This window comes from Prunus persica, chromosome G7 (genome assembly GCF_000346465.2).
Source record: "Prunus persica cultivar Lovell chromosome G7, Prunus_persica_NCBIv2, whole genome shotgun sequence".
Classification (NCBI taxonomy): domain Eukaryota; kingdom Viridiplantae; phylum Streptophyta; class Magnoliopsida; order Rosales; family Rosaceae; genus Prunus; species Prunus persica.
Window position 1 is genome coordinate 10,387,193 of NC_034015.1, and position 71,072 is coordinate 10,458,264.

Below are 71,072 nucleotides of genomic sequence, written 5' to 3' on the forward strand. Positions count from 1 at the left end.
CTTTTCTAGACGACATACATCCTCGCCTTTGAAGAAACATGCAGTGTCCAGAAACATGTCCTGCTGTTCTTGATTCTCTAATCCATCAAAACTTGCTTTAAGAACACCAATAATTTTCTTCTCACCGGAGTAGCCTTTATCTTTTAAAGACTTCAATTTGGTAGACCAATAATCTTCTTCTCTTTTCCATAATGAGTGACCGAAAACTTCAAGAGCCAATGGATGACCATCAATGTAATCTACAAATTCGTTAGACAACTTCTTAAAAGCATCCGTGGGATGGTCTGTTTTGAGGGCTTTCCGACAGAAGAGAAGAAGAGCTTGATCCGGAGTAAGTTTCTCAATTGTGTATATTTCTGGGTTATAATCTATCAACAACCTTTCATCTGTTGTGGTTACGATGATTCTACTTCCCTTACCAAACCGATTGGATAAGCCTGCACTGTCACTTCCAGCTATAGCTTCTATTTGTTCTAATTCATCCACATTGTCAAGAATTATAAGCACCCGTTTGTCACGCAATCTCTTACATATCACATCATCGACATCCTTTGTGGTTACTTTCTTATCCAACAAGTGATCACAAAGTTGTTCTTTGATATGAAATAAGCCTTCTTTTTTAGATATCTCTCCAACCTTAGAAATGAAACTGATAGCATCAAATTGACTGCGAATTCTTTGAGAAAGAGCTTTTGCAACAGTACTCTTACCAATCCCTGGCATCCCACAAATCCCTATTACACGAACTTCTTCTGAACCCATACACAAACTCATTTTGGATTTAATTTCATTTACACGATCCATTCCAACAAAGTCCTTTAAATCATCATTTGAGAATGTTTTAATCAACACACCAAAAATACGTTCAACTATCTTTTCAATCATATCTGTCTCGTATCTGCAAAAAGTTTTAGCATTCTGTTCAGTATTTGGGTCAGTATACCTCATAATTAAAGACGAAAAAATGTAAAACTTGTTGTGTTTTCTAGTCATACTATACTTGTAGTTAGATTTCCGGGCTCTCAACATGCACCCTTCTAATGTCATGTGGACTTCTCCTGTACTTTAATAAAATGGGGTATTCGGTTTTGATTTATGTGGCCTATTATAGAGTTTTTCTTTGAGTGATACTCTTGTAGACTTTATACAATATTTGATCAATCTAGCTAGTTTGATCTCACGATCAAACACTCCCTAGACACAACTCTGATTACTAATGTAGTGTATAGGGTCCTTTATTAGTGAATCTCTCCTTGAATTCTTCAATATAATTGAGCTTCAAGCCTTCCATTGACGCCTTGCTACTTTAATACTAAATGGATTTCTATTGAAAGCTAGCTAAGGCTCGTTTGGGTACTATTTCGTTTTAAGGAACTTTAAAGTTTTAAAGTTTTTGTTGTTCCATGCTATTCCTAGCTCTAACAAGTAAAACCAATAAAAATATTATTAGGAAAAAAGCTTAGACCATGATACTTGATAGATTTTTCCAGCCTTACCTAAAATCTGTCAGATCATACATATTAAAAGAACCAGCCTTACCTAAAATTTGTCAGATCAAATCCTTCGGCTTCGAGTTTGGCTATTGCAGTGAGAGAGTTCTTCCACATTGCCACCTTTCCTGGCTCACCTTCAAAATCTTTATCATGTTGAGCGAATGCCTTTTTAAAATGATCTCCAGTTTGCTCTCGTACTTCGGATGGCGTCACGTTGTAGAACACGGGCAAAATCAATCTGGAATCATTGTTTGCTGCCAGTTCAACCATTTTCGCAAGTTCATCCAGACACCATGTGGAGGTCGCATAGTTTGTTGAAAGAATGATGACTGAAATTTTCGATTCTTCAATTGCTTTGAAGAGTTCCCTTGAAATGGGTTTTCCACTCTTCAGTTGTTCATCATCCCTGAAAGTGTGGATTCCGTTACGAATCAAAGCCTTGTACAAATGGTCAGTAAAACCTTTTCGAGTGTCAAAACCTCGAAAACTGAGGAACACCTCGTATTCCAGTGGACGAGTCGGAGGAGGAGGCAATGCTGAGGAGGTTTGGGTGGTCATGGGATCGGCCATTGGAGTGACTAAATCAGTAACCAACCCGCTGTTATCTGGTAATGGAAGCTTTTGCAAGGTACTTACAAGTGTTTGCAGAACCAACTAGCTTGGTAGCTGATCTGACAGAGTGCAATATAAGACAATAAATACTCACAGCTCAACCTGATTAATTAGTCTAAGTAGAATCCAAGGTTAGTATTCTTTTAGTCAAAAAGATTTGGAACTTTATAGCCAAACAGCCAAAAGAGCAGCAGGCTTCAGCCATCTTATTTTAGTTATATACCCTAGTCCAGCCTCTAACTCTGAATTATCATATGATGACAACTAATTATATTTTTTTTTTTAGTGAGCTCCTTTGATTTTCTCGTGTAAATACGATCTGTTACTCTTATTTTATGCCAACTTGTTTGATTTCTGGTGTACAAAAAATGGTGTGGAACCAGAAAGCAAACAAAAAAACATATGAAAACTGATCGTGTGAAGTGTGAACGATGGACTTTCGTTGACTACTTTCATGGACTTCCAGGTTCACATGCCTTTAGTCAGTCAACAATGGAAGGCATAATCATTGCCACCATTAATTAGAGAGAGATTTGAAAATGCTTATATTTTAAAGCAATTTCCCTCCAATTCTGTTAAATTTAGAGAGAGACCATCGGCCTACTATCAACAACACCGATATTGTCCCCAACTTAACCATATATAAAGGTCAGTAGGTGTGGGATTTTATCACAAAAGGCCTCGGTGATATTAGTAGTAGAACTATTCATTATATATTTTATTTTATTTAGTCAAGTTTCCGATGTGATACTCATATTCTTCAACATATATGAGAAGGATTTTATTGGAGGAAGATTTAACAATGGCAAGATTTCTCACTCTGTTGGTATGTCTATAATTGTTTCTTCCTCCAAGCATTTGTGAAAATGAATTCCTGATTCGTAAAACGAGCATTTGTGAAAATGAATTCCTGATTCGTAAAACGATCATATAGTATTTCTAGTTCATGGTTTCGACAACTAGAACCCTTTTATCTTTTTGTCCAAGAACACAACTTGGGTGGTTATGATACTGAAAATTAAGAGCACCGGGATTGGGTTTAGGACACAGAGAGGTGATTTTCGCACTATCAAAAATACCTCACGCCCTTATCTTTCATTTATCTTTTTTAATATAGCTTTGGTTTAAAATCAATAGGGAGTTTTCTATTGTGATTGATAGGAAACTAATTTTACCTAATTTACTTGAGGTCAATGACTTAGTAAGGTGTAATTTTACAATAATGTAATATAAAAACTTCCAAAGTACATACAATGTCACTCCTTTTATATTTTAACAAATTTATTTGAAGTCAATCACCTTATGCCACATGTCCAGCAATCCACCTCCAGCCAGCCAACACACCGCCGCCTCCTCCTCCGTCCAACCGCCACCTCCCCTACCTCCATTCGATCCCCTCGACGATTAGTCACTCCACCACCTCCGTCTCCGCCCATCTCCTACTTGCCACCCACTGCCCATCTCCGACCGCCACTTTGTTGATCAATCACGCCACCACCTCCAACGCCATTTATTCATCCTAAAAAAAAAATAAGAAATTTTGTGGACTTGAAGGGACTCAAACCTTGACCATCAAAGGAGGAACCCTCAATCACAAACCACTACACCAATCTTGTTTTTGTAATATTTATTATGTAACACTATTTATATTAACAATCAAGGTGTTTTATAAATAATAAATAAAAAAATTCATTTTAACACGATTTGTACCAAATCCATCATACTCTATAGTTATACATAAATTTCAATCAACTACTACTCTAAAACAAAACAATGTCAATGAAGTAAAACAAAAACAAAAACTTCAATCATTTACATCTATAAGAAAAACACAACAAAAAAGAAACTGCATAACAATTCTATTTCTTTTGGGTTTTGTGCCCTTCAACAGACACTAAACAATCATCTAACATACACACAACATTGTAGTTTATAATCTTGCCAATCTATCTAGCATGCACATTATACACACATTACAGTTATTGTTTCTACATAGACACACTACACTAGTCATAACTTTGTTTTCTTTCCTTCTTGAAATAAAAATGATACTAAGACGCTACAAGAACGACACATAAATAAAATATAAATAAATAATATTAAAAAAATAACTATCGAATTAACTTAAAAAATCATACCAATATCCAATGATAAAACAAAATACAGTTTGTGCATGACATCATGAAGTTGGCCGGGGGACTGGGGTTGAGTTGCTCACCAAGAGGTTTTGAGTTCAATTCCCATCAACAGGTGGGGTGGGCAGGCCAATTCCCTGGAGATGAAAGCGTGTGATTGCGCGATGGTGGAAAATCTTTTGATCCAAAAGGCAGCAGAAGTGTTGTGATATTTATTGCAAGCGCACAATTCGCACAAGTAATATGGTGATGAGTGAAGTGTCGTTCCCACGAAGAGTGATTTAATTTACCAAGTACCGATTGTGATTAACCCAAGACTTTATTTGAACAATTGATGATGAGATTTGATTGATTAATTAACTAAAACAATGAATAAAAACAAGCGTAGAAAAATAAAGTAGTGAGATTCAAGTTATGAGAGCACTAGAGCTTCCGATTTCACCATAGCCAATTCTACCCAATTCCCTTAGCATGTTAATCCTAATTATTCTCTATGTTGACAGTTGATTTTCCCTACTTTATTCGATACTCCATCCCTGGTTATACCAAAAGTATTCTTATTACCAACCCACTCCATCCCTAGTAATGGAATTAAGATAATAAGAACCCATTAAATTCCTTGGAAAACCTACAAAACAACCACATAAGTCATGACAAACATCCCTGTATAATCATGTAACTCATGGCATCTATTACAAGAAGCAACCCCAAATTGGATATTCCCATCGTCAATTTAGCATCAAAACAATTAAATGTTGGCCAAACATTCAAAGCATTAAGCATGGTAATAGATACTCAACATGGAAAAATACTTAGAATTAACATTGACTAAAGTAATTGAATAATGAGGAGTCGATGTGATCCCACATTGTCATCCCAATGAGATCGTAACTCCAAACTATTTATCATTTGTTCAGGACCCACAGCTTCAATAGGTGTACACAAATGACACTCATAGACTATGCGAGAAAGTTCAACATCTGAAGGTAGAGTGTAGACAACGTATAACGAAAGTCCTGCCCAGTTCTCGTCATTGTGCAGATTCGGAGGAAGAGGTAAGTTTACTGTGCACCCAGGAGCGGCGCTTTGTTCACTAAACCACTGTAATCTTTCTCGTACACAAAAAATAAAACCATAATCATAGATATGCGGAAGGCCCCCCTGTAATCCCTGCAAAAACATATATATGGTACTCATGATATATCAGTAAATTAAGTCGTCAGATTTTTTCATTTTTTTTCGGTAAGTAAGACACAGAGAGAGAGAGAGAGAGAGAGAGAGAGAGAGATTTTGTACCTTAAACAGTTTTTCAAGTAATGACACCAGGTTTCTTCTCAATTGATCCACAATTCTGGTTGAAGTGGTATATTCTTGTTCTTGTACTTCTTGTTCAGTTCGAACACCGCTTGCTGAGAAAATACTTCCCACACCATCTTCTCCTTGTTCTGTTTCATCCTGAGAAACTGGTACTGTTTTACTTTCATGTTGAGAGCCCACAGCAGAATCAGTTTTTGGTCCGAAATCTATAGGCTGGAAAGGAGGACAAACATCGCTCACAGAGCTGTGCTTGCTGGAGTTGGCTGCTTGAAGCAGATTCGTTTGCAAAGTCGTAGCTCCCAAACTAATTCCCTTATATTTCTTGGTATCTGTGAAATCACCAGTTCCGTAGTAAGCAGACTGACCGGTGGTGCAATGGCTAATTGTTTGGATTAAGCCTTTCAAATCTTGGTTGTATACGAGACGCATCCCACACATTTCCACACCTGGAGTTCGAACAAAAGCATGAATGAAACGACAGCGATTCAATCGTTCTGCAAAGCGTACTCGTGGTATATAAATAATGAGGAGTCGATGAGACCCCGCATTGTCATCCCAGGGGGAACATAACATTAGCCGATGCATCAGTCGGTAACCCACACCTTCAATAGGTGCATACAAATGACACGCATAGAAAGTGCGAGTACGTGAAACACCTGGAGGCAGAGTGCAGACAAAGTATAGAGAAAGTCCTGCCCAGTTGTCATCGTTGTTCAGATTTGGAGGAAGAGGTAAGTTTACTTCGCACCCAGGGGCACTGGCACTGCTTTGTTCACTAAACCACTCTAATCTTTCTCGTAGAGGAAAAATAAAACCATAATCATAGCGATAAGGAAGGCCCCGCTGTAATCCCTACACAAACATATATATGGCACTCATGATGTCAGTAATTAAGTCGTCAGTCTTTTTCTGGGTATGTGTTTTTTTTGGTGAGAGAGAGGAGAAAAACTTGTATACCAATGGGATAACACTATTTTGCTATATATTCCCAACCAATCACGTTCTGCCACGCATATTAAGAATTTCACATGGCAGCGCGTGATTGAAGAATAGCAAAATAGTGCCATCCCCTTGACATGTTAGTCCTCTTCGAGAGAGAGACATGGTACCTCAAATAGTTTTCCAAGCAATGACACCACGTTTCTTCTCAATTGACCTACAATCCGGATTGGAGTAGTAGTTTCTTGTTTAATCTGATTACCGTGATAGCAATATTCTTGGTGTTTATTCAATTTCAGGACAAATTCAGGCACATCTGCCAAGTATATTAGACTCGTCCCACACATTGTTACCTTTACGCCTGGGCTATCAGGTTTAATTGAAGCTGAAATGAAGCGTGTATTCGAACTTTCCGCAAAGCAACGTCGTGGTATATAGCACCAATGTATAAAAGGTCCAGCTAGATCGCAATCACGGTAATTAATTACTAGGGGACATTCATGAGGATCTTCAGTTGTACATAGTTCAATACGGTGATTGCGATTGAACGTTACTCCAAATTCCTCATCAACGTGTGGTTCATCTTCCAAATTATCATGCTTCTGGGCTGCTACGCAAACAAAACAAAGAGCAAGTCCCATCCATTTCCTCTTCCCATCTAAATCAGGAGGTAGCAATATTGTTATGGTGGATTCAATACTATGACGGCTCAACCATTCTGGAATATTATTTGATCGATAACCAAGTTCCAAGCCATCACCGTGACGAATTGTGCGCTACAAAATAGAAGCAAAAGAAAGGTAATAACTAATAATAATAAAAAGAAGTTGATTAGTTAGATATACAGATCGTGAGAGAGAGAGTGTGTGTGTGTGTGTGTGTGTGTGAAGCGAAAGAAAGATAGAAAAACGAAGTTGATTAGAGAGAGAGAGGACCTCAAAGAATATTTGATAGAATGGCAACATAAGATGTTGATCCGGTAACCAAATTGCATGAGCTTTGTCTTTATCACTGTGGCAATTTATATAACTGAATCCGGCAGCAGCTGACGGCCACACCGTTATTTTATTTGATTGCAGGAGAGGACAATTATGTGCACTTACAGCTCTTATACTAAATGGAAGTCTTGGCAATGATTGAAGCTTGCTACAATCATCCAAGAAAAGTTCTCCAAGCTGAGAAATTTCAGAGATGCTTTCAGGTACTTGGCTTATAGCCGTCCCGCTAGCATCAAGCTCCTGTAAAAAATCTAAACTCCCCAAGTTCTCTGGTAACTCGTTAAGATTCGAACACCCTGAGAGGTTGAGAATTTGAAGTGATGTCAAACTAGTACAAAGGACATCTGGAAGAAGCAAAAGGTTGGTGCAGTCTTTGAGATTGAATAGGGTAAGGCCGGTCAAATGTCTGATTGATGTCGGTAGCTCTCGTATAGCTGTCCCACTTGCATTGAGCTCCTGTAAACATTCTAAACTCCCCAAGTTCTCTGGTAACTCATTAAGATTGGAACATCCCAAGAGATTGAGAATTTGAAGTGCTGTCAAACTAGTACAAATGATGTCTGGCAGACTCAACAGGTTCTTGCAGTCTCTGAGATTGAGCAAAGTAAGGCCATTCAAATGCTTGATTGATGTTGGTAGCTCTTCTATAGCTGTTCCATCTAAATGAAGTTCCCTTAATTGTTTCATGTCTTCCCCAATCTCTGGAAGCTTACTGAGTTTGGAACATCCCGAAAGAATGAAATCTGTGAGAGATCTCAAGTTGATACTGACGGGAACCTCAGACAAGCTTGTACAACCTTTCAGGATTAGCTGCTCAAGGTTTGGGACTTTGTTAAAGTCAGGGGCCTTGATGAACTTTTCACAATCACTAAGGTTGAGTATCACCAACTTTTCCAAAGGCTGTAAAGAAATTTATAAACCCAAAGTACTTAAAACATGGCTTAAAGACTTAAATTTGATGAACAAATTCAACGTAAGAACTGAACAGAATAAGTAATATTACCCTTTCAATTTCCTCCCATAATTGCTCTATTTCGCTTTCGCACAAGTTCAGTTCAACAAGTTTATGGGGTTCAAAACTTGAAGGCAGATATTTTAAAGGATATTTGTGCCATTCCAAGAACCTTAACTCATCCGAAAGATATTCAAGGCATTCCGCAAATTTCACATTGTGAATCTTCAACAATCTTAGACTGTCCAAGTTTGAGAATGGGTCTTCCTTCAAGTGCACTTTCTGTTGCTTAGGCAAGGTTAGGAAAATACCTTTAACAGCATCTGTCCCCTAATAGCCGTAGTAGAAAAGTTATTTATAGACAAAATAGAAGCAAGTTTAAATATTCTTTTCAGCAAAACAAAAATTCAAAATTTAAATAAAATATACCTTAGAAGTTACAACGAAATAACATTTTTTTTTATATTTTATAGTAAACTACAAGAGAGGGGGATTTCTCACACACACAACTATGATGCCCTGGGAATTTGAACCTAAGACCTCTAGTCTGCAAGTCAAGGCCCTTTCCACTGGGCTAGATTCCGTTGGCACAAAACAACTTTTTAATCTAAAGAAAAAATGAATGGTTTGTAGTGTATGATTCTACTAAATTTCTCACCTTATTTTTCTTTAGTACAGGAAGCGCATCTGTATGATGCCACAATCTGCTGCGTTCTCCTTGCTTTTTGGATTCTCTCCGAACAATTTCTCTGCCCATTTGTTGTAGTAAATCATGCATCCACAATTTTCCTCCAACAATGCTTAATAAATATTTCTCACAGAGGATGTTTATATTCCTTCCTGGATGGTAGCCACAGCTTTCAAATATCTTTTTTATACGACATGCATCCTCTCCTCTGAAGAAACATGCAGTGTCCAAAAAGATTTCCTGCTGTGCTGGATTCTTTAATCCATCAAAACTTACTTTAAGAATATCAATAATTTTTTCTTCACCAGAATAATTATTATCTTTTAAAGAAGCTAATGTACTAGACCATTCTTCCACACTTCTTTTCCATAAGGAGGAACCCAAAACTTCAAGAGCCAAAGGAAGACCATCAATGTAATCTACAAATTCATCAGACAAGTCCTCAAAACCATCCGTAGGATGGTCTTTTTTGAAGGCTTTCCGGCAGAAGAGAAGAAGAGCTTCATCTTGAGTAAGTTTCTCAATCCTGTATATTTCTGGATTATAATCTATCAACAGCCTGTCATTTGTTGTGGTTATGATGATTCTGCTACCCTGACCAAACCGATTAGATAATTCTTCATCATCACTTCCAGCTACAGCTTTAATTTGTTCTAACGCATCCACGTTGTCAAGAATTATAAGCACCCGTTTGCCGCGAAATCTCTTACATATCACATCATCGACATTCTTTGTAGTTTCTTTGTTATTCAACAAGTGATCACAAAGTTGTTCTTTGATATGGGATAAGCTTTCTTTTGTAGATATCTCTCCAATCTTAGAAATGAAACTGAAAGCTTCGAATTGATTGCGAATACTTTGAGAAAGAGCTTTTGCAATGGTACTCTTACCAATCCCTGGCATCCCACAAATCCCTATTACCCGAACTTCTTCCAGACACGGACCCATGTTGGATTTAATTTCATGTACACGATTAATACCAACAAAATCCTTTAAATCATCTGAGAATGTGTGACATGTATTCAGTTTACCCAAAATCCGTTTAACTATCTCTTCAGTCACATTTGTCTCGTATCTGCAAAAAGGATAGAGCATCATGTTAAGTATTTCGGTCAGTGATTTGTCATACTATAGTGGTAGTGTTGACTAGACTATTCCTAGCTCTTCTCATGTAAATGGGATCTTTTACTCTTGCCATATATAATAGAAGCATGTTTTGATCCATATATTTCTTCTGTAGCTTTCATATTTGAGTTGAGGATTCTCCATTCTGGTTACTATCTTATGAAGTTTATATCTGATTAAAATAAAATTCTTTTTTCTAACCAAGGAAAAAAAAAATAAGAACCTGACTATAAGTTAATCATAATCTCCTCAATTTAACTGTATGTGAAAAGTTCCACTGCCATTTTGGATTTCAATTTACCTAAGTTTGTTTAACACTTCCTAACATGTCCATCTCAAGGGATCCGAGGATCCAATATTTGATCAAACTGGTCTTCCTTTGAAGCCTTGCCTCTCCATCTCGCACTTGATCCAATATTTCGTTTTCAGTTTCAGTTTTTGTAATGATACTTGATATATTTTTGTTTATCCTTGGCCTCTTGTCATATGTTATTTTAGCTTGGCAAACATATATGCTACAAAAATATATATAACTGAAATGACCAATATTTTATAAAAGCAGCTGCCTTACCTAAAACCTCTTACATCAAATCCTGAGAGGTTGGCTATTTCAGTGAGAGATTCCTTCCACCTTGTCACCTTTCCTGGCTCGCCTTCGAAATCTTTATCATGTTGAGCAAACGCCTCTTTAAAATGTTCTCCGGTTTGTTCTCGTACTTCGGATGGCGTCACGTCGTAGAAGACAGGCAAAATCAGCCTGGACTTGGTGTTTGCTGCACTTTCAACCATGGTGGCAAGTTCATCCAGACACCATGTGGACGTTGCATAGTTTTTTGAAAGAATGACGACTGAAATTTGCGATTCTTCAATTGCTTTCAAGAGTGCTGTTGAAATGGGTTCTCCACTGTCGAGTTGCTCATCATCTCTGAAAGAGTGGATTCCATTCTGAATTAAGGTTTTGTACAAATAGTCAGTAAAACCTTTTCGAGTATCCAGACCTCTAAAACTCAGGAACACCTCATATTTCGGTGGAGGGGTAGAAGGAGGAGGCAAAGCCGAGGAGGTTTGGGCGGTCATGGGATCAGCCACTGCAGATACTAGATCAGTAGCCAACCTGTTAGCTGGTAATGGAAGCTCAAAGAATATTTGATGGAATGGCAACATAAGATGTTGATCCGGTATTGCATGAGCTTTGTCTTTATCAATGTGGCAATTTATATAACCTAATCCGACAGCAGCTGAAGGCCACACCGTTATTTTATTTGATTGCAGGAGAGGACAATTATGTGCACTTAGAGCTCTTATACTTAATGGAAGTCTTGGCAATGATTGAAGCTTGCTACAATCATCCAAGAAAAGTTCTCCAAGCTGAGAAAGTTCAGAGATGCTTTCAGGTATTTGGCTTATAGCCGTCCCGCTAGCATCAAGCTCCTGTAAAAAATCTAAACTCCCCAAGTTCTCTGGTAACTCGTTAAGATTTGAACACCCAGAGAGGTTGAGAATTTGAAGTGATGTCAAACTAGTACAAAGGACATCTGGAAGAACCAAAAGGTTGGTGCAGTCTTTGAGATTGAATAGGATAAGGCCGGTCAAATGTTTGATTGATGTCGGTACCTCTCGTATAGCTGTCCCACTTGCATCAAGCTCCTGTAAACTTTCTAAACTCCCCAAGTTCTCTGGTAACTCCTTAAGATTGGAACACCCCAAGAGGTTGAGAATTTGAAGTGCTGTCAAACTAGTACAAATGATGTCTGGCAGACTCAATAGGTTCTTGCAGTCTCTGAGATTGAGCAAAGTAAGGCCATTCAAATGCTTGATTGATGTTGGTAGCTCTTCTATAGCTGTTCCATCTAAATGAAGTTCCCTTAATTGTTGCATGTCTTCCCCAATATTTGGAAGCTTTTCGAGTTTGGAACATCCCGAAAGAATGAAATTTGTGAGACATCTCAAGTTGATACTGTCGGGAACCTCAGACAAGCTTATACAACCTTTAAGGATTAGGTGCTCAAGATTTGGGACTTTGTCGAAGTCAGGGGTCTTGATCAACTTTTCACAATCACTAAGGTTGAGCATCACCAACTTTTCCAAAGGTTGTAAAGAAATTTAAAAATAAAAATAAAACAAAGTCGTCTGTAATTTAATATAAATAGCATTCTCTTAAAGACTCAAAGTTGATAAAAGCTCATCAACATAAGAAATGGACAGAATAAATAATCTTACCCTCTCAATTTCCTCCCATAATAGCTCTATTTCGCTTTGAGACAAGTTCAGTTCCACAAGTTTATCGGGTTCAAAACTTGAGGGCAGAGATTTTAAAGGATATTTGTGCCATTCCAAGAAGCTTAACTCATCTGAAAGATATTCAAGGCATCCAGAAAAGTTTACATTGTAAATCTTCAACAATCTTAGACTATCCATCATTAAAAATGGGTCTTTCTTCAAGTCTACATACTTCTGCTGAGGCGAGCTTAGGAAAATACCTTGAACAGCATCTGTCCCCTAATAGACATAGTGCCAAATAAAGTATACGAGAATTTTCAGATAAGTATTCTTCTCCTAAAAGAGATAAAATATGAAATACATCGCAATTACAATATGACTAAATAAACAAATAAGTAGGACTATATAAACGGGTAAGTAACCAAAATCGTAACTAAATAAGGACTCGCCAACACTCTTCCTCAAGTTGAGACAAAGATGTTTCCCATGACCAACTTGTAGAGCGAGTCATAGGATTGCCTTGGTAAGAATATATCTACAAGATGGGCTTCAGAATTAACAAACGAAAAACCAATAATCACACTTTCCAAATTTTCTTTAGTGAAGTGTGTCGTCAGAATCTTCACCGGTGACGGGAGAAGGGACACCATTAGCACTAGTGATGTAGGGATACACGAGTTAAAAGACAGATAACCCAAAGCAAAGATCGCAATGTAAACACTAGAGCAAACCCTAAAAATTAGCGTCAAAGCAAGGAAAAGTGATAGGTATGCAGATCAGAAAGGGAGAAAGAGAGGAAGAAGATAAGATGAAATAGGAATTCTGATTTGATACCAGCAAAACGAGTACAATCCAAGCTATAAAGAAAAACTCAAACTAAACACATGATTGAATAATTGTGATTGATATTATATTTCTCCAAGAGGAGGATATATACATACAAGTACAATCCTATAAGGAAAAGTAATTAGCCAATTACAAGGAATCCTAATTAGATAATTATTCTAATTAGGTAATGTGAATTACACCAAAAAATCAGGGATCACAGGATCCCTGAATTATGGCTCACGCCAACACTCCTCCTCAAGTTGGTGTGTAGATATTTCCTATGCCCAACTTGTCAAGTAAGTCATGAAAAACCTTTGCTGACACCGTATGCATTAAGACATCTGCCAACTGTTCTTCTGACTTTACAAATGGTATATCGATTAGCTTATCTTCCAGCTTCTCCTTGATATAATGCCTATCCACTTCAACATGCTTAGTTCTGTCATGTTGAACTAGATTATTTTCTATCTCTCTCGCAGCTTGGTTGTCACAGTAAAGCTTCATGATTTTCTTTAGTGGAAAACCAATTTCATACAGGAGTATCATTAGCCAAAGAAGCTCACAATCTCTCTGTGCTATGCCCCTATATTCTGCCTCAGTTGAAGATCGAGCCACTACATTCTGCTTCTTACTTCGCCATGTAACCAAATTACCCCCAATGAAAGTTAAGTAACCTATGTAGAACATCTATCTATTATATATTGTCTGCCCAATCTGCATCTATATAACCTTTGACATCCAAATGTCCCAGTTTTCTGAATATCAAGCCTCGGCCTAGAGCTTTCTTCAAAATCCTCATAACTGCCGCTAAGTGATCCTCACTAGGAGAATGCATGAAATCGCTAACAACACTAACTGCATATGTGATATCTGGTCTAGTGTGTGAAAGATAAATTAGCCTTCCCACTAACCTCTAATATCTCTCCTTGTTGGTTGGCACTTTATCAGGATAGATTGCTAGGTGATGATTCTGCACAATGGGGGAGTTTCGGCTGGTGCACACACTAACATACCAGTTTCTATCAACCGGTTTAGAACGTAATTCCTTTAAGAGAGACAAATACTAGTAGTAGAGCGAGTTACTTCGATTCCTATAAAATACTTCAAAGCCCCCAAGTCCTTCATCTCAAACTCTAAGTACTTCTGTAATTTACCCATTTCAACAACATCACCACCAATAACTGTCATATCGTCGACATAGATTATCAGCAACCTTACCATCCTTATGTTTGATCAATATGGTAAATCTGAGTTACCTTTAATGATATTCATACTTCTTCATTGCTTTAATGAACTGCCCAATCCATGCTCGTGGAGACTGTTTCAATCCATGAAAAGCCTTTCAAAGCCTACACACCTTCCCACTGTTATTAGACAACCCATAGCCAGTTGGCATGTCCATGTACACTTTTTATTCTAGATCTCCATTCATAAAGGTATTCTTCACATCGAATTTCTTGAGAGGCCAATCTAAATTAGCTACTAAGGACAATAAAACTCGCACCGTATTAATTTTTGCCACCGGTGTAAATGTATCCTGCTAATCGTCTGTGTGTACCTTTTGGGCACAAGTCTTGCTTTATATCTGTCTATTGTGTCATCAGCTTTGTGCTTAACTGTGTACACCCATCGACATCCAACAGATTTCTTTCCTTCAAGTTGCAGAACTATCTCCCATGTTCTATTCTTCTGTAAGGCCTTCATCTCCACATTCATTGCTTCCACCCATTTTGGGTCTTGCAAAGCTTCTTCCAATCTATTAGGAATTTTAATTCATTCCCTTTGACTGACAAATGCTTTAGCTTTATGAGACAATTTGTGTGTGGAGACATAATCAGCAATGGCATATTTCACCTTGCCTTCTGTTGAGAATTTGTCTGTGGTATTCCCCTGTTTGCTCGTGCACGTAATTTTTTCACAATTTCAACAATATTTTGAAAAGCATTAGGATCTAAAGAACTTACCTCAGGGATGTTCAGTAGAGTATGAGTAGGTATGTTCGAGAGAGAAGGTCGCTACTGTACAGTTCAAGCTCGCTGATGTCGCATTTGGCTCGGTTGGACTGGTCGGCAGCCTACTTCTAGCAGCTACTTGGCTCAGCTCCGCTGAGCTGAGCGGCTAGGGTTCCAAAACACTATGTTGTGCTTCTTTCCCCCGCATTTCTATCTCAAATCAATTATGTGGTTCTTTTACTGTATTCTCCCTCATGATTGGGCACGTCTAATAGAAAAAAAATCTTGTTCTCCACAAACATAACATCCATGGTAACATAAAAGTGGCGACAGAAAAAACATCTCGTTCTCCACTCTGGAAACCCCATCTTGTGAAAATATCTGGCCTCTGTATGACAGTTCCCATTATAGTAAGTGTGATGCATGTTTTCATTTTATTAAAGGGTTGGACGGGGAAAAGAAAAACTAGCAGTATGGGCTTTAGAAACCATTATAGCAGAGGATTTAGTCTTTCCATCCTTCTTGAGCATTATCCCCCGGCGTTAGGCCTCTTTACGAACAAAAGCAAACGACTCCTCCAATTTTGGCAATGGCCTCATCCTTAACAAATCTCATCTAATTTTATCAAACTTATCATCTAGACATGCAAGAAAATCAAAAATATAGTCTTTATGCATCTCAGCCTGTCGAATCTTCACATCATCAGGGCACTTCATGTTGATTGGACGACGACGGTCTAGCTCCAACCAAACGCTCTTGTGCTCAGCAGAGTAGGATGCAATAAAGTGACCTCCTTGAGTAATACGAGTTTCTTTACACCGTAATTCATAAATCTGCAACTCATCAGACACGTCATAATACATCTGGGTTGTTCTCACCCAAACATCTTTAGCTATTGGTAGATCTAAGAACAATTCTACCAAATCAGGTTTCATTGTTTTTATCAACCATCCCTTAACAATGGAGTCCTCAATACACCACGAATCGAAGCCCGAAGCATCTTCCTCCACTTAAGCCACCTTCCTTGCTAGATAACCTCTTTTTCCATGGCCTGACACATTAAGCAACATCATCTTCAACCAAGTGTTATAGTTTTTTCCATTCAACTGTATGGTGAATGGGGCAGCAGAAGTATCATTGTGAACTGTAACAATTGGTTGCCCCATGTCAAGATTTTTGTGGGTTTCTGAAGCACTGGATTTTGCAATTGCGATGGGGTTGTCTGGAGTATCTTTGAAAGCCATGAAGGAGAGAGAACAAGTTTGGATGGGTTGGTGTTGTAGGAGTCTTTTGCCGCACTAAGTTTGTGACGATAAGGGCTTAGCTGCTGTTTTGCGGCAGCTATGTTTTTCCTTTTTTCTATATTCGGCGCTAGAGGATGTCGATGGGTAGGGTTTGTATTTTTGTTTGAGAGTTAACCGACTCTGATACCAACTCAGACTAAACGATTGAATAATTGTGATTGATATTATATTTCTCCAAGAGGAGGATATATATACAAGTACAAGTTGACTTTTCCTACAAGAAAAAGTAATTAGCAAATTACAAGGAATCCTAGCTACGTAATTATTCTAATTAGGTAACGTGAATTACACCAGGAAATCAGGGATCACGAGATCCCTGAATTATGGCTCACGCCAACACAAAATACCCTACGACTATTTTTAACATTAACGACATGTCATAAATAAACCAATCCTAAAATGATAAGCATTACCCCATATAATATCATAGTAACCCAACACAAAGCACTGGCAAGGCAAAGCAAAGTAAGAGCAAAGGCAAGGACAAAGGCAAAGTTTTAAACAACAACGTTAAAGGAGAATTCTTCTATATCAACTTGACCTAATTCACGCAAACACAACTTCTCTTTGATCTCCCTCCCCCTGAAGAGTAGCGCTCGTCGGAGCCAAGATATAGGCAATATCCTCATGGGAATATATCAAGGTAAGAGGGTTAAATGCAACCATGCCAAACAAAGTATATGATAATTTTCAGATATGTTTTCTTTCCCAATATAAAGTTATGTATAAAGAAGTAGAAAGATGTGTCAACCCTAAAAGAGATCAAATAGGAAATAAATCTCAATTACAATAGGACTAAACAAACGGATAAGTAATCGAAATCCTAACTAAATAAGGAGTCCCCAACACATAACAGAAAAGTATTCATGCCATAGAGTATTAGCAACTTTGAAAGCTCGTTTCAGCAAACCAAAAATTTGAAATTCAGATGAAGTAGACATCTACCTTTGAAATAATAACTAAACAGCTCTTTAATCTAAGTGAATATGAAACATAGGCATTCAAAAGAAAATTTGTTTCTCAAAATCCATTAAATATTAGTATTGGTAGAGTCAAAATGCATTTTTTAGGGAGTACTATATGGTTCTACCAAATTCTTACCTTATTTTTCTTCAGTACAGGAAGGGCGTCTGTATGAAGCCACAATCTGCTGCGTTCTCCTTCCTTTTTGGATTCTCCACGAACAATTTCTCTGCCCATTTGTTGTAGTAAATCATGCATCCATAGTTTTCCTCCTTTGATACTTATCAAATATTTCTCACGAAGGATATTTATATTGATGCCTGGATAGTAGCCACAGCTTTCAAATATCTTTTCTACACGGCATACGTTCTCACCTTTGAAGAAACATGCAGTGTCCAAAAATATTTGCTGCTGTTCTTGATTCTCTAATCCATCAAAACTTGCTTTAAGAACATCAATAATTTTCTTCTCAATGGAGTACTTATTATCTTTTAAAGAAACCAATTTACTCGACCAATATTCTACACTTCTGTCCCTTAAGGAGCTACCGAGAACTTCAAGAGCCAAAGGAAGACCATCAATGTAATCTACAAATTTATAAGACAACTTCTCATAACCATCCATTGGATGGTCTTTTTTGAAGGCTTTCCGGCAGAAGAGAAGAAGAGATTCTTGTTGAGTAAGTTTATCAATCCTGCATATCATTGGCTTATAATTTACCAACAACCTGTCATCTGTTGTGGTTATGATGATTCTACTTCCTTTACCAAACCGATTAGATAACTCTGCATCATTCTTTCCAGCTACAGCTTCTATTTGTTCTAATTCATCCACATTGTCAAGAATTATAAGCACCCGTTTGCCACACAATCTCTTACATATCACATCATCGGCATTCCTTGTAGTTACTTTTTTATTCAACAAGTGATCACAAAGTTGTTCTTGGATATGAAATAAACTTTCCTTTCTAGATATCTCTCCAACCTTAGAAATGAAACTGAAAGCTTCGAATTGATTCCGAATTCCTTGAGATAGAGCCTTTGCAATGGTAGTCTTACCAATCCCTGTCATCCCACAAATCCCTACTACACAAACTTCCTCCGACCCTAAACGCGAACTCATTTTGGCTTTAATTTCATTTACACGATCCATACCAATAAAGTCCTTTAAATCATTTGAGAATGTGAGAATTGTGTTATTCAATCCAGCAAAAATACGCTCAACTATCTTTGTAATGACTTCTTTCGCATATCTGCAAAAAGGTTGGAGCATTGTGTTAAGTATTTGGGTGAGTAAGCATCATAATTAAAGACGGAAAAAATGTGAACTTATCGTTTTCTAGTCATACTGCAGTAGGTTTCCTACCTCTCAACATGCACCGTTCTCTTAATGTACTTTAAGAAAGGCTATTCGATTTAGATTTATATGGACTATTATAAAGTTTTTCTTGAGGTGATATACTGTTAGCATTCTTCAAGAGTCCAAGATTGTTGCCTCTCTAGCTACTTTCAATAATCTTCACAATTTATTTCATATTGTATATCACTTTGTAGACTCCTAGAGTCCTAGATCATGTTGGCTTTTGTTTAGCTATCGACTCATGTATGCTATATATACTGTACACTCAACAACGAAAACAATCAAGGGAATGTATTTTTTCACTGTATCAGAGCTGTACATTTGCCCACGTGTGAAGCCCAACGGCCACACATGCTCTACATCACCAAATATATGTATTGTTCAACTCCCCCCATCGCCAATTGATTTTGGGGTGGAACCTCTTCCTTCTACATAATTTCATAATTTTATAATAGGACAATTAGAAACAAGGTGTTTTATTGGACTGGAGGAGAATAGTACATGGCTTGGCCTTCTAGTTGTGTGGGTCTTGGCTAATTGGTGGGTTGATTTAGGACTAGGTGATTGGCTTTTACTGATGTAGCTATTGGCTACTCAACTCTTTGCTTGATAGAATTAGGCTAATTGGCCTCTATGTGGCTATTGGCAACCTAATAGATTGGTGGGTTTGCTCTTGGCATCCTTGGTAACAATGGGAGTTCTTTTGGCTGATCCACCTTTCACTATTGCTTGCATACCTATTTATAGGCATTGTTGCTGACTTGTTCCACGCCTCCTACTGTTTAACAACAGCCACAATTGGATACACTACTCTAGAATACTATATTATTCTAGTACAATACATTAGTACGACTTGTCTAGGACATGGGATTTATTCACCGATTTTCTTCATGAGATTGTGTAGAACCTTCTCACAAATGAGCATTAACTTTTAACAGTAAGTTCAAAGGGAATCTCTATGACTTTTTCCATAGAATTTCGCAGATTTTTATGTACTTCTAGCACATATCGAATTTATGTAAGGTATACACACTAACAGCTTACAACAACACATTCAGTTCTCTAGCAAAAAAAACACACACTTCAGTTTCTTTGGATTTGATCTATCTGTTTATTCAGGAGGTTTGTTTTGTAACTCTCACGTTTTCTTCTATAGCTTTTGAGAGATTTTTACCCCCAAAAAAGAAAATTCGTAATAAAAGCACCAGCCTTACCTGTAACCTCTTAAATCAAATCCTGAGAGGTTGGCTATTGCAGTGAGAGATTCCTTCCACCTTGTCACCTTTCCTGGCTCGCCTTTGAAATCTTTATCATGTTGAGCAAACACCTCTTTAAAATGTTCTCCGGTTTGTTCTCGTACTTCGGATGGCGTCACGTCGTAGAAGACAGGCAAAATCAGCCTGGACTTGATGTTTGCTGCAAGTTCAACCATAGTGGCAAGTTCATCCAGACACCATGTGGACGTTGCATAGTTTTTTGAAAGAATGACGACTGAAATTTGCGATTCTTCAATTGCTTTCAAGAGTGCCGTTGAAATGGGTTCTCCACTGTCGAGTTGTTCATCATCTCTGAAAGTGTGGATTCCTTTCTGCATTAAGGCGTTGTACAAATAGTCAGTAAAACCTTTTCGAGTGTCCAGACCTCTAAAACTCAGGAACACCTCATATTTCGGTGGAGGGGTCGAAGGAGGAGGCGAAGCCGAGGAGGTTTGGGTGGTCATGGGATCAGCCACTGCAGAGACTAGATCAGTAGCCAACCTGTTAGCTGGTAATGGAAGCTTTGGCAAGATGTTACTTAAAAGTGTTTGCAAAACCAACTAGCTTGGTAGCTAAATAATCCGCAGCTCAACCTAATTAATCAGTCGAAGTCAAGATTAATTAGTTTTTCTTTTAATCAAACGACCCCGTTATTATCTTGCAGAGTCCCACCTGTAACTCTCGGTAATCATACGATGACAAAACGATTTGTTTACTTTTATATGAACTTTTTTTATTTTCTCTCGTAAATGGAATCTTTTATTCTTGTTTAATGACAACTTGTTTGATTTTCAAGTATAAAAAGATAGTGTGGAACATGAACTCATACATTATTTATTAAACAGAGATCTAGAAGACTTGAATCTTTAGCACGACTTGAATATAAATGGTGTACACTATATTAAATTTATACGGATTATTTTCACAGCAAATCAATGTCAAACCGGCTCTGAATTCATCAATATCATTGAGTTTACCATGCTTGTTCCAAGCAATTTCGCTCCGAGTCCATACGGGGAAGGAAGCATTTGATTACTGGAAGATTTAACAATGGCAAGGTTCCCTCAGACAATTTTATCGGTATATCTTTAATTTATTCATTTCGATAAAAACCAGCTGAACTGAATCAGAACCCTCTCTGCATCTCGATACTGAACAAGTAAAATAATAAAGGAAACAAAAATACAGAAAATGTTGGGCTTAAAAATGCAAGCCAACTACAATAATAACCTTCATTAACAAGAAAAACACCTGTGATAACCAGAATACAAAAACCCCATAGCCATAGGCCGTGTAATCGTGGAAACCAAATGATAATTCATACCTGATAAAAGCCCAATTTCGCTCCTTGTCCTTGGAAGACAGCATATACGACTACAATGTAAATCATATTTCAAAATTAAACATGAAATTCAAACATTATATGACAAAATGACATTTCATTATGGTGGAAACCCAGACAGGGAGGAAATCTTTTGTTAAGCCTATCTCTCAAAGAAAAAGGAAAACACAAGATCAAATTGTCATTCTGTTGTTAGTCCTACTATACACAACTTGAAACTCTTGAAGGTATTTCGAAAAAAAAAATAACGATTTTTTCGATATAGCTGGATCCTATGGCTCCTCTTCTTCCTCAAGTGGCCCATTACAACCAAATGGGGGCGGAGGTGGATCAACACTCAATGTGCCCTCCAACACCTTAACCACCTCTCTCATTGAAGGTCTTCGGCGTTCATCAATTTGGAGACACCAAAATGCAATTCTTAAAGAACGTTCCAGCTCTTGCAGATTAAACCCACCACTTATTCTTTTATCTACTACATTCTCTGGACGCCCTTCCATCCACTCTTTGTATGCCCACTCACAAAGGTCCCCAACTCCTCTGCACCCACTTACCAATACTAACACCATCTTGCCAAAATCCTCTACATCCCTCTCCGCAGAAGAGCACGATGCCTCGCTGACTACTTTCCCAAGTCCAAATTCAGTCACCTTGGCCTCTAAGTTTTCCTCCAATACCACATTCTCGCATTTCAAGTTTCCATGGCTCATAAATTCCCTACAGCTTGTGTGTAGATAACAAATAGCCCTTGCCACGCTTAAACATATATCAAATCTCTTTCCCCAAGTCAGCTTCTTACATAATTTAAGATCTTCTATATATTTCTCCACAGAACCATTCTTGGCATATTCATAGACTAGAAATCTGTGATCTAACTCACAACAGTAGCCCTGCAGTTTCACAAGGTTTTTGTGATGAATGCTTCCTATCTTTGAAACTGCACTCCGGTATTTTCTTTCTTCTATGGTTATATTCAGATCTTTGATTGCAACTGGCTTTTTATTTGGAAGAACACCTTTGAACATCTTTGGCCCAATCTGATGCTTAAAGTTCTCTGTAAGCTCCTCAATTTCAGAGAAGGATAACACAATCAAACCATTTGAGTTGGGGCTGGTATAAGCAAAAGCGGCTTTCTTTCTATCCAAATTTCTTCTTCTGAAGAACCAGAAACCAAGTGCCAATTGAACTAAAACAAAGACAACGAACATTCCTGAGGCTACTCCGATTACACAAGGGAAACAAAACTTATGAGACTGCTCGAGTGGAGAAGAGGAGGTCGTCACATGATTGGGATTTACAGCTAATGGATATGCACACATCTTCACAAAAGATACTGAACTTAGTGAAGGGTCTGAATAGCCAGTAACATACTGCGTTCTCTTCATTAAGCACCGTGCAGTTCCATCATTTGAGAAGGTTGCAGCTGTACAAGATGGGTCATTCAGGCACAAATTCTTACATTCCTGTAAACTAACTTTGGCAACTAAATCATCAGTTGGTGGATACATTCCATACAGGAAAGTATGCATATATTTAAGCATGTCAGAACCAGAGTCACATGGATGATTTGGAATCAAACATCTGGAAATGGATTCATTTGTATGCTTAAACGGGCATTCGCAATCAGGGGACCCAGATTCAGTAAAGACACAGATGCCATGTTGGCCACAGGTTGCAAAGACATTGCACTGGTTCTCAACAGCCTGCCAGACTGGTCTCCATGACTTTGAAGGCTCTACCCATGAGTATAACCGGAGATTACCATCAACATCTAGCCTAAGAAACCTGTAACTAACAGAGTCATTGTGATCTTCTCCAAACAGTGACCAAACAGGTTTCAAGTTCTGGTCGCGGAGTTGTAGGGCTCCATCAGAGGTGAGGAAAGCACTGAGGTTCGAACTAGAAGGGCTTCCACTTGTCCAATAGATGACATGACTTTCCCATCGCAGTTGCAACTGACCAGAAGCATTCATGAAAAGAGTGTAGTAACTGGACACAGAATTCTTGCTTGCAGCCCGGAGTGTTTGAAACATAGAGAAGTTCTGTCCAGGAAGAAGTGTGTCAGAAGGTGTATCAAAACTTTGCCAAACAATATGTTTCTCTTTATTCAATAGGACAAGATTTCCATTGTCATTCAGAGCAGCTGAAACAACAGACAACTGCCTTGTTTTACTGCTCCATATCACTCCCTTCAAGGAATCGAATAAAATTAGTTCACCATCCTGGGTCAGTTGGGCATAAGAATTGTTACCAAGAATAAGATCAGCTCCAGCAATCCACACCACAATTTGTTTATCAAGCGGAATAGACTTTGAATTGGAACGGATCCCAACACTATAGTTTGGCTCATCTAGACTGTTAAAAAATCCAAATGCAAAATCACCATTTGGAGAGACCCACATGTCTTTATCAACTATAGAAAGTTTTGAATCCAAGGGAATCTCTGAAGCGCCAAGAGAATGTAGCAGGAACCCAGCAAAGATACATAGCAAGAAACACAATTTGAGGAGATATCTGTCCTGTTCAGGCATATCTGAATATGCTTACAGATCCTACAAAAAAACAATAAATGAGTACTTTGCCTTTGAATCAAAGTGGGAAAAGATATATGCACATTTTCCTTTGAGTAATTTGCTGTAAAGGACACAAGTATATATGGAGATTACAATAAACTATATTCGGCTATAATTGGGGTCGACCCACGAAAGGTGGAGTGTAATACAAATAAGGTAAGATACAATTGCTAAAGTAACGGAATTTTATTCCTAACAATGCCTGCCATTAAGTACTGAATCACTAGGAAATTTAAGAGTAGAAATATAGAAGCATGTGAAGAAAAAAAAAAAGGTTGGCTAGTTCCAACCTTTTCAAGACTAAGCCCACTGCAAAGTTAAAATGGCAGGAATAAAGACAACTCAGAGACAGAGAAAGAAAAAGAAAATCTTAGGCATTGGATAGATTTCAATGTTTCTAGGCCAAATGAAGACTGAAGTTCAAAACTTTCTACCATAAGCTCAAAGAAACAACAACCAAAATGAATTTCCTACAATTCCAGAAAGAACAGAATATTCAGAATTCAGTACCTGAAAAAACAGTCTAAATCCCAGAAATTCAAAAAACCGGTGTGGATTGCCACCATGACCATCTCAGAAACATCCCATTATTATTTCTAAGGGCCATAAGAAGATTGACATGCGAGCAGTCAATATTTGTAGAATCAAACAGAGATTGACTAAGTGATTGAGGCAGGAGAACGAAGTGACAAAAAATGAGCTGTAAAGGAGTTAAAAATTGGAATTTTAGGGGATTATAAAGTGGGCGTTGAATTGATTCCTGGATAAATGGGACCCAAATTAGGCAAGGCAATCACTTTCAGGGCTTAAAAGGTTAAAGACGCTGGACAATGATGCTGCAGATACATCATCTCTGAATATTAAAAAGATGATAAATGTAGGAAATCTACAAAACCACAAACTACACAAGAAATTCAGAAATCTGCACCCAAAAAATACAAGAAATTGAGAAAACCCCATTTCTGGAACAAGCTTCTTCTATGGATTAAAACCATAGATTGGCAGCAACTAAAACAAATATGAAATGGGTTTGTTTCTCACTTATACTATGACTGAGTGAGATTTGGAAAAGAAAAAAATGAAACTTTAAACATTTACTAACCAGCTTATCTCCAAGTAGAATCATTCCAGGATGACTGCCTCCTAAAAAAATTCAAAATTTTGCTTGAAGAAGGATTTTACTTCTTTTCCTGGAAAGCTTTTCATGGGCTACTTTTCCTAGAGGACCCAAAGACAGAAACTTTTACACTGAAAACAGACAATGGGTTCTTCTTGAACAGTTGAAGAAATGAAAACCAGGGGCCAAAAGCTGTGTGGATAAGAGAGAAGAAGTGGGGCAGACTGAGAGTAGGCAATGGGTTGAAAAGGAGAAGGATTGGGATGAAGCTGCTTAAACTGAAAGCATTCTACTGAAGAAAAGTGAGAAATTGGAAGGTGGGGGTTTGATGTAGCCGGAGATGGTGACAAATAGTCGCCGGAGAAGAGGCAGAGTAACCATATTGGTAAAGAAAGACTGAGGAGAATTGTATGGTAGTGAGTGAAAGCAAAGATTTTGGATACTAAAAGGGTTTTCAGGATTAATTGTTTCTTTTTCTTTTTTTAAAAAGTAAACAAACATTTACGCATGGCCAAAAAAAAAAGAGTAAAAAGTTACACTGACTTTACTTGGCTTCATTCAAATAAAGAATATGTTAACCAGTGAAAATTCAGTGGTCAACGTAAGGACTTTGACCACCTACTATTAGTGAGATGCGAAGATTAAGACGGCTCGAGTGACGACGGAGAGGAAGAGCACTAGAAGGATTGGAAAAGTAATCTTTGGTTGATATTGGCTAATAAGTTTACAAGTGTATTGCATATGAATTGAGCTATCTTTCTATTAAGGAGTCGGTGCCCTTTTACCTTCTATTTATAGAGGTACATGGGATATTTCTAGAGTTGTCTAGAGCGGCTCGGCTTATTGAGCCGATCACGTCAGTCCTGATTGCTCGTTGTGTCTGAATTGAGGACCAGTAGGATGCAGCTACTTAGCCGTTAGGAATACCTTATACTGTTTATGTGGGAACCAAATTCTAGCAAAACCCTAGGTCAAATATTTCCTTCTATTTGGAGATTATTTGACCTAATTGGGAGTTACTCAATTTAATTGGGAGTTACCTGATTTAATTGGGATTGATTTTATTCCTACCTTAATTAGGGATTTGATTTAAATCAAATCCCTAATTAAGCCAATCTCGCTAAATCATGGAAGAATAATTCTTTTCCATATGCGAAATTATTCCTCTAAAACCCTAGCCTCCGAGATCTTTATAAATATATGACTACGCACAAGGGTTGAGGTACATCTAAATTCCACTCTGAAACTCTGTAGAAATTATCTTTCACAAACCCTAGCCGTCATACTCTTTCTCTCTCTCACACAAGGCTTCGGCCACCACACACTCCTTTGGCAGCCCGGTTCACACTATACATACAACTTTGTACCCCTTCCATTAGCTATTGTTTTCCTACAAACACTTGAACTAACTTAGGCATCGGAGGGCCTTTGGCCAACACTCCCAATGTGTGGTCCTCTTATTCATATTTATTTTGTAGGGAGAAAGAGACGACGAAGGAGAAGACAGAATCTTAGACGACTATTCTCATAGGATGAAAATCGCTTCCACAATTTATAGGAGCAATGCACAGAGTAGCCTCTGACTCCTACCACATTACGTCAGTCCTGATTGCTCGTTGTGTCTGAACTAAGGACCAATGGGATGCTGTCACTTAGCAGTTATGAGTACCTTATGATGTTTATAGGGGTGATGCACATTGTAGCCTCTAACTCATGTCATATCACACCTAGGAGTGAATCGCCACCTTATACGTGGAATCGGAGGTGTCTAAGGCGACGGCTCTGAAAGGGCATGTACTCCTTCTTTAAGACGGGTCTTATCATTGATGTGGCTCTCCCATGACTAAGCGTAGGATAAGTATTCATTCTCGATTAAGTTCTCGAGCTAACGTATCAGTTAAAAATTTCTGCAACGGGCACGCAAGGGAATCGTGATGACTAACGGTCACTAGTAGTCGACTTGCCTTTGCTCGAGTCATAAGAGCATGTCCAGCGCATGCCACCAACCCGGGCAAAAGGCCCCCTGCCAGCCTAAAAGACCCTCCAGCGCACGACCTGCAGCCCGGGCAAGCCCTGGGTCCCACCAGCCTGGGCAAGCCCAAGGGCAGATTTTGCCTGGGCTTCAGCCTAGGGTGCTGATGTCACGCTGACGTCAGCGAGTCAAAAAAATTGAAAAAAATGGAAAAAAATCAAAATCAAAATTTTTTAAAAAAAAAATACCAAAAAATTATGGATGTTTTCCCTATAAATACATAACAATTTTATTCACTTTCCCTATAAATACATAACAAATTTATATTTTGTTCCATATTCTTTTTTTTTTTTCTTGCCTTTGCCCTAACCTTTTGGGGTGGAACCAAAAAATGCAAGGCTGCTACTATTCACATGAATAGTGGCAGCCCTTACTTGCCATTGCCATTGCCTTAGCCCTTATAGGTGGAGATGCTCTAAGGTCAATGGATTGCTAGTATTTTAGTTAAATTCTAGGAGTTTAGTGGTTGAACCACAAGCAGATGATTTGTCATTTGTATGACTAGAGCGCCCCTCGTGGTTAGCTCTTTGAAGTTTACTATAAGGCCCGGCCCTACGTAGATAGATATAGCCACATGTCATGTTTGTATTGGGTAGACCAAGCTCGGTTATTTCCTTACGTCAACATAATATTTTATAGAAAAGAAAAGCACCCAATTCTCTCTTCTTCTCTTCTTCTTTTTTTTTTCAGTTGCTATGGGAGATAAAAAGAAATGAGGGAAAAGCACCCAGTATATTCCACACGTGAATCCAACTATTTTTGCCATTGTAAAAAGTTACAGCCTATCTTTTTCTTTAAAATATTCTGCACACTTCTAATATTTTGCATTCCAATGAATCATTTTTTATTTTATTAATTTTCATATGTCTTTATGGGGGAGATTCTTACGTGCGGCTGTCGGCAACACACTCACATGATATGGACCAACCGTGAGGCTAGGTGTGACCAAAATACATGGGAGCTCTAATCTTTTGTGAGCATGGTCGCACGGTCCAGGTGGCTGGCTACCGAATTGAAGAATTTCTCGTATTCATGAACAGATATCTCCATCATCATGATTCATTAACCCCAAAATCTTAAATTTGTAATGATATCAGAAATGCACAGTAGAAAAAGGCATAGTCTCTTAGGAAGAGGAAAATTTCTAATCAAATCTACAAATGATTATAATTTGTCCTTTCATATTCATGATGAGTGCAGCCAGCAAACATCAACAAGGAAAAGCACAAAAAGAAAATGGTTACATCAAAAATGAAGACAACGCATAATCCACTTATGAACAAAAGTAAATTATGTACCCTCCTCACCTTACCTAAGTGATCAAATGACACAATATTACAAAAACAAAAACACAAAATCATTATTCATCGACTTCAATAACAAACCCAAAACCCAACGAAAATTGATGAAGAAATTAAAGAACATACCTTTTTAGCAAAATGGTTATTGCTTTAGAGCAGATCCAATCAATATGTCAAATTGCTTTACGCTTTTGAAATTGTGTATCCAAAAACCCTGGTACGAAAACCTAGCGAAATGAGTATAACTATAAGATTTTTATTTTTATTTTTATAGAATAACCATAAGAAAGCTTTTAATTTTCTTATGATTTGCTGAACGGGGGAGAACTAAAAAGGAATGAATTGAAAAAACGTGATATCTTTTAATTTCACAGATTACTATGTTACCGCGCTTTCCTTTTTCAACTAAGTTGCATTGTTTAGATAATTTTATGAACATATTTCTTTTTAGGAATATTTAAAATTTAATCAATTTGCGTCTTTTCTATTTTTAGAAAAAATTAAAAAATGAAATATAAAGTTTCCCCCCAAAATATATCTCATCCCATCGCTGTACACCCCTCTTCTTCATCCCACTTTAATCCAGAAGCCTCTCATATTCTCATTCTGTCACCTAAATTCTATAACGATTACTTAATTAACAAGGAAAGAACACTTATTTAATGTATTTCATTTTTTTTAATAACAAATAATAATCTAAATTACTATAAACTAATCTAATTTATGAAAAAAGATATTCGAACTTAGATGTAAGGGATTGACCTACTGTTCTAATCAACTGGCGTAAGGATGATTCAAGACGTAGAAAGAAAAAAAAAGGTTAAAAGTTGGGATATGAGGAAGGTGAAATATCTCCTATGTAATGATGCAATTGATTAAAAAACACAGCAAGCAAAGTGTAGAAAAGCATAGGATCCAAGAATCGAGAGCAGAGAAGTTGATCCGAAATCCTATTAATTATGACGAAAATCATAAAACCACGACAAAAACATTGGAGGAGGAGGCCCAGCTGTCCTTCCATGAAGTCAAGCTTTACATGATTAACATAATAGACAACTCACACAGAAGTCACAGACTCACCCACCCACATCTGATATCGATCAGTTTAAAAGAACAAGAAGATAATCTCCAAGGCCATAACCAAAATATTTTTTTTTTAAAAGAGAGAGAGAGATTCTCTTCATCTTTTGCTTCTTGCTTTTCTTTGTTCTCAAAAGGCTACAAGAATGCCAAAAAGGCAATAGCTCCATGAGCTGCATGCAGTGCAATAAAAATAGCTTTCCTCCACTCTCTGATTCTCCATTGCAATGGACCCACTGAACTTTATATTCTGAGAAAATACTTGAAAAAATTTCATAGGATTTTTCAAATTTTCAACTCTATCAATAGCTTTGAATGGACCATCAGATACCATAACAAAATGGGCCCCTTCGCGAGACTGAGGGCTTTGAGTTGTTCAACTGCTAAGCCCGTGATTTCAAAGTTGTGCATCTTCAATAATTCAAATCAATGTCTTCTTCTTCACTAGGGTATATATTTCTTAACTGCTAGATAGAAATTGCGGACGTGAGTGAAAAATATATCACCGTAATAATTTACAATAAATAAATAAAGTAGGTAGTTCACTATTAATAATTCTGAGGCGTACTTAAATAATTGCGAAACATTTCTTTAAAAATTTGCTTATTTATCAATTGCAAAAAGAAAAACCAAACTTTTATTGCACAATGATTATTGGAAAAAAAATAAATTGTATGCTAGAATTCTATTGTGCTTGTAGATGCAATAATTGTTCAATTAAATTATATAAAGGAGTGCTAGCGATAGGGTTTCAAGACCTACACGAGGGTGGTTCATGCAACATACAACACAAGGAATTCATGTGGAGGAAGAGAAAAAAAAGGTTCAGTCTTCACAGAAAAGAGGAAGAAGAATGATGTCACAATTGGAACACAAGGGCTGGTTTTGAATGTGGATGGATTTTTCATTAGTTTTGGCGCTTTGAACCTTGAATTACATACTCTATATCAATTTTGTAATTTATTAGTTCTGACTGGTTTTGAGAACGTTTCTTGTTCAACCCATACACACAGCTCTATAATTGATAATCTTGTTCAATCTAATCATATAACTAGATATTGATTGGTTATGAGAAAACAAAAAAACAAAAGTCAAGTTGGTTTGAAACTATAATTTCTCATCATATGGAGAAATGGGGGAGAATAAGCAAATGACCCAAGTCGATTACAATAAGAAAACTTCAATTAGCAAAAATTCAGCCCCAGATTTTTTTAAGAAATCTCTAATAGCACGGTCATTGGGAAAAGGATTTAGTCTACTCCAATGTCTCACAATAACCACATCACCCTCTCTTCGCACCCCAAGCCCACAACTGATCCAAAAAACCGCAATTTGACTAGTTTGACGTGTGGTATGCGATGCATGCCATGGTGAAGAAAATATCAGCAGAGCTTCAGGAAGATGAGGGACGAGATGTATTGTTAGTTGTCACTACATTCAGGGAGCATTTTAATGGTAATATGTGTGTGTAATGGTGTGAGTATTTGTTAGTTGAGTCTCCTCTCACTGGAAAACTTGTGTACTGAAAATATGCATTGCATTTTTACTCATACAATTCTGTCTTTTAAGTACCCCAACTGTCTTAACAATTTCTCCCAAACTAACCAACAATCCAACCAACTCTGCCACATCACAAGCTGACTCAGTCAACCTATTAAACCGAGAATTGAAACTGGTTCATATATCCTTTCTTTCTATTTCTCTCGTCACGTAATTAGGTAATTTTTTTCTCCATTAAACCAATCACCCATAATACTCATTCTTTTTCTTTTTCTTTGGCCAGCATCATACTTACTTATGGCTAGTCATAGACGGTCATTTAAATTTTGATCATCTTCACCTTACTAAACCTGTCACTTCTTCAGAACTTGCATTGCTAACTTCTCTATGTCTTGAAATTGTTCAGTGTTGCATTGCTAACTTCTTTATTTTTTTACTACATAAATTATATTTACAAGTACCAGAGAAATAAAACCACTTGAAAATAACACACATTCTAGAATCATCAACACCTAATCATATTAGTGATATGAATTTACTGCTATACAAAAATTGATTAAATGATTTCACATTAGATGGGCCATATCTGGTACAGGCTTCTGCTTGGGCCCAGACCCATACAGTGCTGCAAGACCCATGTATATCTGTTCTTTTTCTTCTTCTTTTTTATTGTTGGCATTTTTTGGGCAGGCAAAGACCCACATTTGTATTTATTTATTTTCTTCTGGTTTTTAGTTTGTCAAAGTTAGGAAAGGAATGAGTTTTTTTTTTTCCATACACACACTACCAAAGTGTTTGAATCTAAAATCACTCATCTGCAAGTTAATGCTCATTTTAACCGAACTAAACCCTATTAGCCTAATTTTATATTAGTTGGAAAGTGGTAATTTGCTCCATATACCAACCCAAAACCTTTTCTTTTTTTTTTTTAATCAAAATTTTAAAAAAAGAATAATACATCAATTGAATCTCGACCGTCTATGCAACGACGATTAAATAAGTGTCATATCCATGATGGAATGGAGAACCCACTTTGGTCCCCATTATAGGGTGCCAACATATAGAGCATAGAGCCGGCCAAATTTCCATGTCATATTCCTACTAAAAAATTGAGGTGTTTAATTAAGAGTATTTTTGGCATTTGGCCAACCCACCAAATTAACAGGTCCTTTTCTTTTGTGGGGGCATCTTTGTTTGGTCTCTTTGTTGATGGACTTGGCCGATTTAGAGACAAATTAAAAGGGAGCGATCTTAGCCCTACAAAACCCAAATCTCCAAAGTAAATTTCGGGACCATATTCTTATCTATAACAAATCACAAATGCAAGTCGCTTTCACGTCCACATCTCATAACCGAGGAAGCACATACAGACATCTTAATTACCAATTGGATAATAAATCTAATGAAATATTGTATTTGATAAATTTATTATTAAAAAAAATTATTTACTGTAGTGCCCCATAAAACTATGGTCAAATCTCACTTTACCATTTGAAAGTTGAAGTGGCCCACTTTACCCCATTGACCGATGTTTTGCATCTCAATTTACCCTACACTGTCAAGTCAGTCAAAAACTCTGTTAAAAATGTTGACGTGGCATGTATAGGACCCACAAATTTGTTGAATTGGATGCCACGTAGGTGTCATGTGTAAAAAAATAAAGAGAAATATTCTTTTCTTTTAAAAAACTTAACTCAATTATTAATAATAAAAGAAAAATAACCATAAAAATATAGAGAAACAAAAAAAAAATATTAACAGGAAATTTAAAAAACTAACAACACCGTCTTCTCCACCATCGCCACTTAAAAATCTCCTCCTTCACCCCACCCCCTCCCTTCGTACCTAGCCAACCTTTTATTTTTATCTAGTGTATATAAAATCATATCTATAAAATGTGGTCTCTTTGTAATAAGGAATTGCCTTAAAATATTGCCCACGATTATTGTGATTTTGATGATGGTGAGGAGGATACTGGTGTAATAGGCTTGGCTGAGAGGAGAGGGCCTCCATCCTAACGTCTCCCCACCTCAAGACAACCTCTCTATTTCTCTTCAAATCGGACGAGCCCGAAACTCCAGATTCACCGAGGACTCAACCCAATCACCATTCTAGATCCGTCATGGACTGAATCTAACGGCAATACCATATCCAACCCTTAAATACCAAGGCCATGCCACCGTCTTCTTTACCAAGCTTTTTGCCCCTGCAACCCACAACTCATCCTCGCCACAAATGTATTCATTGTTCTTGTTTTTCTTTTTTTTTTTCTTTTGTGCGGTGGGTATGGCTTGTGGTGGGTTTGGTGGTTATGTATGATGGTGGGGTGGTTGTTGCTTGCAGAAGGAGAAGGAAGGATGATGAGGGCTTATTTAGGGATACATAGAGGTTGGGTATGCGTAAACTGGGTCTGGAGGAGGGGATTGGAATTGTTTTTTTGTTTAAAATATTATTATTAATAATTGAGTTAAGTTTTTTAAAAGAAACTCTTTTTTTTTTTTTTTCACATGGCACCTACGTGGCATCCAATTCAACAAACTTGTGGGTCCAATTTGTGCCATTTCCTCATTTTTAACAGAGTTTTTGACTGAATTGATGGTGGGGGGTAAATTGAGATGCAAAACATTGGTTAAGACGGTAAAGTGGGCCACTATAACTTTCAGAGGGTAAAATGGGATTTGACCATAGTTTCAGGGGCACTAATGTAAATAAGCTCTAAAACAACCCTAGCCCCCTCTCCCAAAAAATCCTCCTAGAGTCGTTTTCACTTTGAGGGGGGAGGAAGCCACTATTCTTCTTCCCATCTCTCCTCTCCCCTCTCCCTTCTCCATTCTCCCCTCTTCCTTCTCCCTCCCTCTTCTCTTCCTCCCTCTCTTCTTCTTTCATTTTCAGAGACAAAACGTTTTCCCTATTTATCTTCGTTTTGTTATGATTTCCCTCCAACTATCACAGGCAGTTACGTCTCGACGTCGGATTTCCACCTGCATTTCGATATCAAATCTCATCTTTCTTTTTGTGAGCGTTTTATTTGTATTGTTATGGCTTGGTTTTTTTCAAGCTTTATCTTTTTTTTATTATTCTGAGTTTGCAATCTTAGTTGAGATGCATGTGTAAGAGTTTCCTTGATCATGCGTGATCATTAGTGGAGGCACACCAGATTGTCATAATTTGTTAGACCGCTCCTTTACTATAATGGCCCTTTTGTGACTAGTTTATATTGGCCCTTTATGGATAGTTTGTATTGGCACTTTATGGCTAGTTTGTATTGGTCCTTTGTGACTAGTGACTTTTTTAGCTGAATTATGAATGCAATCCTAGAATTTCTCAACAAAAAAAGAAAGATAAACTATTAATTTAATCAATGTAATTATGCATATTGTATTTTATGCAACCAGTCGGGCCTTGGCAGTAATTCTTTTTTTTTTTCACCAATATTTTCTAACCCCTTTCCCAAATTGTTTTCATTGTTACATGTTTTCTCAACAATTGTTATTAGTTATATATGATAAACTTTCAATTGAAATTTCCATCAATATTAGGGGAGGAATGATTTGGAAGACCTCAATTGTGTTGAGAATTTTTGTCCCACATTGAAAAGTTAGGGATTTAGTATGGGCTTATAAGGAAAAGTTGGAAGTATGTCATGACAAAATTGAGAATCCATTAAATACTAAGCCTCAATAAGTTAAGAATAGATAGTTAGAATTGGATTTTTATACTTAAAAATACCAAAAAGGTAGACAACCAAGTCCTTAAGGTTAGCCCAAGTGAGTTCTAATGGCCAAATGAATTAGGATTATGTTAGGTCTTGATTCCTTCCATTATAACATCAACAACAACAAAATTACTAGACAACCTAATTTTACATTCCACCTTATTGGGTCAATGGTTTGCACCATCTTCAGATCGGTTTTTGTTTCTAAAGAATGTTCAAACCGATAGGTTGATGAGGGGTGGTTTCGCCCGAAACTCAAGCCAATCTACATTGCATTTAGGTTTTTTTTTTTTTTTTTTTTTTTTTGGGAGCACCTTTCTTATTGAGATGGGTGATAATATACTAAACTCAGGATCTTGCTGCTTGAGGGAGCAATTACTCCAAACCACTACACTAGTGGGTCTTTACGCATTTAGGCCTTAAATGTGACCACTTTTGTCAATTTCTGTAACTTACAACTGTCTTCATTAATATAGTCTCAAAACTTAAGGATTAGCTTGAGACAAAAAACAAATTAAGGATGAAAAGTGAAAGAACTACAATAATTTAAGGGGAGAAATCTGTAATATAAATGGGGATGGGGACCCTAAGACCCTGTGAGGTTATGACTCTTATTCATGCTCTAGAAGCTCCTTATTCTTGGGGTCTTTGTTTTAACTGGATTCAAAGGTGGAGAAGGGTAAAACTCGAATCTAAGGTAAAGGTTGTACATAACCTCACAAGATTTCCCAAATGTAAAATCCTCTTAAACCTCACATGCATATGCTTAATTTCATTCCAAGTTAGCTACCAAAAAGAATAGTAGTAGTGATAAAAGAAGAGATAAAATCACAAGTACTTTTTTTTATAGGACATCTTCACTTTGTTTCAAATCTTTTTCCTCCATTTGGATGAAGGAAAATAATTCAGGATTTAGCTAAAAGTCTGGAAATAAAGAGAAGAAATTGATATTTCTATTATTTGGCAACATAAGGACGAAACTTAATAAATGACACATGGAAATTGGGGATCAAGATTATGGAGTTTATTTTCCTCCAAAAGATATGTAATTTCACAATTGCTATTGAGCGGAAATTAGTTTCACAATCGAATTTGTAATTTCTATCATTTACAAAATTCAACATACATAAATTTAAACACTAAAATTATCAATTGCCAAAAATTTAAACGATGGAGATCTAAATTCTGTCATTTTAGAATTTTATGCAGTTTTTAATTCCTTCATCCAAATAGAAATAGTTAATTTGGGAGGTATCTGATAACCAGTCAAGTTTGAATAGAGGAAACGAAGAAGAAAACTAAAAAGGTTCTGGATTTCTTTTTATTGATTCTCTCTATTGATCCCATACAATATTAGCTGACTCAATATTTATAGAGTTTTTGGGTTTTGCAGAATACATGAGCTGTCAAAGACTTAAGCTCTAAGCTAATTAACAAACTCACTTAACTAATTGACAGCTGGCACACCAGCTTCAGACTACTTGGCTAAACTTAATATCTCTAACATCCCCCCTCAAGCTAAGCTGGCGGGCCCAGCTTTAGATTGGAGCATTGTTGCAAAAAGACTGGATTGTGAAGCCCCTTGGTGAGCACATCAGCCACCTGTTCTTGTGTAGGCACATATTGAACATAAACCATGAAGGAAGTTGAGGTTCCACCTCAAAACCAATTGGCAATAGGGGGGAGTAGCCCAACTCCTTATAAGCCCTTGCTAGGTTTCACAACTTTCCAATGTGTGACTATTTACCTTCACATTCTCACACGCCTCCGCACGTGTGGCTAATTTTCAAGCCTAACACGTGAACAACATATTTTGGGTAACGTGGAGCTAGCATATCCAAGAAAGATGCACTGACAAGTTCTAGGCTGCAACTTGTTATCATTATAAGGTCTAAGATATGGAAACACAGCAGACCCAAAAACCCGTAGGGACTGTAACTCAGGTGGTGTCTGAAACAATTTTAGATAAGGGGAACAAAATCCCAACTCCTTATAAGCCCTTGCTAGGTTTCTCAACTTTCCAATGTAGGACTCTTTATCTTCACATTCTCACACGCCCTCGCAAGTGTGGGCAATTTTCAAGCCTAACATGTGGACAACACATTTTGGGTAACGTGGAGCACGTGCAGCCATTGGGCTTTCACACGTGGACAACTAGGCTCTGATATCATGATAACCAGTCACGTATGACTAGAGGAAACGAAGAAGAAAACTAAAAAGGTTCTTGATTTCTTTTTATTGATTCTCTCTATTGATCCCATACAATATTAGCTGACTCAATATTTATAGAGTTTTTGGGTTTTGCAGAATACATAAGCTGTCAAAGACTTAAGCTCTAAGCTAATTAACAAACTCACTTAACTAACTGACAGCTGGCACACCAGCTTCAGACTACTTGGCTAAACTTAATATAACTCTAACAATATCATGGAACTGAGGTATTAAAAACTAGCTACAATCGAAATATCGAGTATCAAAAGCAAAAGATTTGATGTTAGTAATAATGATAGAAATTGTAAATACAAAACTTGAAAATTTTAGGGCTTGTCCAATATAGGTCCCTACAATTTCTATTTCCTAGACATATACCCATCATTCTATAAATCTATGTGTAAAACCCAATTTCAAACTTAAATGACCAGTAGGATATAAGAGGTCGTAGTATTCCTATGTTTTTACATCCTTACCATCAAAATTCATATTTTATTTATAATTTATTCCAAGCATTTCATTAACTGTCATAATTGTAATTAAAACTCCCTATTAATAGCATATCAATCACCTTATTTCTTTTGGTTGCCATTCCCTCTAACATATGGCCCCTTAAAATTGCAAAAAAAAAAAAAAATGTAAATTACATATCCAATAATGTACATATGAAAAATTATAAATATATATGTATAAAAATATAGGCATATTATTTACCAAAAAAAATTAACAAAAATAGGTCAATTACTTTGTAATTGACATTTTCGTATATTTTTCATAAATTAAAAATAGGTACCTAATAATTTATAAAAAATAGGTATGTTGTATAATTGAAATTTATGCACATTTTTTATAAATTAAAAATAGGTACATTATTTAGAAGAAAAAAATAAGTTCATTATACTAGGTAAATTGTTTTACTAGGTATACATTATTGGAGAAAAAAATAGGTACATTATTTAGAGAAAAAAAATAGGTTCATTATACTAGGTAAATTGTTTTACTAGGTACATTATTAGAGATTTAAAAAAAAAGGTACATTATTAGAGAAAAAAAAAAGGTACATTATTTTGGAGAAAAAAAAGGTACATTATTTAGGGAAAAAAAAAGGTACATTATTAGAGAAAACAAATAGGTTCATTATACTAGGTATTGTTTTACTAGGTACATTATTAGAGAAAAAAAAAATAGGTACATTATTTTGAGAGAAAAAATAGGCTCATTTAAACAAAAAAATTATTTTCATAAAATAAACAATAAAAAGATGATCAAATTAATTTTCATAAAACAAGTAATAAAGAAAAAAAAATAGGTACAATATTTGGAGAAAAAATAGGTTCATTAAAAAAATATTTTAAAAACAAAACAATAAATAGATTAATCAAATTATTTTTCAACATAATTAGAATGTACACTATTATTCATAAACTATAATAAAAAAGAATACTTGTTGTATAATTCATAAAACACAACAACAATAATTCCTAAATTTAATATTGAATTTAAATTACTAATACTTTAAATAGATTACTAGTCGTAATTCATAGAAGGAAAACACCATTAATTCAAAAATAAATTACTAATACTTTAATGTGGAATTTAATATTTAATTTCAAATAAGTTTCTAAATTAGTTCCTACATCCATTACAACTATTTGGAGATCTTTTCAAATTCAACGGGTGTCATTAGTTACACCCCCCATAACACATTAACTTATAAACAAGGGTAGTTTTGGAATTCCAAAAATACAATAAATCAGAATTTAAGTTATATTAGGTAAGTTGCTTAGTTGGATCCTAGTCATCGGGTATTGTTTCAAAAAAATGGGTATTTTAAATAGAAAACTAAAGAAAATGGTTGTAGGTGATTTAAAATGAATTTTATGGGTCTAAGCTTAATTTACTAAAAATTTTAATAGGAAATTAAATATTAACCCAAAATTTCAATCATTTATTCGGGAAAGCCCATGGATTTTTTAAAGATCAATTTGGACCCATTTATGGGTTTATTTAAACATTATCAAATTTATAATTTCTATCATTAAAAAAATCAACATCATCACAACCATTAATTCAAATTAGGGTTTAAGGATTTCTCGTATTCTCATTAAAATGGGGTTTTACGTGATGATTTGCTAGGGGTTTGTAAGATATCTATAAATGTTTAATATTGCATTATTATATATTTTTTTTATTAATACCGATCATTCAATCCAATTTCGAACTTGAGACCACTGGTCTGCAAGTCAATGCCATTTTTCACTAGGCTAGACTGCAAACATGATTTAGCTAAATTAGAAGGATATTAGATAAATATGGTTATAATCAATGATCTCCACATAATGTTATATTAATTAGGACTAATTACATATCAAGTATTGTGTCATTATTTAGATCCCCCGGCCAACCCCCTAAAAAAAAGAGTATTATATATTCAGTGGTTTTGTAGGGACATACTATTATTTCATGATGGTCCAAACCTTGTACACACAAAAAAGTGAGACAGGGTAATGGAAAAAGGATTCCATTTTTCAATAAAACATAGTACTAGAAAAATAAACCAAATAAAGTCTCGAGAAAAAGAGAAAATTTAGTTTTAGATAAAGGTAAATTTTGACATTTATATTCTTTACTTCATCTAAAGTTGAGAAAAAATTTCATTTAATTTATAAATTCGAGATAAGTTATGAAAAATAAAACATTGAGATTCATTTTCGTGAAAAATGTTTGCACCATGTTTGACATAAGAAAAATGTTGTATAAGTAAATTATTTTTTAATATATACGTTTCAATTTGTGGAGATATTATAGAATACTACGGTAATACGGTCATGTGGTACATCTTATACATGTGTTATAATATAAGTAGATATTTATAGATACTATTCCCTAAAAGGAGGGAAAATAAATTATATCGTTTATCTAAATTATAACACGTGTACAATAGTACCACGTGATCATATTACCGTAATATTCTATAATTTCTCCAATTTATGAAGGACTTAGACACGTACATAAAGTCCTAGGTCTAGCTCATAGGCTCTTTTTTTTACTTTCATTTTTAGTATTTAATTTTTGTTGACCGAACAAATATAGTAAAAAATAAAAAATTGTTTATCCAACGAGAAAGATTTCCTCCAAAGCACGTGAAGCCGATATGTTTGTACTACGAACTCAAAAAGGCGAATCCCCGCATACTGCCCCCACATGCGACACCCAAATAATTCTGTATTTCGATCCCCTCTACCACGTCAGCACCATGATCATACTTGGACGCAAAGTTGCGGTCCGAATATCACACCCAAATATTTTGACGATTTAATATACTATTCATTTTCTCAATTTCTTTCACTTTGTTGCTTGGTCAAGTGAGGCGGCTCAAAGGAATATTTGTTTTTTTTGTTTCCATGGAACCCTTTCAATGAAAATAATAATTATGAACAAATATTAGGAAAAAAAAAATTCCTTTTGTTAAAAGTCTTGTATGTTATATTGTTGCATTATTGATATGAATTATTAATAAGATAAATATTTTTTATCACGAATTATTGGCCCATTAATAATTTGATAATACGAGAATTTCAATGCGAAGAGTCACCTTAGATTTAGAGGTACATATTCACCCTTATGCCCAAGGTGGTCCTCGCAAATTTTTAACCGGGTTTATAAATGTTAGGCAAATTTTCTTAAGTTTTGGAACTCAATTTTCACTATGTATATATATTTCTTTGTTGGCTGGTTAGGATTAGGTGGTCAATTTAGTTTGATTCAGATGGGATTCTTCTTCTGCCCTAAATGATCCGCGCAAGTAGGAGTACAAGTCACCAAAGAGGTACTAGTGTATCACCAACCAACCAACCCTATCCGAAGTCTTAGTCAGAGGTTGAGCAAATAAATGTTTGAGAAAGCAAATGGAGAGAGTTTCTAGGAGAAGAGAAGTTATTATCCTTGTTTGAATGTAGGTGGAGGGTTATTTATAAGACAAGGAAGGGGAGCAAATATCCCTAATTCCATGTTTTGTAAAAGTCGAGTCATGCCTTTATCATGATGAGGAGGTGTGTGCTTAGGCATGGGATGCTTCATCATGGTGAGAGAGAGATTATCATGATATTATTGGGACATTATCATACAACTATAACCTCAAATTATATTCTTCCCAATATTAAATTCAAATCATTTATAAGGAGGCCCTCATTTTAAGCTAAGTAAGGACACTATGATATTGTCACGCCCCAAATTATATATACTTATTTATTTATTTATAGTTTTAATCTTGTTAACATAATACTAGTGAAACATTCAGCAATGATAAAAACGATTTGATTATATATATAAAAATAAAATAGAGAAGGTGGAAGAAGTATACTTGTTCAGTGTTTCAATTAACCAAAAAAATTCAACTTTTTTATTTATCATTTTCAATTAATATTAAAGATAATTCTAGGTTTTTTTACATTAAAATTTCATTATTGTTTTAGTTAATTTTTTTCAACATACATTAGCAAAACTACACTTGAAAAATAACTCACATATTATTATTCTCAAATTGTAATACCATATACGTTTTCACTGTTTTTATTCCTTGAATTTGTTTTCAAATTAATCTACCAAACAAATTCTCGAATCCTAAATATGTAAATTTGTTTTCTCGTTTTCATTCTCTGAAAATATTCTCAAAAAAGTTACCAAACGGGCCCTTATTTACCAAACATGAGAATGCAATTTCAAATCCATTCTCAAACTCCTAAACCTTGAACCAAACAACCATTTGACTCAAAAAGTTCAATTCGTGAACCGAATGGGCCCTTAGTTCTTATTTTAAAGGAAGGGTAGTTGTTGTGAGGATCTTTTTGCTCCAAAAAATTATTATTGTTCTTTTTGCATTTTTGTTTCATACATTCTTCCATTATAAGAAGAACTTGCATGTCACGGGGATAACATTGTTTTGTTGTCCGTATCCAATCACGCTCCACTATGTGGAATCTTTATCTCGCATAGTGGAACGTAACTGATTGAAAACAACAAAAGAGAGTTATCTCGTGACATACAAGTTTTTCTCCTTCATGACTTCCTTATCTTTCTCATCATCCACTTTCCATCATTTTTTACATAGCTAAGAAAAACACACACACAAAAAGTCAAATGGGCTCATAATTATTTGATTATCTTCATGACAATTTTGTTTTGAAAACATTTTCTATTGAGATATGCGATAATAAACTAAATTCATACACACTACACGAATGCTAAAATTTGAACTCATCAACTTTCCTAGGGAGCAATTGCTCCACACCACTTCATGGCAATTTTAATATTTATCAAAATAAATATATTCTTTATTATTTGATGGGAATTTAATAACTAAACATTTTTTTCTATAAAAGAAGCCACACGGTTTTAAATTTTATTAAAAAATTTTATCATACAAATTTTATTAAGTTTTTAATTTTCTTTTTGGCTTTTTATCACAAATGGTCCCTGAGACTTGTGAAATTATCACCTTTCATCCTTTATGTTTTTTTTGTGACATTAATTGTCTAGGTTAGGTTACTTTTTGTACATTAATTTGGTCCCTACTGTTAACTTTTTTTTTTTTTTGGAGAACATTTTCCTATTGAGAGGGGCGATAGCATACTAAACTCACACACACTACACGGATGCTAGGATTTGAACTTAAGACCTTGCTTGATGAAGTAAAACTACTACACTAGTGGGTCCTTTTATAGTCCATACTGTTAACTTCTATCTAATTTTTTATTAAATTACTTGAGTGGCACATATGTGGACCCCTACACATTAATAAAATGACGACATGTGGATTTAAGTAAAATATTTTAAACTTTAAATAATTAAAATAAAATAAAAAACATGATTGCCCTCTTCCTCTCTCCTCTCTTTCTCCCATCTCTCACCCCTTCTCCCCCACCCAATTTCCACGCAGCACCACCCCCCAACTCAAATTCCATTTCCACGCAGCCCCTTGTCCCTCTATGTCGGTACAATAGCCAGACTATTGGAGAAATAAAACAGAGGGGAGACAAATAAATGTGAAAAATGGAGTAAATTTTAGGGGGCAAAGTGAAATTCAAAATGAGTTTAAGATGGTATATCAAAAAATAAACCTTCCTTTTTATGCGTGTAAGTTTGAAAGAAAATTGAAAACGTAGACCCTTCTAATCTTTATATCAGATTCATATAAACATAATTTAGAGGACTATAATTTATTTTAACTTGTAAATAATTTACTTAAGGGTGAAGAATAATTTTATTAATAGTTAATTTTGTTTTTGCCTTTTCGTTTCTTTATGTTTTGTGTGTCGTTGGTGCTCCATGCTTTTTTGCCACCAAGGTGCTTCCATGCCTTTTTCCTTCCCCCTTGTGATTTGACTAAACAATTAACCAAAATTGACTCGTGCCTTAAGTCCGCTCCCGTACGCTCGCAACCAGCGCTCCGAACCTCCCTAATTGGCGGACGCCAGTTCTCATTTCATTCTAGTTTAATCCACTTCGCTCCCGCGCGTGCGTCCTCACCGGCTACTCCGGTCACCTTAATCCCCTTTAAAACTCACCTAACCGGTAACCCCTCCAACCTTTCCACCTTCCAAACCGGTTTCCAAGGACTTATAAAATTCGTGTAAGAATTCATTAAGAGTCTCTATTCTCTGCTTCCAGAACCACTGTCCTGGATTACGTGTCAGAAATCTAATGGTTATTGAGTGGACAGCTACCCATTTGGATAAGGCCATGTCATGTTCTGCACGGTTTTTGCGTATGACTTGATGCACGGGATTTTCTGGAGAGACAATTTAAGTTTCATGTAGGGTGAATTTAGGTTGAATTTCTATGACATTTGACCGAAAGACAAAGGTTAAATTATTACAACAGAGCTTCGGCTCCTGTATTTATATTCCATTTTACCCACGTAACATCATCTAATCAGGGTCCGCCACGTAGAGATTCGTGAGAACCCAAGTTTCCGAGAATATCCCTATCTTTTCCTAAAATGGTGGACATGTCCAGAGTGGCCTGACGTGGCGCGATATAAGTGGAAATTAAAGAAATTGCATTCAAACAGTGACTCTCTCAGTGCGCTTTGGCTTTCTTTAATTTTCTTTTGCTGGTATTGGATAGGCGATTTTATCAAAGCCCAAAAAAAGAAATAAAGAAATAAAGAAGAACACAGAATTCTTTAATTTTTTATTTAATTTTTTTAAAAAATACTTTTTAAATTTTTATTTCCATGAGAGAGATGGAAGAAGAGAAACAAAGCTCGCTTTAATATTTTCTTTCATTCTCTCTCTTGTGCTCAGAAAGCGGAGGAGGAAATTTTCTCGGAGTCCAAACAGTTTCTTGAGAAGTAACCAGAAGCAGCTCTAGATCTGCGTCACTGTCACAGAGCCTCAATGGTGCTTTCCTTGCTTTCTTAGCTGGAAGATTTGGTAAGATTCGCTTCGATCACAAAGCTTACCTTATACACCGCCTATATACACAAATACATACAGACATATATGTATATATACTCACTCTGAGACTGTCTTAAGACTTGGGCTTGCTCTCTTTCTGTACTGTCTTCTGCTCTTGATCTTGGAAATGGCGAGATTTCTCTCTATCTCCCTGGATGTTGTGTACGTATGCTTTTGATGTTCGACTGCGATTACTTGTTATTTGAAGCTATCAGTTTAAGGAAATGAGAAGTTCTCATAAATTTATTTTTTCTCTCTCTCAAGTTTAGATTTTTTGGGAAAATTAGTTTTGAATGGATTTCAAGAAGATCATTACTGCGATTGTTGCTGATTTGATCCTCAGGATCTGATTATGAATTTTATTTTGATTTTATTTTCGTTGTGTTGTTTTCATTTGGGAATGATATAGTACAGTCTTTTTGAGTTTGACTTTGGTTTTTGTGCTCACAGATCTATTTGAAGTTTTCTTAACCTCTGTGTAATTGTTGGGAAATAAGTGGGGGTGATAATGAAATTGCAAAGGATGCAATTTGTCTTCAGGTTTTTTGTGGGCTTTTCATTTCCTCTCAAAGATATTATTCAATAACAAAACGTTATTATACAAAGCGTTGTTGAATGTTATTGTTTCTGATAAAATAACCCGGATTTATGAATCTTAATTTCTTTTTTGTTTTCAAATATTTTCTCCGTATCCAACCAGAGATTAATTTCTTGAATTTTCTTCTTCATTTTCTGTTATTTGTAATTATGTGTGTCTTGCTTGATTGCCATAAATTTTACAATCTATGATGTCTCTCATATTCAACTCTTTTTTTTTTTTTTGGTTCTGTTTGCTTTCTTGGAGACTGTGTATGTAGGAAAGTGAAAGTCCTTAAGAGAGGGAACCATTATCACGCACTTTTTTCCATTAGCTCTTGCTTTTGACGAAAACCAAACTTAGCATGGGCTAATCTAATTCTTAGATTATTTAGTTCCCTTATGACATTTTTACTTGTGTCTGATAAATCCACTCAACTTGTTTTTCTTCTTCCAAAATATGTTATTTGTTCGTCTCTTTTTCTAAATCAAAATTTGTAAGTGGGTGTTGTCTCTGAAGAGGCATATGTGGAACTCATTATTGTTTGGATTATTCTAGTATGGTTTTGGTGAGGACCTTTAGTGCTTATATATGAATGTGTAAATATGACTTTGATGGTTACTCATAGTTTAATTCTGTGATTGTTATTTTCAGCTGGCCTCCCAGCAAATGAAAGAATGTGCTAGGGATCAGAGCGGCTAAAACCCACTTCCTCTCCAGAAGCATCTCATATCTCTGTTGACGAAAATAGACCCCAACACAGCCATGAATAATCACTTGACAGTTGAAACTGAAGATACTTTTGCCAGCTTACTTGAGCTTGCTGCGAACAATGACATTGAGAGCTTCAAAAGATCGATTGAACGGGACCCTTCTGCCATTGATGAGATTGGTTTATGGTATTGTCGTCAGAAGGGCTCAAAGCAGATGGTTAATGAGCAGAGAACCCCTTTAATGGTTGCCGCTATATATGGCAGCATTGATGTGATAAAGCTCATTCTTTCTCTCTCTGATGCTGATGTAAATCGCGCCTGTGGGCTTGATAGGAGCACTGCTCTTCACTGTGCTGCCTCAGGTGGGGCTGAGAATGCTGTGGATGTTGTGAGGCTGCTTTTAGCGGCTGGTGCTGATCCCAATTTGGTTGATGCTAATGGTCATCGTCCTGTTGAAGTTATAGTTGTTCCTCCTAGGCTACAGAATGTGAGATTAGCTCTAGAAGAACTCCTTATGATTAATGGTTCTGCTGGTGAACAGATTCTAACGGTCTCAACAAGAACCCTACATTCAAGTTCTCCTCCTCTTTCAGCTTCCCCAGAAAATGGGTCTCCATCTGCTTTAGATTTCACTTGTTCTCCAACGAAGTCGAAGTTCTACAATCTTCCTGTCTCTTCTGCGTCAGAGAAGAAGGAATATCCTGTTGACCCTTCTCTCCCAGACATCAAGAACAGCATTTATTCAACTGATGAGTTTCGGATGTATTCATTCAAGGTGAGGCCTTGTTCACGTGCGTACTCCCATGATTGGACTGAGTGCCCTTTTGTCCATCCAGGGGAAAATGCACGCAGAAGGGATCCTAGGAAGTTTCATTATAGCTGTGTTCCTTGCCCTGATTTCCGGAAGGGGGCTTGTAGACGTGGAGATATGTGTGAATATGCTCATGGGGTTTTTGAGTGCTGGCTACACCCAGCTCAGTATCGAACCCGACTTTGCAAAGATGGTACAAGTTGTGCAAGGAGGGTCTGCTTTTTTGCCCACACTGCAGAGGAACTCAGGCCATTATATGTCTCTACTGGTTCTGCTGTTCCCTCTCCTCGCTCGAGCACTTCTGGTGCTTCAGCCATGGATTTTGCTGCTGCAATGAGCCTCTTGCCTGGTTCCCCATCATCAGTCAATGTCATGTCTCCTTCACCATTTACTCCACCCATGTCCCCATCTGCCAATGGCATGTCACACTCATCTCTAGCTTGGCCCCAACCTAATGTCCCAGCTTTGCATCTCCCAGGCAGCAATCTTCAGTCTAGTCGCTTGAGATCTTCCCTCTGTGCAAGAGATATGCCAGCCAATGATTATGATATAATGCCAGAGTTCGATATGCAGCAACAACAGCTCCTAAATGAGTTTTCTTGCCTCTCCCAACCATCCATGAGTTCTAATTCACTTAACCGTTCTGGCCGGTTGAAAACCCTAACCCCCTCAAATCTTGACGATCTCTTCTCTGCTGAGAGCTTATCACCCCGGTACTCTGATCAATCATTGCAGTCAGGTGTTTTCTCTCCAACTCACAAATCAGCTGTTCTTAATCAATTTCAGCAGCAGCAGAGCATGCTTTCACCAATTCATACAAACTTTTCCCCCAAGAGTGTTGATCACCCGCTATTGCAGGCCTCTTACGGGGTCCCATCCTCTGGGAGGATGTCTCCACGCAATGTGGAACCAATCTCACCGATGGGCTCTCGGGTTTCCATGCTAGCTCAACGGGAGAAGCAACAACAGTTTCGTAGCCTTAGTTCACGGGAACTCGGCTCCAACTCAGCTTCCAATGTTGGTTCCCCTGTAAATTGTTGGTCAAAATGGGGATCCTCCAATGGAAAACCAGATTGGGCAGTTACTACAGATGAATTGGGTAAGCTCCGCAGATCATCTTCTTTTGAGCTTCTGCACAATGGAGAGGAGCCAGATCTATCATGGGTTCAGTCACTTGTTAAAGAATCTCCTACCGAAATCAAAGAAAAGCTAACACCGATCTCGGGTGTTACAGCCACTGGATCTTCCAGTGAGGGTTCAAATGCAAACTCCCAAAGGGAATCGGTTGATCATGCTGTTTTGGGAGCATGGATTGACCAAATGCATCTGGATCTTGTGGCTCAGCAGAACTGAAACAATGTTCAGTTAGTCCCAAGGTAGTTAACAGGAAGGTTTTGGTAAATAACATAATGGCTTTTTTTCCAGATTTTGTTGGTGGGTGGTGTTGAAGGTAGCAGAAACATGGATGAAAGCAATTGCAGAAAGTCACTTGAAGAAAATTCATTTCACCATTCATTGTTACAGAAGTTAGAAAGAGTAAGCATACCTCTGGGTTATACTCAAAAAGATGGAACCCAGTCTAGGTGTCATTTTGCTTCCAAATATTTTCAAATTTTAGGTTTATATGATCATCATTTTTTCTTCTATGATGAGCAACATGTTCTATGAATATGGAACTCAAAATCCTATGGCTGTTTCCTGTTCCTTTTATTCATTATCAACTTCAGTACAAATTAGGGTGGGGTGGTCATTCTATTATCTTCTTAAAGATTTCTTCATAATATGGGCCTGGACCTCTGGTCCATTTTTGGGGATTGGAAAGGTTGTTGCTTCTGATGTGTTCTAATGTAATTTTACAATATGGTAACTGCTAGTGCCAGTTACTAAGGGATAAAGAGGAAGATGGAGAAATTATGAAACCTTCCGTAATGTAACATTCAATTTTACTGCTATTGGTATTCTAATACTTATATTTTCATTTTTTTGTCACATCGTATCGTTCTTTTATCGTTTGTTCTGTTATGTTAATTTTATTCTGTTTCTCTCCTATTGGTATTGGTTTTGCTTTTAGTGGCTTATTAGGATAGCATTAACTTGAGAAGGTAGGTGGGGTTTGGTGGATTCCAAATCATGGTGGTGGGATTTGAGATTGTGTGGGATGTGGATGGCGAAAAAGAAAAAGATATTGGATATGGATTCTCTCAATCCTTGTCGAATTTTATCAGGTGCCGTGTTAAATTGTTTATGCCTCTTGTTATAGGAGTTGCATTGTTCGTGTGAGTAAATTTTCCTTTAGCCTGGTATAGTGTGAGGAATGAGTATCAAACATTTGCTATTCTGTTGCTCTTTTCTTTTTCTCTTTTGCTGAAATTAGCGAACGTTAGAGGCATGTCATGGTCAGTCTCATACGTGAGTCCGGGTGTTTCCTGACCATTGATGCATTATGGCGTTCCCAATGCGTTGACGGTCAGATTTATCTCGCGGGCTATTTTTTATGCCAAGAAAAACAATGTGATTGCCACTTGGAACCAGTTTTTTACCTGTTGCTTGTATTGGCATTTTCTACTAGGTTTTTGGTGCTGTCATCGTATACTCCGTTGAAACTGAAAGATCCATATTATATGATGTTGATGTTTAGATATTATTTATCTATACGAAGCTGACTACACATTACATTCCTTTATATCAGGTCTTTTTTCTGTTAACTATCAGGTATTCTCTATAAAGGAGAAGAAAAATGGTTACCAAACAAAAACAAAAAAAGAAAAGAAAAGAAAAAGGGTGACCAAACAAATAAAAGAAAAGAAAAATTAGGATGCAAGTTTGGTGGAATTTTGCTCATCTTTGTGCTCTTTTTCTCCACTAGAAATGAAGTAAATGGCTCCTGGCTACAAAGTTGAGCCAGAAACTAATTAAAAAACAAGAAAAAGAAACAGTTGAAAGAGACTTTGGAGGAAAATGTTGGAAATATTACATCCACTTTCGGTGCGTGGATTGATTGGGACATTTCCTGGTTTTTGTTGTTGAGGTTTTTAGTAGCCAAGCGCCATGCAAAGCTGTTGTGTACTTTTTTAATGGTGTGTATGCAATGTAGTCAAACAAAAACAAAGTGGGTGAGCTTTGATTATTAATTTTTCAATACAAGCGATAGTGTAAGTTGCTTTAAATTAATCTAATCTAGAAAGAGAGGGATTCGAACTTGAGTGTAAGGGGGTGAATCAACTGACATAACACATGTATGCGAAAAAGGATGAACCCTCTACCCTATAATTATATCATAAATGGAGGAGTTTTTTCTTGTTATGTCGTCAATTACTAATTTAATACAAAAATCAATTGAAACTATGTCTTAATAGTTGATTCCGATTGGTGTTTGGAAGAAGTACATACACCGAATGTTGTATGTTGGGACAATATACTCGTCTATAATTTAGGCTTAAATATCAAAATGGCTATTTGGTCAATTTAATTTTCATATTTTTAATTTGATCGATTTGATCTTTTGTGTTTTACTCTGTCAACAAATTTTGTCAATTATGTTAAATTATTATTAAAAATTTATTAAAGTCTAACAAATTAATTAAAAATTTAATTGTTTATAAAAAAAGAAGAAGTACTAATTTCAGTTTACAAATAAGAAAACTGAAATTAGTAATTTGAGCAAGGATCAAAACTGGAGGAATGCCCTAAAAAAGCCAGGCAGGTTATCATTGTTTTATTTCTCTTCAAAGTTGAGAGCTCCAATTGTCCATTTTCACGTTCAGAGGCAAAGAACTGCACCCTCTAGCTCAAACCAGGAAAAGTACTTCTTCAAAGTCGTTCCTCTGCTCGTCTACAAAAACATATAAAAAATCCAGCCTAATCGAAGCAGCATAGCTCTAACTGACTGTGAGTGCAAGCTGTTCATCTCTGCCCGGTATTCTGCTGTAGGCAAGGATTTGGCCTTGCATGTCAGTTTCCAGTGCTCGTTTCACAAATCTTCCTTCACAAAAGTTGTTCCTCAGGTCGAGAACTCTAACATATTCAAAACTCATCGCAATTGGACTTCTGTAAACATCCGAAATCGTGTCCAAGGTGAGACTGGTCATCTTTTCTTGCATTATGCTCTAGAGTACCGATATTCACTCTTTCATGTCGATTCCTTGCTCAGATGACAAGGCTTCCTTCATAAGAGTTGCTCAGAGTTGTGCTCTCTGCAACATATCCAAATATCGTGGCCATCCAGCCACTGTACCTCTCTCGGCAGTGGTATAACCAAAACAACCTCTTCCTTGTTTTCAGGTGTTGAATTGGTTGTTTGTTCTCTTTGGGAGCTTAGCTGAGGATTGAGATAAGGTTTTGAGATGATTTTATTGGATTTTTCAGTTTGATAAAAAGTTAATTTGAGCTTTATTGAGGAATACATAAGATAGGTTGTCTAATAAATTGGATTAGAGGTTAAGTTTGGAAAATGAAATTCTGGATTTTTGGGCTAGGAACTCACTGGATTTTGGGCTATTTTCAGCCCATGGGAAGTAATTAAAGATTTTGGGCCAATTGGCTTGGGCTCAGGACATTGGCAAAAATAATGAGACTGACGACTCACTTATGTTTCTCAAAGCAACTGAGAATAATTGCCGAATGATTGTGAGAATCTTGGACTCCTATTGCACGGCCTCAGGTCAGCTTGTTAATTTTGAGAAATCAAATATGTTCTTCAGCCCAAACACACCTTTGGAGGTGAAAGATAGGTTGAAGGATAATCTAAATGTCACCATATCTGAGGATCCGGGCAAGTATCTTGGGCTTCCAACCTTATGGGGCAGATCGAAAAAGACGGCTTTGGCTTTCGTAAAGGATAAAATTCTGGGGAAAATCCAGGGATGGAAGCATGGCTGACTTTCTCAAGCTGGCAGAGAGGTCCTGATTAAGTCTGTTGCCCAGGCCGTCCCGTCTTACCCTATGTCTGTTTTCCTCTTCCCGAATAGTTTCTGTCAGGAGATTGATAGTATTTTGGCAAATTTCTGGTGGGGTCAATCTCAGCAATCAAATAAAATTCATTGGATTAGTTGGAAGAACCTTGGCATGCCTAAGAATGAAGGGGGAATGGGCTTCCGCAACCTGAAGGATTTTAATGTTGCTTTGTTGGCAAAACAAGGGTGGAGGATGGTGATGGAGCCTCAGGCTTTTTGGGCTCAACTGCTAAAAAGTAAATATTTCCCAAATGGTGATTTTCTCCGAGCCGGGAAGGGGGCTAAGTCGTCTTGGGCTTGGTCTAGCTTGCTGGTGGGCAGGAATATAATCATGAGAGGTGCTAGGTGGCAGGTTCTTGATGGTAGCCATGTTAAAATTTGGACTGATAAGTGGATCCCTGGGTGTTCGGAGCATGCTCTGCAATTAAGCCATCACAGCCAGGTGGATTTGGAGGCAAAGGTTGAGACTATTATTGACCGTCAATCTCGTGAATGGAACTTGGAAGCTATTGGTGGTATGTTTTCACCAAATGACGCAAAAATTATCAGAGCCATGCCGTTGGGGGATGGCTGGGAGAAGGACAGGCTTATATGGCCTCTAAACCAGATGGGTAGTTACACGTCAAATCTGGCTATAACATGATACACATGGCTCACCTCGATACTCCGGTCGGACCTTCTAGCTCAAGAGTTTTAGATAAGGCTCTATGGAAGCTGGTTTGGGGCTCTCAGATGGTCCCAAAGTTAATGAATTTTTGGTGGCGCATGGTTAGGGGCTGCCTGCCAACAAGGGACGCTTTGTTCAGGAGACACCTTGGCACCTCCCCGTTATGCCCTATTTGTGGGGAGTTTCCGGAGTCTGTTGAGCACCTTTTCCTCCTCTGTAATTGGGTCCAGCTTGTATGGTTTGGAGGTCCTTTGAACTACAAGATAAACAGGCAGAGTATTACTTCTATGAGTGAATGGATGATGCAAGTTTTGAAGATTTCGCAGAGTTTGGGATATGATAGGAAGTGGCTAATTTCCCAAATTGTTTACACTTGCTGGAGTATTTGGAAGAGCCGTTGCTCTGCAGTTTTTGATGATATTAGTGTGTGCCCTCACCGTACCTTGCTGGTGGCCAAAAATTTGATCAATGATTTCAATCTTGTGCGGTGTCCTCCTGGGGATGCGATTTTGGAGGAGGATACTGATGATGGCCAAAGGGTGGTTAGATGGTTCCCCCCTCCCATTTCTGTTTACAAAATAAATATTGATGCAGCTTGGGTTAGTAGTACTCTGCAAGCTGGTCTGGGAGTTGTAGTGAGAAATTATGCCAGCAACTTTATGGGTGGTTGCTGCGTTTCTAGACTTGCTTCTTCCGCAATCGAGGCTGAAGCCCATGCAGCTTTAAAGGGGGTCAAGCTGGCTGCTGAAATGGGGTTTCCAAACGTGGTCTTTGAATCTGACTCAAAGGAACTTGTTTAATCAATTAAAGGAAATATTTTGAAAGGTAGGTGGATGATTTATCCTATCCTATCAGCTATTCGGCGACTTTGTAGCAGTTTTTTTTCTTGCTCTTGGCACTGGGTCCCTCGAGGGGCAAACCGAGCAGCGGATGCTGCAGCTCAGCGAGCTAGGCGGAGGATGTGCGATGAAGTTTGGGCTTCTAGCCCCCCATCCTCTCTGGTTTTTGTGTTGCAAGCTGATGGACTTCCTTGCCCCCCGCGGTGCTAGGGAGTTTTGTGCTGGAGGCGGACGGGCTCCCCTTTTGGAGGCGTCATAGTTACTGGTCTCTAGCTTTGTTTCTTCTAACTGTTGTGTTTTTGCTGTTGCTGCTGTTGTTTCCTTTTTTTTTTTTTTTTTTTTTCTGGTTCTCTCCTTGTTGTCTGTCTTTCGTTTTTGAATGAAAGCTTCTATTGACCCAAAAAAAGAGAGGTTAATTTAGTGACTCTGACAGAAGTCAAGGTGGTAGCATTCCTAGTTCTGATCGATCTGGCACATTGTTTACTATGTTTTCTATTTTCTTTACCTCTTAGCTTTGTATTAGAGATATAATAAAGTCCTCGTTTTTCTCGAGGCATAGAAAAGAATCTATATTGAATAAGTTCCCCATTCAATACATAATTGTTTGATCAAAAGTCAAGTTTTTTGATGCATAAATTATTTAAATTCATTCAAGTCTATTAGGATTTTGCACCATTAATAGTGCCACGTTAGTAATTTAACACAATCTTTGGCCTATTTATGAGGCTGTGAGATTTAAGGTTGTAGGGGATTTTTTCGTTCCGGCAGCTATTGCGGGCCTGGGCTGCTGTAAAGAGCTAAATGTGTGAAAATCACCCTTGGGTCTAAGTTCAAGAATCAGACCCCAAGAATGCTTCGAAATGGTAGCTGAGCCTTATGAAGCACCTTGGTTACCTTTACCAGCAAAACTAACAGTCGCTTACAGATAAATTCTTAGCTTGGCCTTAGAGGCTTGTGTCATGGAAGCAAAGTTGTCATGAGTTTAGCCTTAATGGGAGAGAGCTGTGCGTTTCTATGAAAAACAGAGGTTCTAAGGAAAGGGAGGAAAGGATTATCAGAGGGTTTGGCTGAGAAGAGGGGTGAGACTAGGAGAGAGCAATGAGCTAATTTTTCCTAAAGTATTGGGCTTTTTTCTCTCATATATGCTTACCCATATATTTGGGCTCAAGAAATGGGTTTGAATTTTGGGGCTCCCAAGTAGCCCAAAACTTCCATTTCTCGCCTCATCAATGGGTCTCATGAAAGCTCGTTACCATCCATACCACAACCCACTCAGCAAGCCCCGGGCATTTGCGTGCCTTAGGCCTACTTAAGCTTGTAGCGTAGCTAGGTGTAATAATAATGATTTTATCTTGGCATTGCATGTCGCTTGGTGTGCTTGAATTTTGTCGCCTTTAAAAGGGGATATGATGCTTCACAGGGTAATTAGCATGGGCTCGTAGAGTCAGTGTATTTTATAAGCTTATCTCAATTCCTAGTATGATAGATTATTTATTTGACATGGCACGTGGATTGCGGCTCATGTATGACAAACTTTCGTGAGCTCCAAATCGGGTCTTTTCTTAATGAGGTGTAGCACTGGGCTATAAATTTATTTGGGCCCAACTCTGAATTTTTTGGGCCTCAACAGAGATAAACAAAAGTACAAATATTACATAGAAGATTCTATAGGGATCTTAGAGCACTTGCACCCATTTACCATGACAAAGGGTAAAAGCAAGGCAATGGCTGTTACTATTCAAGTGAATAGTGGCAGTTCTTGCAAAAGGCTTGTGGTGTTTCTACTCATTGCCATGGCAACTCAAGAGCAACCATTATTCATGTGAGATATAAAGAGAGGAATTTGTATAGAGTTTTGGTGTAAGAAGTGAAGAATATGACTAAGTATTTATTAAAAAAAAATCTGAAATTTTAAGTATTTTTTTGGTTACTGACGTCAGCAAACCCAGGCTGTTCTTGCCTTCCGGCCTGCCCAGGCTTGTGGAGCCCACCAGCTGCCCAGGCTGCTGAAGCTAGCTGGAACATCAACCTGGGGCTTGGGCCCCCTCCTGCCCGGGCCAAGGCTGCTCGCTGGAATTGCTCTTATAACCGTACAAGTCAAACTTAAAACTATGTAATACTTGAAAAGAGAAGTTACAAAACCAAATGGAAATATTTGTAAAAACATATCCCTTCTTGGCAAGAGTGTAGACTGCTACCGATTGAGGAAGAATTGAGAAGAAGAAGAAGGATCGAGAAATCAATGAGAGAAAATGAGAATAGTATCTTAGATTTCTTTTCCAATTCATGAATATTACAGTACCAGTACCAAGATACCTTTATACTTTGGGCTTTGCTTAGTAATTAAGCTAGCTCTTCCAAACTAACTGAAAGATACACGTGACTATTACAACAACTGATACAAACTAACACCCATGATTAATGCAACAGTCTTGACACATCAGCAGCCTTGCCCTGTCAGCTATTAGCCAAACATTCCCCATCAAGCTTAGTCTGGATTTCCTAGTTTGAGATTGGTACAGTGCTTTGAGAACACAGGAGCATGAAGGTAAATACATCTGCAACCTGTTCATCTGTTGGAATATATTGCACTAAGATATCTTTGTGTTGAACCCATTCCCTCACAAAATGGAAATCAATAACGAGGACCTTAATACGGGAGTAGTAGACTGGATTAGAACAGAGGGCTAAAGCAGACATGTTGTCACGATGAATCATTGGAGGCTTAGGAAGAAATTCATGAAGATCTGCAAGCACTTGTCTTATCCAGGCAACATCAGCAGAAGTGTTAGCAAGAGCCCAATCCTCTGCTTCTATAGAACTATGAGAAACGGATCCTTATTTCCGTGATTGCCAAGATACTGGATTAGGACCAATAAATACTACATAAGGCCATCTCCAGCGTTGGGCATTAAGCCAAATATAGCCATAAAATAATGCAAAACCCATCTCCAGTTATGGGCTTAAATTATTTTTTTTTTGCCAAATTTGGAGGACTAGGCCAAATGTAGCCCAACTTTGGCCAATGCCAAATTTTTTTGTGGGCCCAACATATGTGTTTTCCAAGAGGAGCAAGTATCACGCGTGAGCAAGAGCAAGAAACATCTTGTGCAACTGCAGATCCAACAACCAATATTAAAGATGCGTTGACATCATTGATGACATCTGCTAGCCGTTAGGTTTTTATTTTTATTTTTAATAACCTTTTTTAAATGTTTTTAAATTCATTTAAAAATATATATAAATATAATTGGTTTTTGAATAATGGAAATATCCAAGAATATCCAGTAAACTCATTAATAAAGGTCACTACCTATCTGTATCCATCATAGGATTTACACGGAGAGGGTCCTCAAAGATCACTACGGATTCTTTGAAATGGCACTAAAGACTTAACATGAGTAGATGGAAAGGGTAAGGTGTGCATTTTACCACTTAAACAGTAAGGGCAAATATGCTGATGAGCATCTACAAGAACTGGTAATTGAGAGGTTTTAAGCATAGTCTGAACTACCTCATTAGTAGGATGCCCTAACCTATTATGCCACATAGATGATTTGATTTGTTGGCCCACATAAGCTGTAGCTGGAGAAAAAGAACCTTCAGCTAGAGAAGAAGAATTGACTGGAGAAACTGCACTAGGTATAGGATATATGCCTTTATTGCTCCTGCCCCTGAGAAGAACTTGGTTTGTTGCTTTGTCTTGTATACAGAAACCAAACTGATAAAAAATGACAGAACAATTATTATCCTGACATAGCTGATTAACAGACATAAGTTTGGCAGTAAGTTGTGGAACATGAAAAACATTGTGCAGATGTAGTTTAGAAGTGCCACTAGAGAGATTGGTGTGGCCAATGTGAGCAATCTGCAAACCTGCCCCATTGCCAATAATAACTTGATCTGCAGAAAGTACATGGAGTTACAGAATCCAATTGATCAACAGTGGGCACCATGTGATGATTGGCACCACTATCAGCTATCCAGAATGTTTTAAGAGAAAATGAGGTTTGAGTTGTCATTGCAGTGAGAGATTTAGGAGGAGAGGAACCTTGGTACACCTAGTTTGAGCGATGAAAGCAATCCAAAGCACCATGGCCACGTTTCCCACAGATTTGACACTCCATAACAGATGATGAGGCTGAGTGTTAAGGAGAAACATTCCTATAGTAGCAGTTGACAGCAGTATATCCACACTTGTTGCAAATTTGGCATTCTGGCATAACACTAGTCTTTGGAAAACACCATGAGACGGTCTGGAGCCTTGAAAACCTCCACGAGGAGGAAAAGACCGATTACCAGAAAACCATCATCTGCCGAAAGAATTAGACATAGAACTAGAGGGCTGAGCATTGGCATGAAGACCAAAAGGAGATATAGGAACAGTTGAGGGAGTTGGAAGGATATCAGCGCCCGGATTGAGAGAGCAGAAGAAGTATGACCAATCATGGCCACTGTGGGAACCTAATTAAATCAAAACGCTAGGTCAAATAATTCCTTCCATTTGGGGATTATTTGACATAATTGAGAATTATTCAATTTAATTGGGGATTACCCAATTAAATAGAATATTACCTAATAGGGTCGAGAATTAATTTTATTCCTACTCCAATTTCCAATTAAATGAGGAGTTACCTATTTAAGTTAGGAATTGATTTGATACCTACTCCAATTAGGGATTTGATTTACCCTAATTAATCAAATCCCTAATTAATCAAATCAATTCCAAATCGGGGAGGAATAATTCCTTTCCATCTACGGAATTATTCCTCTGAAACCCTAGCCTCCGAGACCACTATAAAAGGATGGCCACACACAAAGGTTAAGGTACGCCTAAATTCCTACTGAAACTCTGCATAAATTATTTCTCAAAAACCCTAGCCACCTCCTCTCTTTCTCTCTCTCACATAAGGCTCCGGCCACCACACACGGCTCCGGCCACTCGATTTTTCTTGAATTATCCTACATAACTTAGGCATCGGAGGGCCTTTGGCCAACACCCTCCGGGTGTGGTCCTTTTACTCCGATCTGTTTTGCAGGGAGAAAGAGAGGCGGAGAAAACGAAGGAATCTTGGACGAATATTCTCGTGGGAAAATTTGCTCCCACAGCCACCATAGGAGTATGAAAAGCTGAAAGGCGCGATTGCACAGATTTTTCAGCAGCTAAAAGATGAGTGCTAAACTCTTTGAACGAAATGGAAGTATTTCGAGCAACGAGAACTGTCTTGATCATATTTTTAGCCGTCTATAACTGTCTTGCTAGGTTTCTTAACTTTCTAATGTGAGACTTTTTACCTTTACATTCTCACACACCCCCACACGTGTATTGAATTTTCAAGCCTAACACGTGGACAACACATATTGGGTAACGTTGAGCATGTGTGGCCATTGGGCTTTCACATATGGGCTAACCTGCTCTGATACCATGAAGGAAGTTGAGGTTCCATCCCAAAAGCAATTGGCAATGGGGGGGAGTAGCCCAACTCCTTATAAGCCCTTGATACCATGAAGGAAGTTGAGGTTCCACCCCAAAACCAATTGGCAATGAGGGGAGTAGCTCAACTCCTTATAAGCCCTTGTTAGGTTTCTCAATTTTCCAATGTAGGACTTTTTACCTTCACATTCTCACACGCCTCCACACGTGTGGCGAATTTTCAAGTCTAACACGTGGACAACATATATTAGGTGACGTTGAGCACGTGTGGCCGTTGGGCTTTCACACGTGGGCTAACCCGCTTTGATACCATGAAGGAAGTTGAGGTTCCGCCCCAAAACCAATTGGCAATGGGGGGAGTAGCCCAACTCCTTATAAATCTAGGCTAGGTCCCTTAACATTTCAATGTGGGACAAACACTCTCAACAAACCATTCCTAGCAATCCTTCAATTTTGAGAGACGAAGCTGCCATTGATGCAAAAAAATAGAATGTCAAAGAAACCTTAGAAGATGAATTTGTCTAACAATCACAGAAGAAAGATGAGAGTTTTGGAATCGAAGAAGAAGACGTGAAATTGAGAAAGAAATTGAGCGTGAAATCGAAGAAATTGATTCAACAAACAGGAAAGGAATTGAGCATGAAATTGACGTGAAATTGAAGAAGGGGAAAGAAAGAGAACATGAAATCAGAGCTGAACACAGAGGAAGCACATCAGGATCAAAGTGTACAAGCCACTATAGAAGCCTGTAGATTGAGCTAGGTTTTGGTGAGCCCATAACCCACATGTCCCAGGATTGAAACTTGCTCTGATACCATGCTAACGATTGAGGAAGAAATGAGAAGAAGAAGAATCGAGAAATCAGAGAGAGAAAATGAGAATAGTATCTGAGATTTCTTTTCCAATTCATGAATATTACAGTAACAAGAGACCTTTATACTTTGGGCTTTGCTTAGTAATTAAGCTAGTTCTTCCAAACTAATTGAAAGATACACGTGACCATTACAACAGCTAAATACAAACTAACACCCATGATTAACGCAAGAGTCTTGACACATCAGCAGCCTTGCCCTGTCAGCTATTAGCCAAAAAATCGTAAAAATTGCCAAAAAATCTTCAATATCCAGATATTGTAAAGGAAGCCTGGAAGCATGTAAAAGTGCCCATTTTAAAACCAATGCTTCTGCCAGAAAAACAGATGCATGATTATAATGACAAGAGCTTCTTCATTTGTGTCACAGATGATGCTCCAAATAATCCGAAGTCCTTCCCTTCCTCTCTTCACTTCTCTGGTGCTCCTTGTTGTCCTTGCTATATACTGGAAGAGATTTAGAAGCCATACTTGTCCAATTGATCTTAGGTTGCCTCCAGAGCCATGGAAGCTACATCTGATTGGAAGCTTGCACCAGTTGGCTGGCTCTTTACAACATCATTGCCTGACAGACTTGGCCAAGAAGTATGGGCCTATCATGCACCTCAAACTGTGACAAGTATCAACCACATAGTCATTTCATCACCACAGTTAGCTGAAGAGGTGTTGAAGATAAACAAGGCCGCTTTCTCCGAACTGCCGGCCAGCGCTTATCTTTGTTCCTGATAATGATCACTGGAGAGAAATGAGAAAGGTTTGCATGCTTGAGCTCCTGAGCGCGAAACAGGTGTGGTCTTTTTCATCGATAAGAAACGAAGAGGCATCGAGTCTAGTTCAATCAATCTCCTCATCTGAGGGTCATCCTGTCAATCTTAGCGACATGATCTTCAACATGCAGAATTGCATTACTGCCCGTGCAGCCTTGGGGAAAAAGTGCAAACATCAACAAGAATTTATATCATTGGTGGAGGAAATGGGAAAGTTCGTGGTGGGCTTTTATCTGCCTGATCTCTTCCCTTCGCTTTAGCTCCTCCGTTATGTCACTGGTTTGAAGCCTGCCTCGGAGAAAATACACCGAAAGATGGACAGGATTCTAGAGGAAGTCATCAATGACCTTAGAAAGAAAAGAAAGGCCGCCTTTGCATTATTAACCAACAAAAATAACAAAGAATCATGCCATCAGGAAGAAGAAGAAGATCTAGTTGATGTGCTTTTACAACTCCAGGAGTCTGGTGAACTCCAAATTGATCTCACAAACACCATAATCAAAGCTGTCACGCTGGTACGTATGTGCATAACGTTACCTCTATGAGTGTTATAATCTACTTCTTTTGTTTCTTGACTAATTAATTTCTGTTCTGTCAAGGTCATCAGGACATGACATTATAATTAGTTGGTATGAAAATGATATTAAGTGAATAAAGTACTTTTATTTTTATAGGACTTGTATTTTGCTGGAAGTGAGACTGCAGCGGCTACCACAGAATGGGCAATGTCAGAACTTGTGAGAAATCCTAGAGCAATGGAGAGCACAGGCGGAGGTACGCCAAGTTGTTGCAGGATTGGAAAATGAGAAAAAACTTGAAGATGCAGACATGAAGAAGCCAGACTACTTGAAGATGGTGGTAAAAGAAACTCTATGATTACACCCTCCTCTTCCTTTAATCCCAAGGCAATTAGCTGAAGCAGATGATGATGAACAAAGCGGCTTATTATTACATAAAATTGGCATGTACGATATACCAAGTAAATCGAGAGTGTTAATCAATGCTTGGGGGATGTGGGAAAATCCTGATTGCTTTATGCCTGACAGGTTCCAAGGTTGTCGGGTTGATTTTCGAGGGAATGACTTCAAATTTATTCCATTTGGGGAGGTAAGAGAATGTGTACAGGCATATTATTTGGAACTACATCCGTTGAGCTTGCTTGCTCAACTGCTCTACCACTTTAACTGGAAACTCCCTCCCCCATCCCCTGTTGTCTTAAAAAATGCCTTTAATGCCACTCAAGAAGAAGAAGAACAAGAGCAACAGCAACAGCTTCAGCTTGACATGACGGAACCTATCAAGTTGGCTGCTATCAAGAAGAATGACTTGTATGTTATCGCCATTCCTTTCATTCCCTGATGATCACAACACTACAAACAGCATTGTTGTCGCTGCTGCTGTTGCTTGTAAGTGGTTTTCTATTTATTTTTGTGCCATCTCACGTGGTAGATGATGTGAGTTGCCATCTCATCTGTCAGATAAGTTAGTGTCATCAACATGGTATATAAGATCTTTTGAGGGATTTAGTTTGCCATCCAGTTAACTGGGGATGCTAAAGGACGTGAACTTGGGGGGTGCTAAGAACAGTTGCCCACGCACTTCTAGATGAATGTTAACTGTTGATGCATGTGAGTACGGCTGATAATAATCTACATGCATTAACGGCTGACAGTCACCCAATCCTTGGCATAATTCACGCGTGAACATAAATAACAGTATAGATCACCAATTACGATTCATTCGACCTAACTTGAGAAAGCAGTAAAAGAATGGTGCTCTCTTGTTTTTCATTACATATGTGTGGTTATCTCAATCATCCCCAAACAAGAAATGGTGATGGCAGATCAGTAATATCATCCCCTCTTAAGAGTTTCCTCTTTGCCCTTCCGGTGAGCTTGTAAGACATGCTCGACAATAAATAATGTTTGGAAAAGAAGGAATATATGCAGAAACATATTATTCAGAATTTACTCCCTAAGAAAGCTCCACGGTCCCATTCCCGTTCCTATCCTGCAAAAGGTTTCATGCTGTTGATGCAACTTTGAATTTACAGATCACCAAATATGTTATGACAACAATCTTTGTTAAACAATTTAGTTCAACTGGATATTTACCTCCAAAATCCAACCAGTGCGCGCAAACTCATAAAGACAGATAAAGCAACCCAGATACCAACAAAGCCGTGGCTTGATAATAGAAATAGGCACAATATGCTCACTAAAGCCACCAAAACCTGGAATTAACAGAGAATAATGAGAGAGAGAGAGAGAGAGAGAGAGAGAGAGAGAGAGAGATTTGTCTGTACAGACATCTATTCTACCACTGGTAAACAAGAAGCAAAATAAAAAATAATTGATTAAGAGCGCAACAAGCGTTAGACTTGCCATTGAGTATGCAGAATATGCAAAATCTGACGCTCCATAATTGACTCCATCAAAAACAAATGCTAAAGCGTTAATAGGTTGAGTCACTGCAACAAACTAGCCAAAACAAAAACAAAAAAATAAGTCTCAGCTCAAAATTACCCTGGAACTATTGGAACAAGAAATAAAAAAGTCATTTGTTTCTTTGCTTGGGCAGAAGGGGAGAGAGATACCGGGATGCCTAAACTTATAAGCTGCAAAACGTTGATGTCTTTTGTAAATATTCTGGAGCCAAACTGTAATACAACCATGAGAATGATCGAGAGCATTAGCCCTAGAACCAAAGCCAACTGCATAATAGAACCATAAGCAATTCAAAATACGACAAGGAAAAAGAGTAAATTGATATGTTCAAAAGTTAGGTTACCTGCAATACACGTGAAGCTGTGGCGACGGCCTTGCTGTGATCTTTCCTTGCAAAGGCGCTTGCAAGGATTGCCTGAAAGTGAAGTAAGACGGTGTTATAGAGGATAAGAAACAACAGAATTACAGCAAATAAAACAAGGCTAAGACTGCCTTAAAACAGAGCAAAATGCGATTCTTAACATGAGCAAAACATAATTTCTGAAACGATATGTACAGAAGATAGTCTATATATGGCCAAACACCATGCTCATAGGTTGTACATTTTTACTATGCTTGATACAATTTCTAAACATTCTTAAGTGAAGTGCAATTCTTATTTGAACATGATAAGGTAAGTCCACAAAATTGTGGGATGTCAGGAATGTAAATTACCATCATATCAATCCATTCTCTTTTCAAAATCCATTACTTACTTGTCCAGCCACAGCCAACCCGTCAGCAAGCAAAGAGGCTGCCAACCAGATCTGCAAGCAAACTTGGAATGCAGCCATTGTCGTCGGTCCCTGCCTTGCAGCTAATGCTGCTGCCAGAGTAACACAGAATGTTGCAGCTATCACCCTCACCAATAACAAAAACCCTGATCCAAGACCAAAAAATAAAGTTATAGAACAATCAACAAGAAACTATTTTCTAATAGAAAAACCATAGACCAGAAGATGAGGAACTAGTGAAGGAATTTTTTTGTTTGTGATTATAATAGAAGGGCCAACGCCATAAATTCTTATAAAATAACTTGAATGTCAAATAAAATGATTGTAATACCTTTAAGATAATAACAAACATTTTAACTTCATGAAAACCTGCTCGAGAAGATATGGGAACTCGACTATAGGCTATCAGTGTTTTCGTACATATATTAAGACATATTTGGGGCCTTGAGTTTCAATAATACCAAAGATATGGATTCATTATCTAAGGACTGGTGAAATTCTACTTGCAGATTATTTACTTACAAAGAAAAAAAGATATAGAAGCCTCTACCATTTTTCAGAAACTGGCCGAATCGTAGATCTTTGACACCTGAGGTTAGGAGATCAACTTGCTTGTTTAATTTCCACAACAATATCAGGGAGATTAAGTACCTACAATGATCACAAATCAAGTGAAACAGCAGCAAAGATGCCAAAGAGTGTCATTTATACTAACCCCAAAAAAAAAAAAAAAAAAGTAGAGTAAAAAAAGAACAAAAGAAGTCTTGGCAAATGGTCTGAACTAATCAATTACTATCAGCCAAAGATAAGCTTACTGAGAAACAACATGGGCAATGGCCGCACCTCTAACACCCATATGGAATACGAACATTAATATTGGGTCCAAAATGATGTTTGCTACATCTCCCACAACTACATTTTAAGAAACAAACCATATAGAAGGATTTCAGTCAAATTAACCCAACAAAGATGACGAGTTCATATCCTTCAGAGCAGAATCTGCTCAATAGAACTAAATTTAGAATTACCCCCAACAAGTAATGAAGTTGTTAATGTAGACAAAATATGTGCATATACACATACTTAGTAACAATATATATTCTAGTGGTTGCAAAGTTTTAGATCAATGATACTTTCTTCCTTGATTATTTAGCAGTATAAGCAGTTGTTAAACAAAAAATAACTGGAAGACTAAATGTCCAAGTCAATGAACAGATATATATGGGATTCAAGCATTCTACAACTTGGATCAACTATCAAATGCAATCTTTTCATAAGACGGATGCATAAAATATAATACAAACAGAGAATTAAATGAAACAGATTCCTAACCCTCGACAATGGAAAACAAGTCGAATCCAGGATAAATGGTTGGTATTTACATTTTTACATACGAAACTGAGACTAATGCTATTGTTTGATCATGAGTAAAAGAAACTTGAAAACTTATGCCAGTATCACTTCCCCGGAGGTGAAGATAAGACAAGAATGGAGGATTGCTAGTTTTGAGATTTTATGCTTGAAAATGATAATAGGATCAGAATGATAAAATGACAGTATGAAGAAAGAATAATGGAGGACACAAATGATGTCCCGGACCCAATCCAATTCAATTTGATAGTAGTCCCCTGGATCTGATATATTGGCATAGAAATTATGAATGCCATCATGACATGGATCTTCATAATGATCTTCCATTGCAGAATGAAATTATTCAGTTCAAATTCTGGGAGAAGATTATACATGTTTCAAACGCTAATGAAGTCACTGCACTTTTTTGGGTCATGCTCGTATGTGCATTGACAACGTATTACTGTCTAATAGTCTAAAGGGAAAAAGAAATTAAAAAGAAAGAGAGAAGGCTTAGATTACTTGTAGCATATAGAGGAGTTTTTGTATCTTTAAAACCACGAAAAACCCCTTGCACAGCCAAAGAGAGAAGAACAGCTGGAGCACCAAGTGACCTCAATGTCAAGTATTGTCTTGCTGGTTTTAGCATAGGAGAATTCTGCATTAAGAAAACAAAAGAAACTGTCATTATTGAATTTGCTATACATGCCAAAGTATATCTTAAATGTCAGTAATTTTATATAGAACCAAAAGGCAAATAGAGATGAACTCGAAGCGCATTCTCGAATAGAAAAACAAACTTATGTGAGAAATATAACATCAACATAAGAATTGTAGAAAATTCAAGACTTATATATGTGAAGTACCGGAACAACTTCAACAAGTAAACTATGTACATCTGAACAACATTGCAACAATAAGGAATCCGAATGTGCTTTACTTCAAATTCTGAATACAGATAACTCAAGAATTTAGTACTCATTAAACATATAGAAAATGATTGACTTCAACACATCAAATCTATCCTTGTAAGCATCTGAATCTAATAAAAAGAGCAGAAACAATGATTCAGTAGTACGGCTGGAAGTTCCCACGAAACATACCCAGCAAAAAAATGGTATGTCTCAGATATGAGATATCTTCCACACCTCAAAGGCACAGCTCTCTCTTTCTCTCTCTCTCTCTCTCTCCCTCTTTCTTGTGAAGATATGAGGCAGAGAGAACAATCTTACTTTCCATCATGCAACATTGCTCCGTAAGTTTGTTCCACCACTACTAATACTTCCTAACTTAATCCCTGCCTGATTTTCATAAACACTTCTCGTGGAAAAACATTTTTACTGATAGGTATGTAAGAACTACCCCCCCTCCTTTTCTTTTCTTTTCTTTTCTTTTTGTAGGCAGAAAAGACACCCCATCGGCTCGACATTTTGGCAAACACCGACCCAATATACTTGGAGGTTGAAGTTTAAAACAGTAAAGCATAGCTTATTAAATGTATGATGCAGAAATGGAAACAAAAAGGATTCGATAAGGAAACCCTCACAAATAAACTGAAGTTGCTAATGACAAAGATATGAGATCAACTCGACTAATATTCAAGGTACTCCATAACAAGAATTTAAAAAAAAAGAAAGGATAAAACAAAATATCTAAAGACTCCAGCATTTCAAAATATTACTTACAGAATCAACACCCATGTAATTCAGGACAGGGTTTGCAGCAAAAATTAGGAATACAGCTTGAATAAACCCAAGTATGCTGCCAACCACCAATGCTGATGACGCAGATGGAATATGCCTTCGGACACACTCAAGTTTGACCATTTCCGTAGATGATGACTTGCCTGTGGAGTGTAGTTCAAATTGAAGCAAAAATATATAATAAGTGAGTATAATTCTAAATAGTTGAATTAAAGTATAGGGGAGCTCCTATGAACATATGCAACTTTATCCATATATTCAGCATAGTCACATTAAGAAGGGAGTAAAGGAGGCAATATACCAACTAGTGGTACGAGTTCTTCCATCTCCATTTCCATGCTAATGGGAGTACCATTTTCAACGTTTTCATGAACTTGTTCATTTGCCCTCAGTTCTTCAGTAGCATCTTCTTCAGCAACAAAAGAGGTTGTAATACTGACAAGCGGAAAAATTGCTATCTTAGATACTTGATTGAAAACAGCAATAGAAATTCCAACAGCCGCGAGCTCCACTGGACCTATATGGATTATTGGGTAACAAGAGCTTAATTATTGATAAGTAGTATTAATTCTATAATAAAGAAAAATGTAACAGCATTTAAATGGCACATCTACTGGACATGGCAGCAGAAGTTAAGCATACATACATAGATACATAAAATGGATGAACTAATCCATGTAGTTCATTGCAAAGCAACAGTTTCAATGGCCAGCAATGAAATATTGCAATTCTATTTCCAAGATTTTGCAAGTAATTAACTTTGTTCCTATCATGACACTTCATAACATTTAACTTTGTAACTGTCCTATAAACAACCTGGAAAAAAGGCTCTGTGCAGTTCACATTTTTCTGCTTTAGAAAGAAAAAAGCTGCAACATGAACAAAAAGCTTCCCATTTTAAAATTTTGATTTTAGAGAAAAAATTTACATTTTAATCTCCCAGAAAAGATTCCACTAAAATGGTCAAGATGTAAAGAAAGATTGGAAATGCATTTGTGAACCCCAAACAAACTATTCAAGAAGTCACAGCTTCGTTGAGTGAAGATTATCTTTGTTATATGACAAACCTATATGGCCAACGAATGCTGTGTCAACTAGAGAAGCAACAGGGTCTGCCAATAACGCCAACAGTGTAGGAAGGGCTATATGCACTATTTCCAGGCCTAGCTCATCTGCTTTGAAAACATTTCTGGCAATAACAAGCAAAAAACTGCAATTAGAAATCATAAATTTGCCACTAAAATCCTAACAAATAGAACCAACAAAAAGAAAAATAAACCAGTTTTAATTAGACGTTTGAACCTTAATCAGATTAACTATGTGTCCAAATACAAGGATACAAAGCTATTGAATTTAATACAACAACGATAATGATGACAATAGAAATAAGCTAAAAGAGGCCACTTAGGGAAACAAATAGTTACCTTATGTCCTTGAAGAAAACAAAGAGGGGCATATTGCCCATATTCTTTCACAAATTCAAGAGAGCAAGGCCTTTTTCATGGAGCAAATACAGCAATGCAACAAACAATAAACAGTGCTATGAAAGAGAAAATCTCAATATTCAAAACTAATTCTGATCATCACCATTCCAGAAACAAGAAATGCTTCAAATGGATAAAAATTCAAGAAATAAGGAAACCCAACTTCAAGAAAAAGTCAAACAACAATTTGAAACGAAAACCATAAAAGAAAATATGAACAACCCTTAAGAACTGACAACAGCTATCTAAAGATTGTATATTTTTTGGTTTTTAATACTAAAATGATCAATAAAAAAACTGTAACAATGAGGACCCAAATCATCAAACGAAAAGAGTACGCTTAAGGGCAAAAATCAAATAAATCTTGTCCTCCAGAAGAGGTGATTTGGAGTGCTAAACTAACCTGCCGACACCATGTAAGCAGACACCGAATGAACCTCCCTCAGTTCATAAAATTCAGACAGAACCCAACCCATCAATATATTATAATAATTTAACCTCAGACAATGGCAATCTACCCTAGTGTATACACGTTTAACGTAAACAACTACAAAATAAAGGGTCGTAGCATAGTTGTAGGACTCAAAAGCCCATATGATTTGACTCACATTGTAAAAGTCGATTTGTCCAATAGCAATGCTGCCTTCTGTTGAGGTTTTCTTTTAGTTCAAACATGTTTTATTTACATGGCACTTATTTGATCATTTTAGCCACACGTACAATATATATTTATATATACACACACATATAATATTGGAGTTTGGCCTCCATTGTGGGGAAGGGGCTTGGTGGTGCCGATAATTGGCTATTTGTTTTACCAGAAGCCTTGTTTGCTCATTCCATCTCCTCAGAAGCCTTTTGTATTAGTATTGTACTCAAAACTTTGCCCTTGACTTGCGGTTTGAGTTGCATTTTGTTTCATGGTGTTAAAGCTTCATTTAATAATTTGGCTGTGCTATTTGGCTGTGGCTTATCTCTTCTTCATCCAGCATGCATAACAATATAGATTATAAAAGAATGTATACATATTTTGGTAACATAAAAAAAGAACTCAAGACCTGCATAGCGTGAATCCGTAACATGTGATAGATGATCTGTAAATTGAATGTATGGATGTACAAGTGCTCAGGACTGAAGAAGGAGAAAATAAAAATGGTACAGGAAAAAATGGCTCACTAACTCTTGCTGTATCCAATGAAAGAGATAGGCTCCAGTCCCTAACAATCAACGGAAAGATCAACTGGAGGTCTGCTGATGCACACTTTATGATCAACCAGCAGCCAGAGCTTGAAGTGGAGCTTTAAGAATTTTGGTTAATGGTTTATGAATTTGTTACATCTTAATTACCAATAATCTCCACACGTACATTTTCCATCCTCAAACCTATGAAACCTATTGTTATCCCTCACTATGATAACTCTTCCTGAGCACTTGGACATAAACTTGATTGCGGTATGACAATCGCCGCAAATACGCAAGTTCTTCATAATCCTAATTGGCCTATCAGGTGGAAAAGTAATAAGACCGAATGCTACGGCTAGTCTTTCACTGTGATACCTAATAGTCTGATCTTTCTCTTCTCGATTTACTTCTCTTAGCACAAAACTTGTGTCTGCAACATAACCAGCTTTCTCCATTTCCTCCCCTAACTCCTCCAACTTCAGATAAATCTCTTTAGTTCTCATGTGCCTCCTGTCCCCGGCCGCGAATGTGTGAATCTTATTTCCCTCCTCAACCCAGCTCAAACCAGTTTCCTTTTTCATGCCTCGGTCTCTAAGCATCTTCCTGGCTTTTGCTGCTTCCTCAAATCTTCCAGCAGCAGCATAAGCATTAGACATAAGCACATGCAGGCCAGGGCTCACAGGACCCAACTCAAAGACTCTGTCAGCCACAGAGGCTGCCAATTCAGTGTCACCATGGATTCGACAACCCGTTAATAAAGCTCCCCATATAGATTCTGTTGGTTCTATAGGCATTTCCTCAATAATTTTAACTGCCTCCTCCAATTTTCCAGCACGGCCAAGCAAATCTACCAGGGAAGCATAATGCTGTTCCCCTGGCTCAATCCCATACTCTTTCATAAGAGCAAAATAATATTGCCCCTTTTCAACAAGCCCAGCATGGCTACAAGCATATAGCACACACAAAAACGTAATGAAATTCGGCTTCATCCCAGCACTTCCCATCTGTTTAAATAGATCAAGAGCCTTATCCGTGTGCACATGCTGCGCGCATGCGATAAGCATTGCATTCCACATTCCAAGATTCTTAACAGGTATCTCATCAAAAACTCGGTAAGCTCCTTCGATCACTCCACACTTAGAATACAAGGAAACCAAAGAACTACCTACAAAACTCGACAAATTAAAATTTGTTTTGAAGCACAAGCCATGTATTTGCTTCCCCAATTCAAGAAGCGTGGAGTTGCCACAAACCCGTATAACACTCGAAAATGTGAAATCATTGACGTCCAAATTTTGAACCAAGGCCTGTTTAAACAGTCTCAAAGCCTCCTCATCCTCGCCCACTTGAGCATACCCATATATCATCCCACTCCAAGAAACCACATTCTTGTGAGGAATATCATCAAACATCTTCCGAGCATCTCTTATCTCCCCACATTTAGCATACATATCAACCACTGAACTCCCCACAAACACATCAAACTCAAACCCAGTCTTCACCGCAAAGCCATGTACAGACTGCCCAACATCCCGCCTACTCAAAATCGCGCAGGACTTGGTCACGCTGGGGTATATATGGTCATCAGGGCGTAATGGCGTGCCAAGCATTCGACGAAAGTACTCAATGGCGAGAACTGGAAGCTCATTTTGGGCAAAGGAGGAGATGACTGAGCTCCAAGTGGTGGATGACTTTTCTGGGGCCTCTTCAAAAATTTGGCGGGAATGAAGGGGCAGCTGGTTCTTGGAGTAGAAGTTGATGAGGTGGTGAGATATGAGAGGGATGGTTTGGAAGCCTGATTTGAGGACATGGGAATGGAGTTGGAGACCCTTTGGGAGGGCTCTTGATTGGGTTAGGGAGAGGAGGAGGTTGCAGATGTGCCTGTAGTTTTGTTCAAAGCTGTGTTGGTTTAGAGGGTTTTGTGGGGGTTTTGGGAGGGTGAAGTTGGGGATCAGTTGATGGTGGTGTGTTTTGGGAAGCGGGTGAAGCATTTAGAGGTTGGGGTTCTTTGGTTTGGGAGTTGATGGGTA

At 37.4% G+C, this 71,072-nt stretch overlaps 7 protein-coding genes, 1 long non-coding RNA gene and 1 pseudogene across 14 annotated transcripts in view; 4 read left to right on the forward strand and 5 right to left on the reverse strand.

Annotated features, from left to right (window-relative positions):
- LOC109950481 overlaps positions 1–398 on the forward strand; it is a 6,932-nt gene extending 6,534 nt beyond the window's left edge. The window contains exon 2 of the long non-coding RNA XR_002272743.1: positions 1–398. This exon is cut by the window's left edge and continues 195 nt beyond it. This is a non-coding gene — a long non-coding RNA (uncharacterized LOC109950481).
- LOC18770415 overlaps positions 1–2,420 on the reverse strand; it is an 8,551-nt gene extending 6,131 nt beyond the window's left edge. For both annotated transcript variants that reach the window (XM_020569439.1, XM_020569438.1), the window contains exons 1-2: positions 1,540–2,420; positions 1–898 (exon numbers count right to left, since the gene is read on the reverse strand). The exon at positions 1–898 is cut by the window's left edge and continues 210 nt beyond it. In XM_020569439.1, the coding sequence (XP_020425028.1) occupies positions 1–898; positions 1,540–2,063 (1,422 nt within the window). In that variant the 5' untranslated portion in view covers positions 2,064–2,420. The remainder of the gene's footprint in view (positions 899–1,539) is intronic.
- LOC18770445 lies at positions 4,955–20,691 on the reverse strand. The gene is made up of 10 exons (XM_020569332.1): positions 20,100–20,691; positions 17,665–18,778; positions 12,480–12,758; positions 10,831–12,338; positions 9,105–10,209; positions 8,498–8,776; positions 7,432–8,394; positions 6,667–7,272; positions 5,537–6,409; positions 4,955–5,410 (listed from the first exon to the last, which is right to left on the reverse strand). Exons 1-10 carry the CDS (start codon positions 20,603–20,605, stop codon positions 5,069–5,071), a joined length of 7,575 nt encoding a protein of 2,524 aa, XP_020424921.1. The 5' UTR covers positions 20,606–20,691; the 3' UTR covers positions 4,955–5,068.
- LOC18770341 (G-type lectin S-receptor-like serine/threonine-protein kinase SD3-1) lies at positions 21,511–25,881 on the reverse strand. 2 transcript variants are annotated; one of them, XM_007204814.2, is made up of 2 exons: positions 25,159–25,881; positions 21,511–24,035 (listed from the first exon to the last, which is right to left on the reverse strand). In XM_007204814.2, exon 2 carries the CDS (start codon positions 24,012–24,014, stop codon positions 21,756–21,758), a length of 2,259 nt encoding a protein of 752 aa, XP_007204876.1. In that variant the 5' UTR covers positions 24,015–24,035; positions 25,159–25,881; the 3' UTR covers positions 21,511–21,755. The 2 variants fall into 2 exon arrangements, with proteins under 2 accessions (XP_007204876.1, XP_020424772.1); XM_020569183.1 differs by lacking the exon at positions 25,159–25,881 and adding an exon at positions 24,567–25,137.
- Positions 44,131–48,562, forward strand: LOC18771876 (zinc finger CCCH domain-containing protein 30). 3 transcript variants are annotated; one of them, XM_020568031.1, is made up of 3 exons: positions 44,509–44,634; positions 44,923–45,012; positions 45,704–48,562. In XM_020568031.1, exon 3 carries the CDS (start codon positions 45,815–45,817, stop codon positions 47,924–47,926), a length of 2,112 nt encoding a protein of 703 aa, XP_020423620.1. In that variant the 5' UTR covers positions 44,509–44,634; positions 44,923–45,012; positions 45,704–45,814; the 3' UTR covers positions 47,927–48,562. The 3 variants fall into 3 exon arrangements, with proteins under 3 accessions (XP_020423618.1, XP_020423619.1, XP_020423620.1); XM_020568029.1 differs by lacking the exons at positions 44,509–44,634; positions 44,923–45,012 and adding an exon at positions 44,131–44,448; XM_020568030.1 differs by lacking the exon at positions 44,923–45,012 and having other exon boundaries at positions 44,241–44,634.
- LOC18771636 lies at positions 52,174–52,992 on the forward strand. The gene has a single exon (XM_020568960.1). The coding sequence runs from the start codon at positions 52,174–52,176 to the stop codon at positions 52,990–52,992; it is 819 nt and encodes a 272-aa protein (XP_020424549.1).
- Positions 59,483–61,601, forward strand: LOC18771030 (annotated as a pseudogene).
- On the reverse strand, positions 61,810–68,235 carry LOC18770390 (protein DETOXIFICATION 42). 3 transcript variants are annotated; one of them, XM_020569111.1, is made up of 13 exons: positions 67,801–68,233; positions 67,444–67,565; positions 66,678–66,893; positions 66,359–66,519; positions 65,196–65,331; positions 64,139–64,235; positions 63,874–63,974; positions 63,306–63,469; positions 62,894–62,965; positions 62,700–62,762; positions 62,488–62,583; positions 62,218–62,336; positions 61,810–62,113 (listed from the first exon to the last, which is right to left on the reverse strand). In XM_020569111.1, exons 1-13 carry the CDS (start codon positions 67,839–67,841, stop codon positions 62,071–62,073), a joined length of 1,431 nt encoding a protein of 476 aa, XP_020424700.1. In that variant the 5' UTR covers positions 67,842–68,233; the 3' UTR covers positions 61,810–62,070. The 3 variants fall into 3 exon arrangements, with proteins under 3 accessions (XP_020424700.1, XP_007203966.1, XP_020424701.1); XM_007203904.2 differs by having other exon boundaries at positions 62,700–62,816; XM_020569112.1 differs by lacking the exons at positions 61,810–62,113; positions 62,218–62,336 and having other exon boundaries at positions 62,491–62,583; positions 62,700–62,773; positions 67,801–68,235.
- The window catches only part of LOC18770994 (putative pentatricopeptide repeat-containing protein At5g52630), a 2,482-nt gene continuing 333 nt past the window's right edge, over positions 68,924–71,072 (reverse strand). The window contains exon 1 of the mRNA XM_007204491.2: positions 68,924–71,072. This exon is cut by the window's right edge and continues 333 nt beyond it. Within this exon, the coding sequence (XP_007204553.2) occupies positions 69,204–71,033 (1,830 nt within the window). The 5' untranslated portion in view covers positions 71,034–71,072 and the 3' untranslated portion in view covers positions 68,924–69,203.

Coding starts and splice junctions, on each gene's coding strand:
- LOC18770341 (XM_007204814.2), bottom strand. CDS start 24,014: ATGCCTGAACAGGACAGATATCTCCTCAAATTGTGTTTCTTGCTATGT.
- LOC18771636 (XM_020568960.1), top strand. CDS start 52,174: ATGGCTCACCTCGATACTCCGGTCGGACCTTCTAGCTCAAGAGTTTTA.
- LOC18771876 (XM_020568029.1), top strand. CDS start 45,815: ATGAATAATCACTTGACAGTTGAAACTGAAGATACTTTTGCCAGCTTA.
- LOC18770445 (XM_020569332.1), bottom strand. CDS start 20,605: ATGACCACCCAAACCTCCTCGGCTTCGCCTCCTCCTTCGACCCCTCCA. Junction 18,779..20,099: donor TTTGATTTAAGAGGTTACAG/GTAAGGCTGGTG, acceptor ACCTTTTTGCAG/ATATGCGAAAGAAGTCATTA. Junction 12,339..12,479: donor TATGGGAGGAAATTGAGAGG/GTAAGATTATTT, acceptor CCTTTGGAAAAG/TTGGTGATGCTCAACCTTAG.
- LOC18770390 (XM_007203904.2), bottom strand. CDS start 67,841: ATGGGCAATATGCCCCTCTTTGTTTTCTTCAAGGACATAAG. Junction 63,975..64,138: donor ATTGCCCATGTTGTTTCTCA/GTAAGCTTATCT, acceptor TGATCATTGTAG/GTACTTAATCTCCCTGATAT. Junction 62,817..62,893: donor CAGCTTCACGTGTATTGCAG/GTAACCTAACTT, acceptor TCTATTATGCAG/TTGGCTTTGGTTCTAGGGCT.